This window comes from Alexandromys fortis, unplaced genomic scaffold (assembly GCF_014885135.2).
Source record: "Alexandromys fortis isolate MF-2015 unplaced genomic scaffold, M_Fortis_MF-2015_v1.1 scaffold_281, whole genome shotgun sequence".
NCBI lineage: Eukaryota > Metazoa > Chordata > Mammalia > Rodentia > Cricetidae > Alexandromys > Alexandromys fortis.
This window is the reverse complement of record NW_026068161.1, coordinates 739,264-811,352: the sequence shown is the minus strand read 5'-3', so window position 1 is coordinate 811,352 and position 72,089 is coordinate 739,264. Positions and strand designations below refer to the sequence as shown.

The 72,089-nt window shown below is 42.2% G+C and overlaps 1 protein-coding gene across 1 annotated transcript; it reads right to left on the bottom strand.

Moving 5' to 3' along the window:
- Positions 1–44,292: 44,292 nt before the first annotated feature.
- On the bottom strand, positions 44,293–60,475 carry Med30 (mediator complex subunit 30). The gene is made up of 4 exons (XM_050127791.1): positions 60,205–60,475; positions 52,639–52,797; positions 51,064–51,168; positions 44,293–44,673 (listed from the first exon to the last, which is right to left on the bottom strand). The coding sequence occupies exons 1-4, from the start codon at positions 60,379–60,381 to the stop codon at positions 44,578–44,580; spliced, it is 537 nt and encodes a 178-aa protein (XP_049983748.1). The 5' UTR covers positions 60,382–60,475; the 3' UTR covers positions 44,293–44,577.
- Between the last annotated feature and the right edge of the window lie 11,614 nt (positions 60,476–72,089).

Below are 72,089 nucleotides of genomic sequence, written 5' to 3'. Positions count from 1 at the left end.
AAATAGGCATGTGAAGGGCACAGGCTCTGGGATGAATGGAAGAAAATTGTGGGTGTTTATGTAATATTTCATCATGTTCTAATGTACATAGATGTTTCCAGTTTTAACTTACTGATGACTGGTTTATGTGAAACCAGTCAAGACCAAGCCTTCACAAGAATAGCTCTTTTGACCATCTAGAACAACTTATAGAGTTTTATAGAGTGGTTCTTGTCTTACATAGGCAGGGTTTGGTTTCCTGCTCATCCATTTTTGCTCCATTAGTCAGACATTTTCCAGTTTTTCAGACTGATTTCTAGCTGTGTTTAGGAACCAAGTTTTCATTGTTTCTTACTGGGATGTAAATGACAGATAAAGGCAAAAATGTATCAAACCTCATTGAGTCTTTTCATGAAAGGCAGCAAAATGAACAGAACGCCAAGTGCTACAGCCAAGTGCTACAGGTGCGTGTTGCAAAGAAGTGTCTTTCACTGAGGATCTCCTGCCTGGGCAGCATTAGGGAGGTGAGTGCTGTTTGGAATAATGGGGTCTGGGGAGATGGATCAGCGATGAAGAGCTAGCCATGCAAACATAGGACCAGAATTTAGATCCCCTTGAATCCACTTAAATGCTAGTCAGGCATGGAGAACCTGTAATTCCAGTCTAGGAAGGCAGAGACAGGCAAGCTCGACAGGGAAACTGACCTTATTGGTGAGTGTTAGGTTTGCCCGAGAGACCCTGCCCCAATCAATAATGTGGGTGAAATGATTGATGGGAGATGATTCCTGGCCTCCACCTTGGGACTGACTCCACATGTGCACACACACACATGCAGACACTTTCTCACACATGTTCCCCCACATATAATATGGTGGGAAGAGAAAAAGTGAATAATAATATATACTTAGAGCAAAGTATAGATTTCAGTGTGGTAATATAATAGTTTATTCTCTGCTTTGTTTTTAAAAATAGATTCACAGCAAAGCTCATTGCTCTATCATTCATCTCATATAACCTTCTATCTTCAGCTGAGTGTAAAAAACTGCGTCTTGTTTTAGTCAAGACTTACTGACAAGTCAGAGACAGCAGTCAACAGATACTGGGTATCTTGCAGTTGGTAACATGGTGCTTATTGGAAATACAAATATTCCCATGGAATAAATGATTCTTATCAGCAAAGAACTTACATTGGGGTATTCCTCAAAAGTAACAAAGAATAAAAAACAACTTGTTCTGTTTTTCCAGTGTTGAATGTTCCAGTACCACTCACTGGCTTTTTCATGACCATTACTGAGTACCTGAGTATCTAGAAAACAAAACTTCCTACACTACAAACTTACTGAGCTCCTTCAACCCCACAGGAATAGGACTTGTGTAGATGAAACTGAAGACCAGTGGGATAAACACAAGTTGATAAGGTAACACTTGTAACAAGGTCTCAGAAGCCCAGCGTTTTTTCTCTTTTCTAGAGCAGCTCAGCTGAGACAAGAATACTGCCGTGATTTGAAAGAAAATGACCCCCCTCCCCAAAGGGAGTGGCACTCTACGGAGGTGAGGCTTTGTTGGGGAAAGTATGTCACTGTGGAGGTGGGCTTTGAGGTCTCATATATGCTGAAGCCACACCCAATGTTTCAGTTCACGTTCTGTTTCCTTTGGATCAAGTTGTAAGGACTCAGCTCCGGCACTATGTCTGCCTGTATGTTGCCTTGCTTCTTACCATGATGGGTGATAGTGGATTAAACCTCTGAACTGTAAGTGAACCACGCAAATTAAATGTTTTTTTCCCTTATAAGAGTTGCCATAGTCATGGTGTCTCTTCACATCAAGAGAAACCCTAACTAAGAAAATTACCATCTTCAGTCCAAACACACCTCATTTTGTTCTGTCTTTAATGTCTGTTTCACACACACACACACACACACACACACACACACACACCAAATTTCAAGTAATGATAGATGCACAAACATATATATGCAATAAAATAATGCTGACCTACAGAAGCTTATAAAATGGTGCAGCATAAGTAAGTTCTGTAGTTTGTCCTATCAATGTTCTGTACCACAGTTACATACACACTGTACCATAGTCATGTAATATATTTCTTTGGGGGAGGAGGATAGGGAGGATACTAGACACACCAACATTATTTCCGTAGCTTTCTGTGAATATGAAATTATTTAAGAATGAAAACTTAGAAGCAATGGATGCACTAGGAGTAATTCTCTATTCCTACAGAACTTACTATGGACTACATGATCCTTACCCTACAGTTTGCAGTTCTGTCTTGAGGACAAGAACTCAGTCCTGTTTACTGTTATGCCTCCAGGTCTAGGATGTCTTTTAGTAAAGGACATTCAAGTTATTTATTTAATGAGCCTTTGAATGGAGAAGCTTTTGAACAACCGAAGGTTTGACTTAATTAATTAACAGCAATTAACTAAAATGCACAAAGTTTATGTGGTTGTCTGCTAGTTGTGTCGGGACTTGGTACCTTCTGCTGTATAGGAAAAGGCAGTGAGAGGCCAGGCAAGTTACATAGTTTCTAATGACTGTGCCCAGATGGAGTGGAGGTCCACTCTGACAGTTCTCCACTGGACAACATATGAGAGTAAAGGAAACACAGGAAACAGGTTCTGTGTAGATTTTCTTGCTAGAATGGCCTGTGGTTTTCTATGACAGCAGGACTAGCCAATCTGATGAGGAAGACCAGTAATACAGACTGATTTTTCTGTCCCACATGCCAACTCCCAAATAACCACATAAAGATTTATCATCATTTATGAAAGCTCAGTCAATAGCTCAGGCTTATTACTAACTAGCCTTTACAACTTAAATTAGCCCATTTTTTTTATCAGTTTACTTTCTGACCCATGGTTTTATTATCTTTACTGTATACTTTCTGCCCATGCCACTTCCTCCCCATCTGGCTGTTGACTCTCTGTGTCTCTGCCCTTCTTGTACCCAGCGTCCTCTCTGCACTGAAAATCCTGTCTAGCTATTGGCCATTCAGCTTTTTATTAGCCCAATCTGAGTGACAAATCTTCACAGTGTACAAAAAGAAGATTATTCCACGACACAGTAGAGTAGAAAATTTTGCCCAGCACCTCCATCAATGGCTATTGTCCATGCAGATTATTTTAATTCTATTTTCCACTTTCCTTTCCATCCAGAAAACACTTTGCAGTCATCAACTAATTGCTTATCTCTGATCCATGCCCATAGCTGCCCAGTGCTCTGCCTTTAAATATTTAACTGTGTTCCAAAAAGTGCTACAGTTCCTCAACTAAAACTGGCCAGACCAGTCCCTGACATCATTAAATGCAGATGGAAGAAACTTTTGTTCTCCTCTAAGCCGGACTAGGCTGCTTGGGAAAGTGAAGCCCTGACGGACAAGGATGTTAAAGGGGACAGAGAAAGTCATCCTGCTCCCAACTTACAGCCTCTTAGATGAGTCCCCAGAAATTTCCCTTGACTCTGAAAGCATGTGTGTCTCACAAATGCTCACGAGCTCATAAATTACCTGACCTTGACCCTTTCTCCCCAGCAGTAGGCTCCCTGTTGCGCCTCACACTCCGACTGCATTTGTCGTTCTTGTTACCCCACTATGAGGTCTTCCTGCTGTCCTGTCCTACACCTGGACCCCTTCCTGAGGATAAATGTTCTCCTTTTCCTTACATTTTTATCACCTTCTCAGACTTCCGACTGCCAAAACGAGTTTTTAGGGAAGACTTTCCTGTCTTATGCTGGGTTAGATAAGGACCCTGTATGTGACAGTGTCAGACTCTTGGATACTTCTTTTATAGCTATTATGTTATCTTTAAGCAAAAAGAATCATGCAATTAACAGTTTATAGTTTGCCTTTTTCTTTATATTTCAAACTCCATGAACTTCTCTGTTAATATTATAAATGCTATCTATCTGCTGCAGATGAATCAAGGAATGAACCAATAATCTGGTACAATGAGTAGATCCAAGAATTAATGCAGGCCCAACATTCAAATGACTTCTTGATATCATGTGACCTCATCCAGCCTCTTGGTGCCATTTAGAAGTCCTCATCTGGAGGCTGCAAATATGACTGTGCAGTTAAGAGAGTTTGTTGCTTCTCCAGAAGACCCAAGTTCAGTTCCCAGCTCCTATGTCTGGTGCCTCACAACTGCCTATATTTCACTTCAGGAGATCAGACACTTTATTCTGGCTTTTATGACACTTGCACACACATGAACACACACACACACGATTAAAAAGAAAATAAACTCTTGAAATAAAATGTCTCGCTGTGTTTCCAAGGATCTTTTCTGCTGTTTAAAATGTTTATAAGTGTGTTTGTGTTTTGATATGTGTGGACGCACATGTGTGTGCACATATATTTGAGTGCATCTGCACGGCTTTTCTTGAGTGTGTGGAGAGAGGGAATGGTCTCTTTCTCCCTTTTCATAAAGTCGCCAACCCTATTATATTAGGGCTTCATTCTTATAACTCGTTCAACCTTAATCAAAAGCTTTTTGTCAAGGCACAATCAAAATGTGTTAGAGTCTGAGTATTGGATATGAATATGTAAAATGGATAAGGTGTAAGGTTCGTGACAAATCTTCATTACTCTGTTCACGTGGCTTTACTCTGTGTTCATTTCAGAAGGATTCACACGTTATTGCATTTGGTTAGGAACTGGCGTTAGTGCATTTTATACTGAGAATCCCAGGTGCTTAGAATTTAGAGATGCCATGACTTATCAAGTCCACGTGACCACCAAGTTGCAGGCAGATCTGGAATGTGAATTCGGGTATCCTGATTTCTGATCCAGAACTCCCTTCTGCAGCTGTGATTTCCAGGTACGTTGGAGCATTCAGGCACTTTTCTCAGAAGAGGACATTTAAGACATCAGTATCTTATACCACAGCCGTGGGACTTGCGACACGAGCACCAAGAATCATTGCCTATTGGGGACCACACGGTGTCTTTATGAAAAAGTGTCAAACTTAATTCTCAGATCTTCAATGTCTATTAAAGTGCCATTATTACTGGGAAGGTGTCATTCCTGGCATCTCTTTGGATCAAAATCATCTTCCCAGCTAGGTGCGGTGGTGCATACCTATAACTCTGGCACTTGGGAGGATGAAGCAGGAGGAACAGGGACTCAGTCTCAGAAGTGTAGCAGTCCCAGGTCAGCCTGGAATAGATGAAACCCCCCATATCAAAACTAAAATAAACACCCCCAACAAAACAAAACATAAACAAAATTGTCTTTGTCTTAGGTGGTCAAGCTTTTAGGATGCCATTAGTTAAAAGACCCCACCTTAATTCAGAACTTTTTACACAAAGGTCCCCTGAAATTCTGTTGTTTTCCTTCATTCTTCTGTCTTTTTGAAAGAGATTCTGAGTCACTTACTTTGTTCCCCAGGTTCAAGAGCTTCCACGGATGAATCCTGCTGTTCCTTTCCAACTTCAGCTTTCATCACTTCTCAGTGCACCCAGGCAACATTCTGAGCTGCAGCCCTCTGCTTGAGGCAGAGATTCCTCAATGAATAGTTGGTGACTTCTTTTTTCTCTCAGCCCCTTAGTTCCCAGGGCATCGCCCCAGTTTCCCCAGCTCTAGTGTGCCACAGATGCTTTCTTGTGCTTAAGAAAAACCATAGCATTTCAGGGCACACGGGTTGACTTGACACAACAAATCCCTCCCATAGTCAGAATGAGATCACAGCAGAAACCTGGTGACCCAAGCAACACTCATCAGCTAACTCTTGGCACTGAATTCAGCTCTCTCCGCAGGGAGCTATGAGGGTCTATGAACCTAATTCATCTACTTACCAAAAAGTTATTGCATTCAGCCATGTCCAAGGTGTTTTGGTTTTCACTTGGGATAAAACAAAATATAAATACGCAGTCCCTGTACTCATACAACCTGTAGGTCTACTGAAAGAGGCAGACACTGAAGACAATTATACTTCAGTGGCTGAGTGGAAAACTGGAGCCTTCCTATTTGGGTGGATGCTGATGGCATGAGCCAATTCTTCACTGTAGCTACTTTATCCATTTGCCAAATGGCTAGTGGACAATTGATCTATGCCAGGCGTTTGGTCCACCCAAAGCATATTTTATATGAAGGACCTCTTTTTTAGAAGCATGGGGTCTTTTTGGAAGTTCAGGTAAGTCTTTGTCACAAAGCATGAATGGCACATAAATCTATGAGGGATAAAAGTTTTAATCTGATGATAGCAGAATGATTTAGCATATGAAACTACTTTCTGATACCTGATAACCCACATTCAATTCCTGGTCCCTAAATGGCAGAAGAAGAGAGCCAACTCTTACATATTGTCTTTTTGACCTACACATGTACACACATTGTGGCAAACACACATCCAAGCACATACATATAGGCATGCATCCACAAATGTACACACACACATATAAAGTCAGTCAATCAATCAATGTATTGCATTTAAATGTTGTAATCTGAAAGTTTAGTTATAAATATGACTTAATTTAAGAGAGTTTTCAGATTTTGGGCAAGGATGCAATGGCATTTATGGAGTAATATTTTGTTCGTGTTTTATCAAATAAAGCTTGCCTGAAGATCAGAATTCAAAGTTAAGGCCAGGGAGTGGTGGCACACACCTTTAATTCCAGGACTTGGAAGGCAGGGGCAAAGGGATCTATTGTTAGTTCAAGGCTACCCTGGGTTATAGGAGATTGAATCTGTCTAAAAGAGCAACAGATCTCTTACAAAGGTGATCCCAGCTTTTGGGATTCCAGTCCTTTCATCCCAGCACTAGGGAGGTGGAGACAGGAGTGATACGGCCGTGAAGAGAGAGGAATATAAAGCAGGAGGAGACAGGAGCTCAGTGCAGTCTACGATTTGGTGGAGACAGGTGCAGTCAATGGATGCATTCTGAGGATAGCATTGGTAGAGGTAAAAGAGCTCCCCAGAGACTGGCCGCTCTGCTTCTCTGGTCTTCAGCATTAGCCCCTATATCTGACTCTGAGTTTTTATTATTAGCACAAATAAGAATTCCTGTTACATAATTATCTATCATAGCTAAACATAAAGGCTAAGATCATAGGCTAGGCTGACAGGCTCCTTGGGTTCCAGACCTAGCTCTGCCCTTCACTGCTGTGACGTCAGATATTTAGCCTCATTATGCTTCAGAATATTGACCTGTACAGATGATAAAAGTCTGAGCTGGAGAGATAGCTCAGCCATTAAAGTCTTAGGCTCACACTTATCTTCTGAAGGGCATGGCTTTAGTTCCCAGATAATAAAAATCTGCGTCGTAGAACTGTGAGTATTAACAGAATTCGTTTATTTCAGGAGCTTGAAACAATGCCTAGAGATTCTGAATAAATGGTAGACATTATTATTAGCACCATATTGTCCTTGTCTAAAGTGTCTTGTTACTGGAAGTCACTCCCCTGGAGCAGAGAAGATGTTAATGCCAAAGGCGTTTTAGAATTATATTCAGTCTGGGCATTCACTGGGATCCTTTTCCTTCCTCAGTCCCAAAGCCTATGAAATTGGCCATGATTTTGTACTCATTTGAAAGATTGGATCTTTACAAAAACATCAATGGCTCTTAACTCTAGCTTTCTTGACATCTTCTGCGTGTTCAGATTCTTTGCTTAGCCTCTGCCAGACCCTACTTTCTCCTCCCAGTGGAGATAACTTAGCTGACTTTCTGGTGAGATCCAAAGAATTCTAGACAGAAAGTATATCCATTTGTTTGAGAGTTCCCTCCTGGTCCCTATGTCACCCTATTAGATATGCATAGGCATAAGGACTCCTGTGGAGATGTTACATAACCCTCATGTAGGTGGGATCCATCACTGACTGCACAGCTAATACTGGGTTATTGATCAGGCCCTCTGGTCATGGATGGATTCTGTTTACAACCATTTGTTTTCATAGGACGGAATTGTTCCTTAGGATGGGATAAATGAGGTTCCTGAAAATAGATCCCCAAGGGCAACTTATTAAACTAAAACACATACCTTAGCTGTGATACCCAGCCAACCCTTAACATCTGCAAAAGGATGAAAGGACTCAGGCAGGCCAGATTTAGCAATGGCTTAGTACCTAACCTACAACATCCTTTCCTACCCATTCTGGGTGATTTGCAAACATATTTCAGACGCACAAGGAGATGGAAATTCAATTTTCTCTCTAGAGAACCATGCATTTTGTTGACGAGTGTACATGAGAAAAGAGGGAGAAATGGAGAGTTAGAGAAAACATCCGAAGGAAAAAAAATGGAGCATCTTCCATCTACCTCTTGGCTCAGAAATAGAATCTTCTAGCTTTGAAGAAAGGACCATACTTGGATTTTATTCACATTCAAAATATTCAGTATATTGGTCTGGGCTTCATGAATGGGAGCAAATTGAATAAAAAATTATAGCATCCTTTGTCTTTCAGGAGGAGCATCTGAAACTCAGGCAGATTAAGTAAACATGCCTGAGGAGGAGAAAGATCACGGGTGGTGCAGTAAAAGGTCAAATCTGAGTGATCTACCGCTAGCATGTTCCACTCCACCTCCCTAAAACCTTACCATGATTTGATGTAGTTTATCATAGGAATTAGCTTGTCAACACTAGCTGTAAACCCAATCCCTCTCTGTTAACTGTGGGCACTTAATTCTGCAGACACCTGATGGTTCATCATCTGGTAAGAACCCTCTGAGTAGCTTTTCTTGCCTAAGGTTCACAATTGGGCTGGCAGAGCCAGGGAGTGCTAAGCGTTGCTGTCTTGGGCCGAGCTGATGTATCTTACAGCATGACTCGGTATCACAGAAACAGATCTCTGAGGTTCAAGGTCTCCATGTAGTAAAGGCTAGGCATACCACGCTCAACGTGACGAATGAAGAGCAAGTGACTATGTCCTCGGGACAGGCTCCTCTTTTGAGTCCCGAGCCTGTCATCCACCCAAAGCAGCTGTGGGTAGCTATTTTAGATGGAATGCAATCACGAAGAAGAAGCTGTCAGGCATTTTCCGTGTGTGATTGACATATTTACTGTTGACAACACAAGGTGAACCCTGCAGTCCTCTCAAATATGGGTCCCTTACCCTCAAGATAGTGTTTCGGGTAAGAATGGAATGTGGAATTGTGCTCCAGATACACATCTGCCCGGGCCTTGAAAACCCTCTTGAGGATTCTGCAGGCTTCTCTTGAGTGACAGCTTGCATGGCTTTGCTGTCTAAACATGTAAATCTTCTGGCAGTGGGCACGTTTGTTGTTTTCGGAAGGGACGGAAGACCGTGAGTGCAGCACTCTTTATGGTTGCTGGTTCTTTCTCCTACTGTGAATTTGTCTAAATGGGGTTCTTCAGCGGCCAGGATGTCAAGTCAAGTCACCCTCCTGAAGTAATTCTAGCAAGAGGCAGGCCTGAAAAGGGACTTTCCTGTCTTGACAAGGCCCAATCTGGAAATCTCTGTTGCCAATCTAGAAATTTCCAAAGTTATATGTTCATTATTCTTGGCTGATGGAAACTTAAGAGGTTAAAAAGATACCCGCCCAATCTCGGTCCTATAATTTGTCTGGGCCATTTTTCTGCCCATGTTGATTCACTCTGCTTCCTAATATATAATTTTATATGTAATATAAAATATATAGTATCAATTATGAAATCAATGTTCTGAGAAACTTTGCACCCAAGATACTTAGATAAATTCCACTACATCACTCCAAGTAATCAATTGTGAAACAGTTTCTAATAACACCTGTTCATATCAATTAACAGGGTACAAAGCATGGTGTGGAAAATCTTGCATAGGAAAAAAGGGCTCCTGTTGCCTGGAACATGCTTTCCCAATGTGACCCAGGAACTGTAATTATGGAAAGAGAAAAGAGAGATGTGGGCTTGACTTGAAAAAAAAACGCAGCCAAAAGCCATGCATTTATTCTGCAAAGTTCAGCTCAGACGCTTCCTGCCACCATTGTCATTTTGGGTAACACTCATTCTTGAGTGAGTTCACCCCCCCCCCCCCGCCCCTGGTACCACTCGCCCACTACTTGGCTGTACTCAGTGGATGTTGTGTCCATAAGGAGTACAGCTTTGAGGCCACCTTGGAAGGACACAGAGCCGTTCCCTTGTTTTTCAAGTTGTTGAGGAGCAAAGTAGATGTTTCAAGTTACTTTCTTTTTTAAAAAAATATGTAATTGCGTACTGTTAAAAGATGAAATTACTACGTAAAAGGGTGGAGATTTCTTTATAGCTATTACATAAGTTCTCTCCAGGAAGCTTTTCATAATGTATGTTTGCACAGACTGTGTGGGAAGATGAGTGACTGGGATACGTCCTCTCCTGTGTTATACTTAGTATTGTTCTTACGTTGTTATATGCTTATTAGTTTCTGAGAGCAGAGCAAGAAAAATCAGCTTCCAGCATACACTAGAAGCCACCATTCCCTGTCTTCCTGGAGGAATTTTGAGTGTTGGGGTCTTAGTGACAGGGTGTCACCAACTATTCTGGTAGGGACCCAATGTGGCATCCAAGAGCCTCTAGAACTTTCATAAAGTGTTTTTGTGTCAACTCTCGCCTATATAATTTTACTAGATCCCTATGCTACAACTTGACAATAGCTTAACATTTGCATAGGCAATCAGCGCCCCAAGTCAGGGGACACAATCACTGAGGAAGGCACAGCTGATTGTTGATCTGTCTGATACTGTCTTCTAGTTGAGGGGCCCATTGTCACAGTATCACACACCATATTATGAAAACAGTTATAGGAAAAAGCTTTATTCTCTTTTATCCCGGGGATCCCGGCTAATACCAGGGCTTTTGCTTTTTCCTGTATATTGTAATGCTAACAGCAAAGAAAATAATAATAGCTAATTTCTTTTGAGGCTATATCAAATCTCTAGTCTTAGGTTGATATGTATATCTGTATATCTATATCACCCATATCTATGATTTTGTAGCATAAAATATACTACTTTAAAGAAAGGCATTTCTAGTCTTTACTTGAAAGTCACTTTCGGTGAATTCTTCTTAAGCCTTTTGTTATATCCTTTTGTTTCAAATCTCCTCGTATTTACTTTTTCTTTGTTTCAAACTACCTTTCCGTATTTACTTTTTCTTTGCAGCGCTTGTCATAATTGATAAGCCTCCGCTATCGGATGTCCTGTCTGCCTCCCCCATTAGGAGGGAGCCCTGCTCAGGAGTTCATCCTATTGCTGTCAGAGCTGTCACTGGAACTCAGAAGAAAGCCTAGGAAATAGTACATGCTTGATAAATATTTGTATTTGAATGACTAACTCCCCTAATTCTCACTTCAGCCCTGGCAGAACGGAGCTATTGTGTTCTGCATTAATCAAACCAGGTGTTTGGTTGCTTGACATTTGGAGACAAAACAATAAGCAAATTGAATTTCCTCTGCATCACACAGTAGTCTCTGCTGTTACATAAAATACCCTTAGACATTCAAGGGACCACACAGACATGAATGCGTAGACAAAGCCACCAAAGTTTAGAGGCATTAAATAAGGCGCCAGGAAGCAGCAGCTCTCAGCTACACTGCTATAGGCTCCCAGGACACAGGCGAGACATTGAAGCTCTCCACATCTACTTAGTGAGGTTCAAGCACTAAATCTAAATACCCATGACTGTTGCAAGTTGGCTCCCACCTTATCGATCAGACCAAGGGCTTTGCCACATCTGTGACACCTTGACCAAAGCCCATGAGACCACAGTGCTAACACTCTGTGATGTTCTTACATGGTCCCCTTTCTCCTAGTGCCTTTAATTCTTCCTTCCAAGTCTAGACTCAGCTCAAACCTATCATCTCCCTGATGCCCTCTTGCTCCATCCTAACTTGAGTTCCCAACTACAAATGAAGGTTGCTCTTTTTCAAATATTTCAAAGGCAGAGACCATGTCTAAGTTTTTTTCTTTCTGCAATACAGGCTCCATACTAAAAAAAAAAATCTAATAAACATGATGCCTCTTAATACAGGGAAGTAACACATTTCACAGTGGGGAATATTCATAGTGTGGGTATCGTCATAATTAGCGACAATACAGCTTGATGCTGAGCACAGAGAGCCATTTTGGAAAGAGAAAGATTAAGTAGTATACTTGTTACATAAGAACTGTCAATCCACTCATTCAGCACCATTTGAAAAATCAATCAAAACAAGAATTTGGTTGTTTGACATTTATGGACAAGCAGCAGGGAGATTCAGTCTTCTCTGCTTCATGTGGTGGTTTGTGCTGTTATGTAAAAGTCCCCTAGACATCTAAGTATACTTTCTGGATGTTAATTCTTTTAGAAATACACAGTCCTTTTACAGTTTGGTAGTAGAATGAGAACTAGAAAAGGATGGCATAGTTAGAGGGTGATTTATATCCAATGATATTTCACACACTGGTGGTTAAGAGCAAATGCTGAAGCCAGGTGTGCAACTGCCGTTTTATAATCACAACATAATTTAGTACATTGCTTAATGATGGTGACATCCTCTCAGAAGCATGCCAACAGGTAATGTCGTCATTGCCTGACCATCCCACAGTATGCTTACTCAAACCAAAATGACTATGACCTCACCAGTCAACATAATCTTAGGAGGATGTCTAGATGAGCTTCTACATGCCAAAGCTCAGGAAGCGTTTTGGATAAGAGACAGAAAGACTGTAAGAACTGGGCAATGGAGACGAGTGGTGTGAAGGGCTTGTCTAGGGACATGACAGGCTTGTGATACACATGAACTCCCACCAATACAAGCCTGTTGAAAATTCCAGCTTGGAGAGGGGAGGGGCTCCTGATGTCCGCACTACTTGGGGAGCTCAGGGGAGCTAATGGTTTCTGAAGGAGGGAGAACCACTTTTCTTGGTGGAAAGTGCCCGTTTGGTAGGCTGCCCATGACTCAGCCCACCAGTGCACATATGGGCAACAGTAATTGGATTCAGTGGCTGATTTTCTTAAAAGAGGACATGAAGCTTGGAGGATAATAAATGGGTTGAGATGGGTCCAAGAGGAATTGCAGGAAAGGAGTGAAGGTGAATATGACCAAGATACAATGTATACATGTCCAAAACTTTTCATAAATAAAAGCTGAGGACAGAAGAGAAGAAGGAATTGGGAAGCCTATCCTTTTGGTAGCCACCTTGTAACTGTTAATGATTTAAAAAAATAGATTTACTTATTTTTATGTTATGTGAATGGGAGCTTCACCTGCATGTATGTCTTTAGCCTGTGCGGCATGTGCAAGTGAAAGCCAGGAGAAGGCGGTGGATATCCTGAGACTGCAGTTATAAGCAATTCTGACAGCCATGTTGGTGCTAAGAATTAGCTTGGGTCTTCTGGAAGAACAGCAAGAGCTCTGAACCACTGAGTCATCTCTCCTTCTACTGATGCCTTCTAAAAAACTGATGATGCATGGTCTGTAGGATTGGTTTCCTGAAGGACTTTGAAGAATCTTGTATCACTCAGTCTTCAATTGGCATTAACAAAATACTTGATGACAATCAGTTTAAGAGAAAAGGGTTTATTGTGGCTCAAGGTTTCAGAGGTGTAAGCTGATGTAAGAGTAAAAGCTTTACTCTTTTTCCACCTGCACTGAGGCAGGGTAGGACATCAGAGCCGGGAGTGAGTCACAGAGAGCAGAGTTGCTTATCTTGAGGCAGCTGGAAAGGCAGGCAGGAAAGGGGGCTGGAGACAACTTATACTCTCCAGCCCACGCCTTCCATGACCTACTTTCTCCAAGCAGGCCTTGTTTCTGAAAGTCTCCAGGCAGAAGTGCCACCAAGCTGAGAAGCAAATCCACTGGAGTCACATGAAGGCTTGGGTGATGTTCCAGATGCAAACCTTACTAAGCCTTTAACCTTGGAGGTCACACATAATGAATCTTGGATGGGAAGATGCATCATGGAATGGTCCCACACTGACTTAACTATGAGCCTCTCCGTTGTCCTTTAAGAGTCTCTTTGTCAGAGCTGCCTTCAGTGGGACTCCTCATGGCAAAGCTGTTGAGAAGCAGAGATGAATGCTGATGGTTTCCGTTGAGAAACATGAGCACTAGATGTGACCTTTGTGTGGCAATCATATAAATAATAAAACCCCAGAGTCATCCTTGGGCCTTAGGAGACAGATTTGAAGTGTGAGCCAAGAGAAAGCTGGCAAAGAAATCTTGCTTTTGCTCATAAGCCCTGAGAGAAAAGACCGCGATTAGGTTCCATTTTTAACTGAATCACAGTTACTGTGGAATTCATTATAATAAAACATGGAAGATTAGAACACAGTAAAGAGAAAGATGCTTTCACACCATTTTCACAAGATCAGGATGGAATTAAATCCTTTAGTTCCTACCTCTCTGTCAGACAAAGTTTAATACTCATTTTTGGTTGCTATTTGACTTGATGGCAGCAGACAGACATTCAACCCTGGTGTGGGCTCAAAAGTTGAAGGGGGGCAGTGTGTGGGTAATTCTTCATGCATCTAGATGCCAAGGACAGAGAAGTGGATGGACGGGGCAACTGTGTGTTCACTGTCACCGCAAGCTTCCCTTGTGACAGCTCAGTAGGAATAGAAAATGAGATCAAGGCTGCATCCTCTCCATCCCTCAACCCAAAGCTTCATACTTCCAAATCCCCTCTAAGTGACTGAGCTAACTGCTTAAATGGGCCCTTTGAAAATAGGTTCATTTATTGGCTTTAATGGCTTAGGATGCTCTCTTTGCAAGTTCAGCCCTTGAGGGTCCATTCGGAAGATGAAATATGTCTGCCGTGGCTTTGGCAGGAATTGATTACAGGAGGCGCTTGCTTGCTTCCTGGTCTTCTGCCTAATAGAATAGGAATTAAAATGCAAGTAAGGTATTTCTCTTACCTTCAAGTGAGCTGAGGTGGGTTTTTTCTTCCTGTAGACGAGCAGGTGGTTAAGGTAATTCACACAAAGAACCTCAGTCTACCATGCTGGATAAACACAAACTTTTCAGAAGGTTATAGCTTTGAAACATACTTAGTTGTTCCTAGTGTGCCAGCTTTGTAGGGCGTGAAATGAAGATAGCGTGGTATGGAAATATTTTGCCTGGGTAACCTTGCCCATAGGGATCTGTATATTTTTCTGGATGTTGTATCAGAAAGCAGGAAATCATGGCCATAGTGGACATGACTCTGTGGAAATGAGGGAATGGTTGCTAACTGGGAAACGTGGAATTGTTTCCTCCTTCTCAAAGCAGAGGGATAATAGATTATTTATTATATAATTATTTATAGAGGGATAAAAGATAGAGAGTTCAAGGGGCAGAAACCACCCCTTCCAAGCAGCAACCCCACACAGTGTATTTTACTGAAGCGATTTCTATGGTTTTGAAGTGTGTTTGAAAACCAGTTTCTCTTTACAGTGTGCGTGCAGTCTTTGGCAACACCATCAGTGAAGGACATGGACACTTTCAGTGCGTTGGAATCTTTTTGAGTGGATGATGATTGAGAATAGTCGGACAAGGGTTGAGACTGGGGACTCTTTTTCAGGAGATGGCAGCTTTTTTTTCTGATGGGTATTTGCTAAAATGGTCATTACCTGTGAACTCTCCAGTGCAGTCAGAACAGGGACACTGACCTCGTTTTATTACAACTGTGCTTGCGTATGTGGAGAATTGGCTGCCCTTTAATTTACCAAAATAAAAAATACTACTAATAATAACAAATAAAACAAAACTACCAAAAAATACTATTGCTAATAATAAATAAAGCAAAAAAAAAACCCACCAAGAAAAAAAAATACCCAGTATGGCTGTGCAGTGTGTATGTTTAAAAATTATTTCCCTTAGCTAGAAAACATACCAATTGCTTCCTAGTCTATTTCTGAGTACTTTTACTGTGATGGACTTGAATTCAGGATGATGGCTGTAATGCTGCTCCCAACTAGGTTCTGTGAATCCAGGTGATGGCATTATCCTTAAAGTAGTCAATTACATACCTCTCTCCCAACTGGCCATGGGAATGTGAGAAGAAGGTTGTTACCCAGCTATTGGTGGTGACCTACTCTTGGAAATAATGCTTCCAGCAACTGCTTTTCATAAGGCTGTTAGCACAGCAGGCCATTCAGATGGGCAATGTACATGTTAAACCAAATAGCCCTCTCAACGGTGCATCCAAGTAAGCTTAGCCCTCCTAACGGTGCATCCAAGTAAGCTTGACCCTCTGAAGACTGAGGACTTCCTAAGGAAACAGCCTAAAGGGCTTGGGAAGGACTTGGATTTATCAGTTGGATTGGAAAGTAGAAGGTATGTTTCCTTTGCCCTGAACACAGTGGCTGTTTCTCAGAGTTCTGGAAGCAGAAGACAAAATGCCCTTGACTACCAGGTCATCAATTTCAGAGGCTGTTGTTTTCTGGGTAGTTAGAGTCCAAGATTTGTTATTGCTGATGGTCATTTGTGGCTTCCTTCTGTGCAGAATAGATTTTTAAGATCGCAAACCACAAGGCAAGCATCAAACTGAATGTGAAAATCAATGACCCATCATCGCTACAAGTATGTAGATGGCTACGCCATGATGCACAGACTCCTGCAGGGAAGGCTGTGCCTCACAAAGAGCAGACAAGGGCAGCCTTATTTACTCACGCCCCTCTGCCTTCTGCCCACCACCTGACCTGCCGCTGAGATGTCTCAGTGAATTTAAGCCGAGTAACAATGTGTGACTAATCTATGTTAGGCTCCTACGCCATTGTTCTCCTTCCATTTAGGAGAGACCTCTGCATTCACGAGCTTCATCCCCTTCTCTGGGCTCTCCTTGTCCACATGGAACGTCTTTGATGCAGGCTCCTGAAACCCAGCGACTCTGTTGACAAGAAAACTGAGCACGGTTCTTTAAGACATTCCTCTGGATGCTAGAAGCTGGAGAACAGGTGAATTCAAACTCCTGTTGTTATGTGGCATGCCTATATCACAGATCAGCTGGGAGCCTTGTGCTCTATGTGATGGCAAACCACAGTGGAAAAGGAGAGTCTCTCCCACCGTTGGACTTGGGCAGCCTTTGTTTTCCTTCATGGTTTGATTGACAGCAGAGAGTGGTGGCAGCAGACAGCCCTAAGTAGCAGCAGGTGGAGCCCTCTAGTGCCGCAGCTGTCATGCAAGTTCTCAGCTCCACCCTTCATTCCTGAAGGAAATCTTTGGCCTGTCTGGGAGGTTAGGATCCCCTAGGCCTTGAGAGTGACCAGTGTTATAACTCCTGGGATGATGGTGCCTTATACCTCTGGCAGGAAAGATCTGACAGGTCTCTGCGATTTTTCCGTCGACGGAGACCAGACGCTCCTATTTCCTGCCTCTTTCCAGCCTTATAGGCTTGGCTCTCTGCCTTTTCTTGCTTTCTTTTATTTCTGCCTTTCCTCTTATTCCTGTCTCGTGCACTCATTTGAACTATTCAGCTGGCTCTTGTAGCAACAGCCACTTCCAAAGGCTGCTGCTGCTGGGGTGGCAGCTGCCACTGCTTCTGCTTACAGCTGGTTTTGCTCTTGACTGCCGCCGCCGCTTACTACTCCAGGGAAGGCGCTAAGCTTGTGGCTGGGAGACTTCTGTGGCTCTCAAAGTCACCTGCCGCTCGCTCTCTACCTCTGCTGCTTCTGCAGTTTGGCCTTCCAGTCTCTGAGCATGGCCATCTCCTCTAGCATCTCTTTGTTCCTCATGTTACCAAGGCGCCCTGCACTAACGGCAGACAGCAAAAGTAGGCAGGAGCTATGCAAGAGGAGTCTTTGATTGAACCTAATGTTGTTTTAATCATTTGTTCATTCTTTGTGGATTTCACATTATACATCCTGATGCCACTCATTGTCTTGTCTCCTTGCCTCTGCCCTTTACCCTTGCAGGCTACCCCCAGAACGAAATAAAATTTAAAAGACCAACCAAAACCAAAACCAGACAAACAAAACAATAGCAACAACTAAATTCTTGGTGTGGAAGCTGTACTGTGGCCCACTGAGTCACACAGTCTACCCTTTAGTAAGTGTTCATTGCTGTGAGTCATTGGTCTGGTTCAAGGACTCCAATTTCTGCTGCTCTATCACTAATGGGTCCTCACTGGGTCTCCCCTTGGATATCCTGTTTCCTTGTGTCATGGAGATTGGATCTGTAGGTCCAGCCCCTTCACAAGCTCCTGCAGTTCAAAATGAGGTGGGTGTTAGGGTAGGCTAACTCACAGCCCTGGTTCTGGCTTGGGTGGTAGCTGGGGTGGTTTACACCCCAGCTTTCCCTTGCCATCACCACTCCAGAGAGCTCTAAGGTTCTGCCCTGGCTAGTTCACCCAATGCATCAAGTGGCAAGGAGCAGCGCTAGTTCTCCCAACCTCAGATCCTTGTGTCCAGCTTGCCTGTGCTCGCTTCACCAGTGCCAGCTCTATTGTTTTGCCCAGATGAGGTGCAGGGCCCACTCTCGTGCTTGCTATGGGGGAACTTGTGGGTGGGGTGGGGTCAGCTCTCCAACTCTCACGCCCTCTGGGCTGGATCACCTGTTTTCCAATCAATAGAATCAGCTCTAGCTGTAGGGACAGGGTTAGCTCTTCCACTCTTGTGACCTGGGGCTAGCTCTTCTGCCTGTAGCAAGTGGGGGACACCTTTTTTTCTCTCACCCATGCCACTACAAGGCAGGTAAGGGTGGGGATATCGGCTTTTCTGCTATCTCACACTTAGGGTGGGCTCAACTGCGCCCCCATTCACAGGATCAGTTCTATTGTACTGCCCAGGCTAGGAGCAGGACCTGCTCTCCGGCCCACCACAGAAATCAAGGGCCTTGTAGGGGAGAGGTCTTCTCTCCCTTGCCCACTCCACCATATGGTAGATGAAGGGTGGGGCCAGATCTCCCACTCAGACAAACGTTCATGGGTCACATCACTTCTGCCCCTATCAAGAAAGTCAGTTCTAATGTGCTACCTGGGTGAGGTGCAGGACCAACTCTTCTGAGGGCTGCAATTGGTGAGGGGCAGGGTCAGCTCTCATTCTCCTGAGCCTGGGCCCAGCTTTTACTGCCTGCAGTAGGTTGTGAGGGATAAGGGGTGAGGAGCAAGGGTGGTATCTCTCCCTCACCCCCCACTACTTCCTGACAGACTAACTCTCCCACTCCCTCACCTCCAGGTCTGGCTGACTAATAACCCCACAAATGGGGACAGCTCTGCTGTGCTGCCGAGGTGAGGTGAAGGGTGTTCTGGGATATTTGTGTATACTGGGAAGATGTGTCTGTGCCAAAGCACCTTCTCATTGGTTTCATAAAAAGCTCAATGACCAATAGCTAGGCAGGAGAGAATCGGCGGGACTTCAGGGCCAAGAAAGGAACTCAGGATAAATCTAGGCACAAGAGAGACACAAGCAAGGTGCAGAGCAACTTGGACAAACAGAGAAAGATAAGAGCCATGTGACAGAAAGTAGATAATAGATTTGAACTAAAAGAACTAATTGGGGGCAAACCTAAGCTCAAGGCCAGGCTTTCATATTTAATAATAAATCTCCATGTCATTATTTGTGAGCTGGTGACCCAAAGAAAAGTTCAACTATCCACTCCCCCAGTGCTTCAGCCAGTGAGGGGTGGGGCAACTCTGTGTAGTCCCAGCCTCACTTCCTGCAGTGATAACAGGAGCCATGGACTTCAACATAGATGAAGCTGCATCAGAGCCACAAGTCCAGACATGGCCCTCCATGAACCCAGACATGGCCTTGGCAGTAGCGTGGGCACAGATGTCACCACTGCCCCAGTTGGTCACACTGATCAGCATAGATCCAGTGGCAGAGTGGCTCTCAAGCACCAACAAATACCCAGGTGGTGACCCAGATGGCCACAGGAGCCTCAGGAATCAATGCGGACCCTGGTTGTGGCGGGACCACAGACCCAGACACCGTACAATGCCGTGGGTCCGTGTGGCAGCCCTTGTCACTCAGGTTATGGGACTGGTGGTGACACAACCCTTGGAAAGCAGCAACTTTGTGAGTGTTCAGAGTGACCGTCACTGGGGCAGGAATGGTTCTGCCTAAACAAAAGCCCCATCGCTCCCGGTAGCCAGGCTAGCAAGGGAGAGATGAACAGCTGTCAATTACAGAGTGACATCAGTCTTTATCCTTGCAAATTTATTTACAGGAAAATTCAGGTTAGAAGAAATTATTATAGTAAAGAACCACTCCTATCAGTAATACTGATTTTTAGAGGGAGTAATGATAATTTTTTTTTTTTTTACTGAATTTCACAAGTGAATTAACACTGCATAGCATCTGCCCAGTGCTCCAGGAAGAGATGGGCTCCTCTTGTTTGTCTCTCCTTCAGTCACTATTTATGTAAACACCCCCTATTTGGATACAGGATGGAGCATTTTTTAACCTTATCCCAATGAGTCTTTGGAGGTAGCTGTAAAGTAGACATACTTACTGCCATTTTATAAGTGAGGATGCAGGGATTCGCAGAAAATAACTTACCCAAATGATTTAAGACCAGTTAATTAAGTTTATGCGTACCATGTTCTGTCGGCATGTATGTCTGTGTACCATATGCATGGCTGGTGCGTCGGGAGGTAAAAAGATGGCATTAGATCCTAGGAACCGGAGCTCTGGGCAGTTGTGAGCTGACGTGTGTTGCTGGGAACTAAACCTGAGTCCTATTCAAAAAAAGCAAATGCTCTTAACCTCTGCTGAGCCATCTCTCCGGCCCTCAGGTATCCATTAATCACAGCATGAGAATATAATTAGTGACTGAGATTTTTGACCCAGAACTCAAGGACCCTTGCAGAACAAGTTTTAAAATACCTTCAAGGCATTCTCCTTTTCTGTTTGTTTTTAAAATTATTTTCAAACTACTCAAATATTTATCCCTTTAAAGAAGTCACAACTACAGAGGCAGGCAGATCTCTGTGAGTTCGAGGCCAGCCTGGTCTACAAGAGCTAGTTCCAGGACAGGAACCAAAAACTACGGAGAAACCCTGTCTCGAAAATCTAAAAGAAAAAGAAAGAAAGAAAAAGAAGTCACAACTATGCACCTGTATTGATTCTTAACATCTTACCTTAGTGTGATAACTTTTCACAGCCTATAGATTAGTCATCAGATTATTTTCCACTAAATTTTCACAGTGAATTTGGATCTGTTGTTGTTGATATCTGTGTGTCTGCATGTGTTTGAGAAAGGGTTCCTGACAGTGAAAGGTTGACCTTGGGTTTCTTTCCTCGGGTACAGTCCTAGATACTCCGAGTTTTGAGTCTCTCACTGGGATGTGGGACTCACTGAGTGCTCTAGGCTGTCTGGCGACCGAGCCTAAGAAGTCTGCAGGTCTGTGCCCCCTCCAAAAGGGACTAGTAAGTGGGTGCCACCACATCCAACTTTCATTGTTAATCCAGGTTCTAGAGATTGAACCTAAGTACTTATGCTTACACAGCAAGCCTTTTACCATTAAGGGCCGGAAAAATTACTTGGCAGCAAAGAACTCATACTGGTCTTGCTAAAGACCCAGGTTCAGTTCCCAGCAGCCATATCCATCAGGTTAAAAACACCTGTAACTTTAGCTCCAGTGGAATCTAATGCCTTTAGGGCCACCAGCACCTGAACTCATGTACACACACACTTAAAAAAAGCAAACAAGCTCATGTTAAGTCTTATGTATACAGATGAGGAAAGGAATTCTTTGCTACTACAGGGCCAGCATTAGAGAAAGTAAACATGTCTGCAGAAGTCTTTTGGATGGCTGAATCGGGTACATTTCCTAAGAAATTCTTCTTATAAATATCATACTCCTACAAAATAAAAACCCCAGCTATTTATAAGAAAGTTAGAGAAAATAATAAGGTAGGTAAAGCCATGATTTCAGTTAATGAAAAGACTGTCATTGCAAATAGCTCATTTGTGGCCAATAAAAACAGATGTCCATAGAGCAATTTGGAACCATCCAAAGCATAAAGCAATTTGTAGATAATCTCCTAAGCAGATATAGTATCAAAATGTAGTCATTGTCAATTAGACATACATCCAGGCTAGACGTCTAATTGACCAGTTAATTCCTAGGCTGTCTAGGGAGCTACTACGCATGGTTTAAAAACGGAGCCCTTGGTATTAACCCTCAGAGAGACCCGATGTTGATAAATAAAAGAATACATTCCCCTGCTCCTGTAAGGAACAGAAAGTCCAGAGTAGTATGTTCTTTCTGCAGAATCAGGTACCTCATCAAGCTGTTGTTGACTCATGCAGAATAGTTAATGTGATGGTGGATAAGGTATGATCTCCACTTTGCAACAGTTTCTGTTGCAAAGAGACACACCTTCCTCCAGGCTGTGCTATTAGATACTTGCACACAAGACAACTGTCTCAGAGAAAGGCATCCGTAACAGTGTAAGCTGTTTCTGATAGGTTTTCTAAAAATACAGCTGACTTCTGGATACTTTAGCAGGTGAAGATGGCCGTGCTTAGTTACTTCCCCTTGATATCTATAAAAAAAAATCACCTCTCAATGTCAATGAGTCATACGTCTCTGATTTTGATAACTAAAAGGTAAAGAGAATTACTCTAATAACTTTTTAAAAAAGATTTATTTGTTCATGTATTTTATGTATATGAGTACTCTGTCTTGTGTGTATGCCTGCATGACAGAAGAGGGTATCAGAGACAAGAGAGCATCAGATCCCCTTATAGATGCTTGGGAGTCACCACGTAGTTTCTGGGAACTGAACTCAGGATCTCTGAGTAAAAAGGTCTTTTTCCAAGAGGAAAGTTTATTCCCTAGAAGACATGGACATGATTCATTACAGGAGGGATGTGGTACACCTAGGCAGAACTCCTGGTGAGTTTTCTAAAAGTTCTATAGTCACATTGCTAATCATTCGCCCCTCTATGTGTTCCTCAACTCTGCCGCCCTGTTGCCCTTCACTCCAGGTGCATTTGCAATCCAGGAACACAGCCAGAGCGGGATTTGGAAAGAGTGTGGAAGTTTCTGATGGATGGGCAACATAAGGGCTTTATCTTCAACTAAGGGCTCTAAATTTTCTTTATGGGACCTGGAATTTGAAGGCCCTTATCATCTGGAAGGCTGAGCTGCAGCAGAAGTTGTGGGCACTGCATTATGGATTGCAGTTGCGTCCTTGTTTGGCAGAGAAAGACGAGTACAGAAAGTAAACCTAGTTCCATTTGGCAAGGGCACATTCCAGGTGAACGGCAATCAGGAAGGATGCCTGGGGGCAGAGTTATAAGCCACGGAGACAGAACCTACAGGCCTGAGATAGATAAATGCCTTGTCTTTTAAAAGAAGCCTCCATCAGATAGGATGGAAACGGAACGCATCTCCTTTGTTTACCTGGGACCACAGATTGCTAGGGTGTGTGAATTAGATGTGATGGTGCATATGTGTGCATACATTGTGAGTCTTTAGCACGCTTCCTCTGGGCTTCTATGTATATGAACTGGAACTGTACAATGGGATTTTGGAATTAAACTTGGATGTATGAACCACTCTCTGCTTCCCAAAACAACAACTGTGATGACCTGTCTTTTTACTGAGACCGAGTTTGATGTGCGTGTCTGCGTGTGTCTGTGTATCTGTGTGTGTGTCCGTGTGTGTGCCTATGTGTGTGTGTCTGTGTGTTTGTGTATCTGTGTGTGTACCTTTGAGTGTGTGTATCTGTGCGTGTGTGCTTATGTGTGTATGTCTGTGTATGTGTGTGTGTGTGTGTGCGCGCATGTGCCTGTGTATGTGTGTGTATGTCTGTGTATCTGTGCATGTGTCTATGTCTGTGTGTCTGTGTGGTTTGAGATATTTATCCACCCCATAAAAGTTAATTGCTAACTCATCAAGCACAATGCAATGGAGTTCATTGCAAGAAAAGAGCCACTCTTGAGGAAAGTGGTGGATTTATTTCTTCATTAAAAATGAAATGCCCTAAGATGAAGGCTGTATGCTGAGTTCCGAATGAGCATGAAGAAGGCCAAGAGACTTCACATTTAACATGGGCAGTGTGTGTTTCCCTCCTCGTGAAACAACACGAGGATGGAGGAAGAGAATTTGTATAGGGAAAATCCTGAGAGCACCACAGAGGAGAATGCAGCCAAAGGATGGCACCAGACAAACAACAGGGGTGGATGCTGCAAGGTGATCGGCAAGCAGAGGAAGTTAAATGAGTGTCTGAGTTTCAGGAGCCACAGTTTGGACACTAGTGCTTTGGGATGTAGGAGAGAGACAGGGGCTAAAGACAGGTGATTAGTGAAAAGTGTGTGTCATGCATTTGGATTCCTGGACCCTCGTCTTCATCCTGATAGTCATGTTTTTAACGTTCTTTTCCTAACTGATGCATTAAGAAGAAAGAGCTGGGGCTGGAGAGATGGCTCAGAGGTTAAGAGCACTGGCTGCTCTTCCACAGGTCCTGAGTTCAATTCCCAGCAACCACATGGTGGCTCACAACCATCTGTACTGAAATCTGGTGCCCTCTTCTGGCGTGCGGGCATACATGGAAGGAATGCTATATACATAATAAATAAATCTTAAAAAAAAAAGAAGAAAAAGCTGATTTGTGATGTTTCACTGCGTGTATACACACATAATTTCAAATAAAGTTAAACATATATCTCCCCAACCACAGACTTCTTTGTGATGGAGTATTCAAAATATTTTTCTGACTTTTATGAAATACACAATATGTAATTGTTTTCTGTGGTTACCTCACTGCACAGTAGACCTGGAGATCTGTTATCTAACTGTAAATGCGCTACAGACATCAACCTGATGTCTGTTTCTACTTGTGCTGATTCCATCCTCTGGAAAACACAACTCTACTCTTCATTCCCATGAGACTGAGATTTTTAAATTTCATGCATGAGGTGGTGTGATATTTATCTTTTTGTGTCTGTCTCGCTTAACAAAATGACTTCCAGTTTGTTCCATCCATATTATCTCAACAAAAACAACTAATCCTTTCTATGGTTAACTAGTATTCTGCACATTTTCTTTATCTATTCACCCATTCGTAAGGATTTTGGTGTTGTTCCCTCCCCTCCTCTGTTGTTTTTTCTGTCTGTCTGTCTGTTTGTCTCTCCTTCTCTCTCACACATACACAGATGTGCACTACACATATATTCACACAGTAAACACATGAACACACATGAAAGGTTATTCTTTATAAAAATTTAATCACAGAAGTGGACCAAAGTGGCAAGAGAGGAGGCTGAAAATGAGGGAGCTAAGTCAAAGCTGAAGCTCAGAGAGACTTCAGTCCCCTTATCTCTAGAGCCGAGTGTGTAAACAGAAGAGATGAGTGGGCATTGATGAAGAGGCTGAACAGCTCTATCAAAAAAGACTTAGAGATAATGATATACAGAAATCCTGCAACAAAAGACTAACACAAATCTCAATTGCCAGTTCACAAGACCCATCAACACACACACACACACACACACACACACACACACATTAAATGTTTAATTTCTCATCCAAGTATCTCTTCACATTTGGGGAAATCTTTCTCCACAAATGCCTGATCCCCAAATAATAAACATAAAAAAAAGAACTGGATGAACTGATGAAAAAGAGCAAACCCCTGAAGCTATTCTTTCTCCCCCTCCCTTCCTTTCCCTTCTCCTCCCCTCCCTCCCCATCCTCTTCCTTCCTTTACCTTCCAGTCTTTCTTCTCTCATGCTCTCCCTACCCACTAGGAACACACATACAGTATTATAAATATATAAATATATTGATATATTGCATTCCTGCTTCAGAAATAGGAAAAATAAAAACGTGAATGTAGGGACATTCTTAGAATTAAGCGAACATGTGGTCAAACTTAAAATTACATTCAGAGTCTTGAAAGTAAATTTGAGGGAACATTCTGGAAGAAAAAAACACAATGGAAAAAACACACCAAAATTAAAGGGGAAAACATAAGAAAAGCAGAAACACAAAATAACTGTCTTTTTTCAATCTACCTTGCACAAATTCCAGAAGAAAAAAAAAACAAGAAAGGGATCAAATTACCAAAGAAATGGCCCAAGAAAATTGCCAATCAGTGAACTGCACCAGTTTGTACATTAAAATGGCTCCTGGAGCACTCCACAGGCCAGATGAAGAAAACCCACACTAAGACATGCTGAAATTTCCCATGCTGGCAGCACAGAGAGGATCCTAAAATAAGAATGAAATTCAGCTTCTTTAGAGAAACACTGGATCCAGCCAAGAGGATAAAGAGAAGATACCACATCCATGATGAGAAAACAGATTGTCAACTATGAATTCCAAACTCTGCCCAACTAGATCTTCAGAGATTCAAGGAGTCCAGAGCTTGTCTTCTTGGTCCTATTACTTGGCAAGGTAATAAGTGATAGTTGCTTGCTGGCTAGTTCTTCTCAACCTTCCTACTGCTGCACTCCTTTAATACAATTCCTTATGTTGTGGTGACTCCCAACTATATAATGTTGCTACTGTTATTAACTGTGAGGTAAATATCTGATAGGCATGATATCTGATACGTGACCCCTGTAAAAGGGCTGCCTGATTCCCTGGGGATAGTGACCTACAGACTGAGAGCCAGAGCCCTAGGAACAAGCTGTAGCTGATTGTTACATTCCTTTTCTTACGAGGATAGCAGGAATGCTGGGACTGAAGAGCATAGATCTGTCAGAGTTGAAGGGGTGATTCAGTGATCAGCACAGGAAAGCTAACCAAATAAGAAACAAGACAATGCAAACTCGGAGATAAAGAAAAGGCTTTGTATGAAATGTTACATGCAACCACAAAAATAAACATGAACAGGCAACATAATTTAATCTAAACATATGGATATAAATGTATTTGAAGGGTAGTCATGTGTGTCAGTGATTTTTGACAAAGGGAGCTGAGTTCATTCACCAAAATATAAACTTTAAATTGACACATAAAGAAAAAAAGAATGTATTATAGAATTATGTATGTGCTCTATGAAAAACAATTGAAAACCAGAAAGATTGATACTGAAGCATGAATGATAGTTTATAGAGTGCAGGCTTTTTTTTTTAAACTACAGTTTGGATTTTTGACTGTGTTTATAAATTGTTTTGATAAAAGTCAAGTTTAATTTAAAAATAACAAGCCCAGCTTCAGTGCGTCATTTGAGATTAGTGCTGTAACCAACCTTCTTGAGAAATGCTTCTTGCTGCTGTGGATTAAAGCTAACAGAGAAAACCACAGCGGGCCAGAACGCTGAGACTATGTCGTGGTGCAGTGTTGGCCCCAATTGGAACAGCCCCTCCCAAGGCTCAGGGACACTGAGGAAGAGGAGCAAGGGCTGGAGGGTGGAGAGATATGGACTTTTCTGGATGCGCCTAGCCATGGCCATGAACTGACTGACTGCCTCTGAAGCTATCTACATACATTGGCCTTGTCAAGATTTCATCACAGGAGAAAGATGTTATAATGCTCTTTTTGTTCTGGAAATTCTTGAAGTTCTTTGACTACATTCCTGTCAGTTTCTAAGATTTATTGACGTAAGTACAAATGAAGAAATCAAATGCATTTTGGGATATTTCTGGCATCAGGAAGGACTTCTTACTTCACTGAGATTGTCTCCAGGATTCCTTCAGATATGTCCCTTGGACAGCCGAAGCCTTTACTGATATCAACCTCAGTGAAGAATGAAGGGAAGATCAAGGGAGGAGACACGGAAATTTAAAGAACTGGGAGCTGCTTCAGTTTCTTAGTTTCTAGGCAGACATGCAAATGCAGTCGACGCAGTATCTAGTGTGCGTGAAGGGGAAGAGGCTGTCTCTACCCATGTTGACATTCACCCTGTCTTTGAGGAGCAAAGACACTCCTGTGTGAAACAGGATGCATGTTTACAAGTATTAAATGGCATGGTAAAACATAAATCTCTCTCAGCATGTCTTGGCAGCTTCTGAGACTAAGGAACTTTGGAAAGGAACCCAAAGCCACTTTGTAAAGGAACGAAGGAAAAGAAACAATCACTCCCCCCTGAATAGAATTAAGGTGAATTTACGTCACTTTTCAAATTGTTCTGACCCTTGTTGTAAAATCACTGTCCCTCAGTGAGCTGCCTTCATTGATGGGAGAACAGCAGCAGGCTCACAGAGGGAGAACAGAAGGGGCAGGCCACCCTGTGGTCTCATGAGGCAAAGCTTAGGGATACAAAATCTCCTTAGCTTTCTGAATGCATGGTGACATTTGACCCCTTTACAGCCACCCGAGCCTGGAACTTATCCCCCAGCCCCATTATAAAATGACAGAGCTGGTCTGATAACCGTGCTGACAGCAGGTCTTCTCGGGTGCCTGTTACCATTTTGCTGGTTTCCAGAAAGTCACCTCCTCCACTCTCAGTACCTGCATCCTTTCCTATCCAGTACTCAGAGCTCCCTCCTCCTTGGCTGGAGGCCACTTGCACCCAGCACCCTAGGGAAAAGGATGAGGAAATCAAGCAGCAGCCTTTTGCTGACATCCGAGAACACAAGGGCCCTTCCATCTCTGCTGCGGCATGTCACCAGGGAGAAGAAATGCCGGTACAACAGGATGGAGGTCGGCAGTAGTCTCCAGTTTGCAGATTTATGCAGGGCTGGCAGAGAACAGCTGCTGGCCCTGTCAGAGCTGAGGTGACACATGAGCCAGGGAGCAGCAGCTGGGCTGTCTCTCCTTGCAGGAGACTTAGCAGCCTTCTCTGCCTCTGTTCTCCTTGTGAACTTGGTTGTTCCCCGCCTCCACTGGCTACTTCCCGAGACCCAGGCAGATTCCTAGCCCAGCAGCTCAGGCGATCTCAGGTGCTGCTTCCCTCTCCTAGTACGACTAATAATAACCAAGTCATGGGATTGTTAGGAACGTTAAAATAGTTGTTAATTAAATGTAAGATAATTAGAAGAACCTATGGTACAATGACTGCCCATTATCACTGTCGGCTGTCGTCATGGTAATATTTAAAAGTGCAACAAAAGTGCAAGAGATGAATTTACAGGTTTTCTGAGCAGGCGCCTGGGGAATGGAACTGCTTTTTATTTCATGCTTGAAGTATTGTTGAGGCTCTGAGGAGATGTCAGCTGGTGCTGGATAAAGAGGGTGGGTGTGAATGAGCCCTGCAGATGAAGTATGTCCACAGAGTCCCCAGACATTGAACCTGTGTGGGTTAGATACCAACTGAAGAATCATAGGATATGAGAGAATAAATGCTGTGTATTGAGTTATTCACGAGAACTTTTGAGCAATTGGGCCAAGGCCTCCTTTTACAGTTGAGAAAATGGAGCGGTTGAGAGGTGATATCAACTTGTCATCAGAGGAGCTGCTCGTGGGAGGCTCCCAAGAATGCTTCTGTCAATTATTTCACTGGGTATCAGAGGAGAAAAGGCTGAAAAAAAAAACAAAACAAAACAAGAGCAAACAAAAAAGCTAGACTCAGGGGTGCACACCTGAAATCTCAGTGCTTGTGAAGTGAAGACAAGGGAATCAGGAGTTCAAAGTCAGCCTTGGCACAGTAGTGGCAGCACACGCCTTTTATCTCAGTGCACAGGAGGCAGAGGCAGGCGGATCTCTGTCAGTTTGAGGCCAGCCTACGGAGCAAGTTTCAGGACAGCCAGAGCCATATAGAGAATCTGTCTCAAAACAAAACAAAACATAGTCAGTCTCAGCTACATAGCAAGTTCAAGGCCCATTGGAGGTTTATGAGACCCTGGGACAAAGCAAACATAAAGACAACAACAAACAAAATGGAAGGCCCACTCTAGTTGAATTGTAGTCAGTTTTAAGCCTTGGTACCCACACAAATGAGACAAGGTTTGGAACAGTACTTCTACTGGCAACAGTCGAAGACAGACTCTCCCCATAACGACATAGCTAGCAAAGTACTCTGGGAAGTGACCTGTTCAGATTCTTTATATGGTGTGGTGTTACCTCCAGATTCTCCATGGCTTTTGTCTCCATTCTCCTTTGCCTCCTCCCCTTGCCATCTTCCCTTCCCACTATGGTTTGTTTGCCAGTACTCTAACTAGTGACACTGAGGAGCAAGAGTACTTCAAGGAAGCCTACTTTTGTCTAACTTGAGATCTCACGGGACATAAAAAGACTAAGTATAAAAATGGATTAAGAAGTGAAGACTAAAAAGGGGAAATCCAAAATGAGATGATTTGACACACACCAGTGAATGAGCTGTGTGTAAAACAAGTTTAATTCTGAGCATTGCACACTTGTGAAATTCAAGAAAAACGCTCTCAGGTGGGGGAGTAGCCATATTGTCTTTGCTATGAGTTGCCAATGGGTCTGGTTAGCAGCTTGCTTTCAAGTGCCAGAAGGCCCTGAGAAAAGAGAAAATCCTAATTGTGGATTTTAAGGGTGAAATCAGGCATTATGGAAAGACAAATTTCTATCAGATAAGAGGAAAAGCAAGGCTCACTATTCCTGGAGCTGAAGCGTAGAGCTAACTGCCTGGGGAAGTCAGGAATCCAGCTCTAGGAATGCCCTGAGCTCTACAGAGCTTCCAGCATCTCAGGAGAGGAGAGCACAACTCCACCTCACTGCCTCAGTGACCGTGTTCTAGGACAGAATGGGTTCAAAACTTGAGTCACCCGTTTGCGTGAACTGGAGCAAATTGCTTATTCCCTGTGTGCTCGGTTTCCTAGTTGATTAAGTGGCTGACTGAAGACCGACTAGAGCAGGTTAACTTTGCTCCAAGGACAAAGACAAAGATTCAGTGAGTTTGGAAGAAAAACTTCACCTAGGACCATTCTGTTGCTTGCAGGGGTTATGTGCCGGCACGACAGGGCAATAAGAGGTCTGAGCAAAGGTTTTAAAGCGAAGACTGGAAAACATTGGCTATAGAAGCTCTAGGATTGTCAGTTCTGATTTGAATTCTTTGGTTCTGGTTTTCATGGGCTGACAGGAGGCTGTGCTGTTCTGGAGTCGTGACAACAAAGGTTACCAGGCAGAAATGTATTGGGGAAAAAATGTGTGTCACAGACACCAAGTTTTGGGGGTGACCCTCAGGTCTTAATAAGGAAATGTTAATAGAACATTTCTGTCCCACAGAAAGAGGCTATTTCCGCCTGTTGCCTCTGCACTGACAGCTCTCAGCTGTTAAATTGATCTTTCCTGCCTCAGAGTCCAATTTGAATCTCCTGTTTTTATTAAGAGTCTGTTATGTGGTCTGTAATTTATTTTAAAATATCTCTCCAAAGACTATGATAAAATAAGTGCTGTTAGTTGCCCTAATTTGTTTACACATTCGGGGGGGGGGTACACTGGCATTTAATCAAAAGGCAAAGTACAGCAGTGGTTACTACAAATATCCAGCTATCTTTATCTCCAGTGACACTAGAGGTTCAGCTATTAGCATGTTTTCATAAAACAGGCTGACTCTGACGAAACTGCTGGTGTTCAAAATATGCAGATTAGCTATGAGCATCATAAATATGCAGATTAGCTGTGCTTATTTTAAATATCATGGAGACATTCTTGCTCATACATGGAGTGCTACCATCAGGCAAAGCCAGAAGTCCAAACTCTTCACAGTGCTGCCCGAAGCTCGGTTCCAATGCCTGTTGTAATGGCAGTTGTCTCATCTAGCAACCAACTCTGAGGTTGCCCGGGTCTTTCAGATTGACTGCCTCCCCTCCTTTTACCATCACGTTGGGTTTATGCTGAGCTGTGAGCACAACCACTCAGATTCCATACACTTTATTCAGTAGATTGCACGATTGTTTTGTTTCTCTGTGAACAATATCCATGGCTTAAACTGCATTTCTCGTAGCGCTAGGCACAGAATTAGGGGACAGAAATTTACACCTTTGCTAGCCATGGTGCAGGGTTGGGCACCAGCTGGCGGTGTGCTAGCACACAGAACCAGGCCACCCAGGTCCTATTGATACAGTCTGTGTAGGATCTCAGTGAGATTCAAGGCAAAATCAAAGTTGGGTGAGCTCTCTTATGGACTTGGTCTTGCTATCATAATAGTTCCAAAATGGGAGGCTGGTTTGCACCAGATTGTAACAGCAAGCAAGCATTTCTAGGATCTTTAAGTTCTGGGACGTTTACAAGATGTATTGGTTTCTTGTTTGTTTGATAAAGTTCTTTAGCAAATGGCCCCAGTGAAGGAAGAGTTTATTTTGGCTTATATTCCAAGGTACGCTTGAGCATGGTGGGGAAATCAAGGCAGCAGAAGCTTGAAGCAACAGGTCACATCTCAGGCACAATCAAGAACCAAGAGAGATGAAAGCGTGTTGCAGCTGGCTTCCAGGTCTCCCTTCTTAGAGTTCACAATCACAGCCAAGGAATGGTGCCACCCACTGTGGACACATCTTCCCACCTCAATGATTATAAGCCAGACAATCCTCTATAGGCATGCCCACAGGCCTGCCTCCCAAGCTATGTGTAAAAGCGATAATTAGCACTCACCATCCTGTAAGGCTTTCAGAAGTGTTGGAAGGAAGTAGAGCTCAGCAGAGATTCAGCTGGAAACTGACAGAAAAGGAAAGTTAGAAACGCGAAGTAGCAACCATCCCAACTACTGCATTGTAGAAATTCCTGCCTCATGACAAACACTTGCCTTTGCACTGCCCCAAGCTAGCGCCCCACACATTGTCAGCCCAGTGACGTCAGCCCTTCTCACTTTAATTCACAAGCCCAGAATATACATTGTGATGGAAAATTCCACGGTTTCTAGTCAGCGAGGACCAGTTGACCTGACTTAATCTAATCCCATCAATTAAGAACAGCTGAGCTTACTCACTCACCAGCACCTCCAAAGGCCCCTAATAAGTCACTTCTCTCTGCATTTCTATTTGTGTGTTGCTTTTGTGGGTTATTAATAGGAAACATGTAATTTACCAAATCCATTTGAATAATAATGATGGACTTAGGAGACCTGAGCCTTTCTTTGGAAGTGCTTGCGGATTTCAACTGGAGATGCTATCCCAGAGGAGCTGACGTCTGATGGAGGAGCCAAGAAAGTAGAAATCAGGCCGCATGGCCATGTTGCGTGACTTAAATAGGTGGCTGCTGTAGACTGCTCATCTTGCTGATGATATGCAACTGAGATGAGAGCTGAGATACTGTGTTCACAAAGCACATGGTTTTATGCCCTTGTGTATGTGCAAGTGTGTGTGTGTGTGCATGCAATACACATAAGAGAGAGGGGGGGCTTGCAGGGGTTGGTTAGATTCGGTCCTCCCACTGCCTGGGTCTCATGAGACTTTCAGTATGTACCTTTACCTTCAGAGTCACTTCAGCTGCTCTCCTTGATGATATTCTAAAAATCAATTGCATTTAATCAGGGGATAGTCTTAAAATGAGGAATCCTATGTCCAATTGTAAACCTAGCAAATAAAAGTTCTAGAAGTCAAGTTATAAAGGAGAGAGAGAGAGAGAGAGAGAGAGAGAGAGAGAGAGAGAGAGAGAGAGAGAGTTAGTTTCTGGAGATTAAACCCAGGCCTGTAGGCAGGCTAGACAAATGTCTTTGGAGTAAACCCCAGCCATAAAGGAACATTTTAATGGATTACTCAGGTTCTCTTTGTGATATTAAAATCTGGAGCTATAGCATTTCATTGAGATTATCAGATGGTATCATTTGCTCATTTTGAGCAAGGCTTAGTCCATTGCATGAAGAACTAATATGTTGGAAATGACAGCAGATTAGGAAACTTTTGTAAAGTTACTATGCCAAGACTCGGTCTACCTGACTTATAACCAGGTTAGCTTCATAAGCTAGCTCTCTGGGAACACAACACTCTGAGCTGTAGCGTCTTCCTATTTCAAGGCTGTCCGTTTGCTCACAGTGACTAACACAGGCAGCTAACAGAACATCAGTGACAGCAGATCTGGGAAGACCATCAAGAATAGAGGCTCCCGAGAGCCTGTGCCAGCTGGTAGAGCTCACCAAAGGGGAGCCCCTCACAAGGCAGGCACAGAGGGAAATGTAAACACAGGGAGGGCAAAGACAACACTGTATATAAAGAAACTCTGTGTAAAGGAGAAAGTACCAAATATATACAAACCAGAGTTTATAGTAAATCTTAGGACAGTGGTCCAGGTTGGACTAGCTATAAAACTGTTTTAGCTAAATAAAATTAGTTTACAGATGAAATTCTCATGAGTCGTGTTAAAATGCATCTTCTAATTCAGCACACCCTAGGCTATGGCATGAGAGTTGATGCTGCTGACAAGCTCACTGTGGGGCTAAGGATGTTGTTCTGTGGACCAGACTTTCCTAATCACGGATAACACTCACAGTGAGCTGACTCACTAAGCTTCTGTTTTTTTTTTTTTTCTTTGAGGCCTGACCAAAGCCACAGGATTTATTAATATAAGGCAGCAAGAAGCAGCACTCTAACTAGCATCAGAGGAAGTGGAAACAGCATCAGACGCTGGGAGACTGTCTAGGTATCCATCTGATCAACTCTCAATATTCTGTTGGGCTTGAAAGCAAAACAAAACAGAAGGTCAATCCTCAGATCATGTGGGTGACTAAGATTGTGCAGCAGGAAAAATCTCACCATCAATCCTGCTTTATTGATGGTTATACATATCATAAATGGATGGTCCAGCATGGACATCATCAAACTACCGTATCTAAAAGCTATACCCACTGGAGCAGAGATGGCTACTGAGACAGGAGTTCTGTATGCTGCTGCTGGTTTAAAATACCATCTAAGGACTCAGGAAACACCCTTGAAAGGTTAGGTCTGGCTCCTGGGAATTATGAAAGCCAACCTTAGCAAGTATGACAAATCTCTTCTTGTTTACAAAGTGATGGCATTAATATTAAACATTTTGCTCTGTGCCTACTAGCGGAAGAGCTACTGTTTTTCCACACATGGATAAAAGGGTTATTTTATTATTTAACTTTTTACATTTATTTCTTTTATATGTAGGAGTGGTGTGGAGTGGGTGGGTCCATGGATATGAAGAGGAAAGTTTGTGATAAATGGTTATCTCTTTCTACCATATGGGTCTAGGGTTCAACCTGTGGCAGTTATTCTTGGTTGTCAACTTGACTCTATGTGGAGTGAGCCACAATCCAGAATAGGCGGGCACACCTGTGATCTGGATCTTGAGACAGAAAGACAAGGCTTTTGATCCGAATCTTGAAGTGGGATGACCCACACCTTTGGTCTAGATCTTGAGGCAGGAAGGCTTTAATCTGGGCCACACCTTCAGCTACAAGCCTGTTTCAGGACAATGGAAGAAGAAAGGGTTCTTTGCCTGCTCGCCCTCGCCTTGCCAGCACATCCACTCCTTCTTCACAGGCACTGGAACCCACTTCTTTAGGATTCCAGCATATGCAGAAGACCAGCTGAGACAGCCAGCCTGTGGGACTGAGCAACTACTAGGTTCTTGGACTTTCCATTCACAACTAGTCATTACTGGACTAGTTGGACAGCAGCCTGTAAGTCATTCTAAAAATTCCATATATAGATAGATATAGATATAGAGATAGATATAGAGATAGAGATAGAGATACACACATATATATGCGTGTGTATATTGTGTGTGTATATATATATATACACATATATATCCATTCCATAAGTTCTGTGACTCTAGAGAACCCTGATCAATACAGTACCTATGCCATTGTTTCTTATTAACACACAAGTCACCAAATCTCTATGAATCATCTGAGAAGTAGGACAATAGAACCCAAGAAAGTGAGGGATAGTTAATCATTTGATCTATATGATCTACACAGGCCACTGGGTATGATGCTGTCCACCCGTTTGGCTCATCAGTTATCCGTGCAGAGATTTGCTTTGGGGTAATGTGATGATTGCTGGAGCTGAGTGGCGAACCCTCTATTAGAGGAAATGAATATGTAGCATGGTGCCTGGTGTCATGTAGACGGCTGTATATTATCACTTCACAGACGGATCTCGTGGATGTGCCAGTATGTCTACTTTCATTCATATCTTTTTCTTCCTACCATACTTTTCTGACTTTACAAGAAGGTAGTCCCTTCTTATCTGGGGAGATAGATTTTTTTTCAGAGTTCAATATTCAATGGCTCAGAAAACAGCTTCTGATATACACTAACTAATCCATTTAGTGCCGATAGAGAACATACACATGGGTTTGGGCTTCATTATCCTTTTTCCTGGCTATATTCTATAAACTTGCATAAACTTTAGTAGTCACAGACTTTGTGAGAACCTTGGAAAGGGTGCGCAATGATCTAATATGGAAACATCATGAACCTCATTGTTCCCCCAGATGGGGGACAGCTGCCTGGTAAAGCTGCCACCATTTCCTTCCCCTTAGCTTTGTCCCTTCAGAAGTGGTCGCTCTCAGTTTCAGGTAGTTGTGGAAGCCGGCTTTATTTTTCTGCAGCCTCGAAAGCAATCAACTTGTCTATGAAAATCATTCTCCATTGTCAAGGCAACAATAGCCCTTGCAACCTCATCTCTGTCTTCAAGTAGAATTCAAAAGGCACCAGCCCCTTCCAATTCTGGAGGAGAAGAATGCAGGTGACACTCTGCTTCTCAAGTGATGGGTAAAGTGCCCGTGTCTTTCTTCCTTCTCCACAGATGCATAACTGGCCCTTCCTTCTTGGGAAACTCTCAAGGGGATAGAATTGACAACTTGTGAATTCCTCTGCCCAGCTTTCTCGTCTTACAGCACACTACACTTCAAGATCTGAGAATTATTTCTTTAGTAAACATTGGCCACAAAGAATGACACCCTGTGATTGTGACATGTCACCAAATGGAGAACCCAAATGTTGCTTGTAAAATAATTTTCCTGAGGAGAGTGCTCATGAAGGGGGAAGAAACTCCATGCTTCCTTCTCAGGTAATTCTATGATGTACCTGGTCAAGGAGGGGTACTCCTTTAAGAGTGGAGCACACAGTACTTGTGAACAAAAGTTTTATAATAACAACAGCTTGAATTTGAATCTCTCTGTTATCACTTATCACTAAAAAGTTTCAAGGGCAGGTTATCTGACCCAGTTTCCCCATTTGCAAAATGAGGGTTTTGAGAAAACATAATTCACGATAATGTCTTGCAAGGATGAGGTGAAGCAAAGACTATAAACATGCATGATGCAGAAGTCTATATATGATGCCCTATGTTTTTGCAAATCCCAGGCAACCTTCTCAGAGTTGGCTGTGGACTAAACAAATCCTGATTCAATGCCTGTGATGTGCAGGAAATGCTCTTGTTTTGCTGACACTCTATTGCTTCGCTTCACATACCCTGGAAGATTCATGGCTTACACATCATCACAAGCCACCTCTACAGCTGTGGTGGCTGTGTGTCCACTGAGAGCCACGCCCTTCCTACGGCAACTGCTTTCTTCAGCAAGTACAACGCTGCTACCAGAGATATTATATTTGGTTTGTGTGAACCCTGCAAACCATGCTGCTCTTGTTCTACTTTTACCTATCAAACCCCATGTTTTAGACAGAAAGAGGAGGAGACAGGGCATCAGGCTAAGGGAAAGGCCCAGCCAATGCTGAGGATGTCTGTGAGTGTGAAGCTGCCTGTGCTACCTGCTGAAGGGAACCAGTGGGGGGCTGGTCTGTGATGAGAGGAAACTGAGTGAAGATGAGCCTACTTATTTAAAAGACCAGTTGTGTTTTATCCAGGTAGTGATAATGATATTTGACATGTATAGGTCTCTCCTCCTCTTTGGAGCACACGGTGCCAAAAGCTCTTGTGTTGCTTGGCGTTTCCTGGTGGGCATGTTTCTTCTCTCCAGATGGCGAGGGCAACACAGACCAAGTAGTCAGTTCTACTAAAGTCCAGCTTGGCGAGTTGAGGGATTAATTGGGGTTATTTACATGGGAATGATGACGACAGCAACTACATCACCAAAAAGCCCATCTCTAAGTGGGTGAGGACTCATGACAACCTCAATCACAGCCTGAAGTTGGCTCGGCCATCGGAGTCTACCATCCTACAGTACTTTACTGTCTATATGTCCTTGAGCAAGAACTGGGTGAAAAGCTTCCTAGGCTTCTGTAACTCCTAGTTTTTTGTCTCATGAGCCTCGAGACAACTCCTCACCAACTCTTACAAGTGCTCTCAGGAGGAAAAACTTAAATCTGGGGAAACAGCTACAATGCGCCCGATCTGAGTGACAAGTGGCGGAGCTGGTGGTTCAGTCAGTGGCAGAGCCTTGCACATGTGGCGCTCATACTCTTTCTTCTGAATATGAAAGAAAAAAATGACTGAAGAGGTTCTATTTGTCCCTTTTACGGAAGACAAACTGAAAATCTGAAAGTTTCAGTAAAAGTTTGAAGAGTGGCAAGTTGATACTTTTTCTCCAGAAACCAGGTGCTAAGGGGAATGGGGATCAGGTGCCCAGGGGCCACACACTGACTCTTTCCAGCTCTGCTATGGAAGAGGGAGCAACCTCTGAATGAAGGGGGCATTGTTTCCATGAGCCCCAAGGAAGAGAGTTCCCCTCATCCACTCCGACTGCTCCACCTGCAGCAAGTATTAGCAACAAGAAGGAGCTGAGCTAGATTCTAGATCCCAAGGGAGAAGGAGAGAACCAACTCACAAAAGTTGTCCTCTGATCTGTACACTTGTGTATACACACACACACACACACGTACACACACACACACACACACACACCATAATACCACATACTACTACTACAAAGTAAATCTTCCCAGAAATAACCCAATACTTGAACAAGGTACCCATTATGAAATCTTTTGACAGTCCTGTGAAAAAATAAATAAACCAGAAGCCAGCTGCTCCGGGAAACACACTGAATCCTTTGAACTAAGTCAACAGACCAAAGAACACCTTCCACGGGTGGGGGAGAACAAACCTCATGGAGGAATCCTTCACCATAAACATCACAAGACAACAAACTCGCTGCTTCCTAAATCCCCGTCTGCCACGGAAACTGCATTATGCTTTGGTTCGTCCTCACCTGGACCATTGTCGGTGTCTTGGCAGGCTTTCTATTCATCTGTCATGCTTTTACTGTCTATTCAAAACACAGAGACATTTATTTTTTTTTTATTCTGCCAGCTGTAATTCTCAAACTACCCTTTATGTAGGCAATTATATCAGCTTTCTGTTTCATCGGAGAATTCAATTTAAGATTTTAGTGCCAGTGGTTAAAATACTTACTTCATCCATAACTTGAAGTTTGTATGGCTTTAATTCACATTTATGTTTCTGCTCACACTTTGCAGTCTTTAATTGATTTATTTGGTAGCTGTGCCATCTGCAGATTGTAGATACCTGGCTTTCACAAATGACTTTCCCCCTGGATTCTTCAAGCCGTTTGGAAAACTATTTCCCCCACCTTGCTACAGTTAAAGCTGCACTGCTTCCTCCTCTTCCAGAGTTGAGCATCTTTACAGCATTGTCTGCTTACCTCTTTGTCTGGTTACATTGCTACAGGTTTGAGCATATACAGCTGTAACTTTTTTTTTTTTTACCACCGAAATGCTTTATGCAACATGAGCAGAAGACTCTGAATTCCAAGTTTGTTATAAGCACCGTGAAATATTTAAATTTCAGGAGAATAAGGTCATAAGGTCAATCCATTAACTTTTTTTTTTTGAGAGAGAGAGAGGGGCATATATCGAATTTATCAAAGTGAAATCCAAGGGCTGTTGTAGAGTCACCTTGCATTCCAGAATTTTGGGATTCTGGCACACACATTCCTTGTCTGCTTCCTAGGGTCTGTGATGAGTGGTGGTTAGAAAGTAAACTAAGAATCCAGGTTAACTGCCTTGTCAGTGTAAAACAAGCTGTGGCTGGTCCTGTGCTGATTGGAACTGGCAACAAAGGGGAGTGTCCTCTTTCCTTGGACTCCACTTGACCTGTAATGTTTTCGAAGTGCCACAGCTGCTTAGAGAGGAAGGACCCTGCAATAACCATGTTCTATGCAATAAATATGTTCTATGCTTTTGCCTAAAAGTGTTGCCGGTAACATGCTGTCCTCTCTTGTTTCTGTTGATGGTAGAAGTGTGGGTGGCAAGGGTATCACTGACAAATCATACAGCTGGAGAGATGGACCAGCAGTTAAGAGTACTTACTGCTCTTCCAGGAGACCTGGGTTCGATCCCCAGAACCCACATGATGCTAATAATCACTGTAACTCGTCCCAGGGCATCCTACAACCTCTCCTAGCCTCAGCAGGACACCAGGACACACATGGTGCACAGACATAATTGCAGGCAAAATACTCATACACATAATGATAAGGATTAAAAACAAAAACAAAACCTCCAAACCCAAAACACATGCACAGGTGGGTTTCAGATTTCTGTGCTCTCAGAGTTTCTTGTTCCAAAGACTAGTGGGTCTTTCAAGATTCTTTCCACGCCTCCAAACCTAGATCCAGCAATGGCTCGTACCCTGGCTTCACGTGGAAATCACCAGAGGAACTGGAAAGCCCATTGAAGTCTGGATCCCACCCAGATTTCTGATTTAATTGGTCTGAGCTGCGGGTTTGGCTTAGAGAATTGTACCCTTTCCCCAGGGGGCTCTAGTGTGCAGCTGAGGTTGAGAAGCGCTGACAGAACCCCGAATACTCAAAGCCAGAGCTCCAAATACGGTCCCGTGAGTTTTATTTTGTGCCACTACTACTATTTTTGAAGCTTCTCCTATTGAAACACTTGCAGCCATTTTCAGCAAACTGCTGAGAACATTGCTCAGTCCCAGTGGCTGATCACCTGGAAAACCTGTCAAAGGTGCGGACTTTCAGAAGTCCACTTTAGCTTCTGATTCAATGCATTGGTGATAATTCCAAAAATATGCATATAATAAAGGACCGCCACACCAGTGATTCTTGTGTGTGCTTACTTGCACGCTGCTTCCACAACACACCTAATGAGAACATGAGAACAGGTTCAAGTAGGTCTTACCCAGGGCACACCACTCCATGGCGTTGTGTTCCCATTGTTAGATTAATATACACTTTAGACTACAGAGAAAATACGGATTTATTTTATCTTTGATAGTCTTCTAGTAATTATTTGAATGCATAATACATTTTGGGAGAAGTAAGATTTTGGAGGAAAAAAGAATGAATCTCTGACATTATGCAATGTCAATCTGTGTAAAAATATAAACTAACAAAGTACTCAATAAGCCTAATAACTTCAATTCTTCTGAAAAGAATTCAGCATTCTCGTATTAAAAAAAAATTCCTCCACTGAGAATGTTTTTAGTTTGTTTGAGAGGGAAAAAAAATAACCCTTGACACTTCTGTGTTTGAGAGGATTAGAGAAAAATTTAAGGCATCCAGTATGTTAAAACAACTTAAGGATGCCTAGGGTAACTTACATGTTGAGGCTTTAGGATAAGCACACATTTTAGCCTAAGCTAAAAATCCCCTCTGTCTAGCATATGCTGCAGTGGGAATTTAGGGAAAGAAAATGAATCACTCAAGCTGGAACTACATCAGACTGTCAAATTAACACATTTTGGCTTGTAACGGTGCCATGGGATGTAATGTCTGAATGATGAAGGCCGGAGGGTGCCAAGTCATTTAAAGATAACGTCCTTACCAGTATGGTGGAATTTTCAGTTTCTTAACTCCGTCCTGTCTGAGCTTTAACCCGTGAAAGGAGGCCTGACAAGTTCGCCTTGTAATAAACAGAAACAGCTGCAAGGAAAACAGCTGCAGAGAAAAACTCTAGTCAGAAGTCTGCAAGCTCAGACGAAGATAAGACATTTCTCCAAGGCGGTGAATGATGGATTTGGCTTTCTGCAAATGTCCTGGGGGGTTTTGAAGGTCAAATAACTTCCTTTATGTCTGAAATGGTATAACAATAATGGAGACCACCACTACCTGTGGTTACCATGGTTTCTTTTTCTTCAAAAACGTTCCTGTTTGGTCCTGTTTTCTTCTGTAATCCTGTTCCCTGGGGAGTGTGTTTTTCTAGGCCCTCCCCACCCACATCCTAGCTACAGATAGATTGATAACATGGGTTACTTGAGTCATAGTATCCATCTACACAACAGACCCATTTCAAGGATTCTGGGTTGATTGTGAAGACTTTTAACTTAAGCGTCGACAGGCCTCTCGACTTTTGAGGTCAGGATATAGAAATGTCCAGACCATAGAAGAGCATTGTTCCTGCCATTTGGAGGAGCAGATGTAAGTGGAAATTCGGGTGGACCAAGAGATTTTTGAAGGTATCAGATCAGGGCTGTAATTCTTGATGCTTTAGTCACTGCAGATTTTTTATTTTCATTTTTTTGTCACCATAGGAACTAGTAAATCCCTGTTTTGAAGCGAGTTTCTAAAATTTCCAAGCAAAATTCTAACCTAGAGTAGAATATTAGCTAATCTCATAAATCATTTCACGGGAGAAGGAGAAAGCAGGTTATTTTGCCTAGGGACATGGATTACAATAAAGTCCCTTTCTTTGTGCGTTAATCTCTCTACAGAAGGCAGAACTGGAGCTAGCGAGGTCTGCATTTAGTAGCCCCCATCACACTCACAACTGATCACGTGGTCACCTGTCACTTGTGAATGAGTAGCCCCAGTTGAGAGAACATGCACAGCAGCCCATAACTTGGGGTGGTAACTCTACAACAGTATAACCATATTCATTTCTGCTCCACCAAGATATTCTCTATATATTCAGAGCCCAAAGCATACAATTTCTACCTTCCTTCTTAGAGCTGGGTTTGTGCTACCATGAATAATCTAAGTGGCTGAGTAGGACATTTCAAACACCCAGACCCTAGGTCAAAACTTTTTACTGCCGTAATGGTTGTCAGGAATGAAAGACGAAATTAACAAGTGTCATTATTACCAGTGGTCAACGTGGCCATATATTTCCTGGCATCTTATTCAAGGATGAAATAAAAGTTCCACACAGACTGGAAAGTAGCAAGGAAAGTTCATTCAAACGGAAGTGATAGAATCTGTCAGAATACACTGAGTGAGGACACCCAAGGGCTCTGGATATCTGTTTAGGCCTTCCTAGTCTAAGCCAGAGCTGGCCCCCTCTACTTTCTTGGGATAGCTGAGTAGAGTCCAAGTTTGATGGTCATTAAAAGAAAGAGAAACTCATTCCACTATTCAGAGAGAGTATGCGGCTTGATGCAAATAGGGAACCTATGTTGCAAACAGGTTGCTAGGTGACTTATTCACACGGGCGTCCATACTCTACACGCACAGGTATGCCCTCAAACTGTTCAGAGGTGTGCTTAGTCTAAACCAAGTAGAGCTCAGGTTGGTACTCTTAGCTATGCACGTGTACGTCATTGTATTGTTAGTACAACAAACAGTATACTAAAGCCACAGCGTCACAGTGGTAAACAGCACACAGACGCATATGAAAACCTACACAAACCCTGAGTGTCTTAACAAACTGTGGTATCCGCAGGTCCTCAGTGTGGAGCACCACACTAAGCTGAGACTCCTGCTCTGCGTGCTTCTCTGTGTCGGTTTCATACAGTTGCGTTTGCCCTGCAACAACACAGAGAGTGCCCTGTGGTTCTCACCAACAGTGGGCTTGCCCAGAACTGCATCAGCAAAAGTAAACTTAGGTCTTCTTGTGCTCTGTCACCCGCGACTGGTGGCGATGTGCATGACTCAGGATGAAACGTGCGGTTTTGATCGGGTACTATTTGCACAGGCTATCACATCGAGAGGGTGCAAAAGCGTAGACTACGAAAGGCCAGCACATTCTGAACTCTGAACCCCAACCACGCTGCTCCCTTTCCCAGAGGAAGCTGGTTACTAGTTTCTTATGCAACCTTTTGGAAAGACTTAATCCACAAGCAAGAGTCAAGTGCAGGACTGTCATAGTCAAATCAGGCCTGGTAGCAGCTTGTGACGCAGACTGGAAAGCCCACCACAACCAGACATGTAGACTGAAAATGGACTTGTCCTTAATCAGTGAGTCTCAAACTATAGGTCGTGACTCCTTGCCGGGTCGGGGTAGGGGTGAAACAACCCTTTCACAGGGGTCACCTAAAACCGTCTGGATATCAAATATTTACATTGTAATTCACAATGTAAAGTTATAAGCAGCAACAAAAGTAGTTTTATGGTTAGGGAAGGGGTCACCATAATATGAAGAACTGTATTAAAGGGCCGCAGCATTAGGAAGGGTGAGAGTCAGTGTCCTAAGAACGGTCTAGGTGAGAACTCTTAAAAGCCAGTGTTTGGAAACACACTTGGGACTAGCACGTCCCCGACAGGCGGGTCCCAGCTGAACGCATATCTATGACCAGCTTGTACAGTCTTTTGATTGCCTCTCTCATTTCAATTCAAAAAAACACCCGAAGAACCCGAGAAAAGTAATTGAGCAACAAGCTAGTTTCTTATTTTACTGGTTTGAAAATGAAATTGAATTAAGATAGAAGCTTAGGTGGTAATGTATTTTTAATTTTAATTAATTTTCAGAGATAAACTTTGGTTGGTAATATGCTGAGATATTTATACTTTACCTCTCTTTGAAAAGGATAACTAAAAGAAGCAAACACACTGGTTATGTTTAAAAATTTATTTATTAAGCTTCATTTTGCTTTTAAAAAGCAATTATTCAATTCATGAAGATTAAACAAAACTCACACCCTATCAAAGACTATTATAATAATCTTGTATAGAACCAAGAGCATTTAAAAAAAAAGAGGCAGTGAATACTTTAATATGAAAACAGGAACTTCAGTGCTAGCCATTAAACTAGAGAGATAAATAATCTTTCCAAAGGAATAATACTTGGGGGGAAATCCAATTGTATCACACGCATAGAGCAAGAGATTTAAATATCAGTTTAGTTCCTCATTGCCAACATGGCATTTATGTCCCAGATGAGATTCCGTAATTGGTCCATAATCTGCTTCAGCTGCTGGTTCTTCTGTTTCAGTTTCTGTGAAAACAAAAGAATTACCACAATGTGAAGTAAAATATATAGATAATGATGCTAGATGACTGAACTGCACTAAGCTTGGACCCAATGATCCAGACAGACGCGAACCCAAACATTCCTGCCAGACAGAAGATCTATGTTGATTAGTTTTGTATTGCCGTAATAAGACATGACCAAAGAGTTTACCTAGGGTTAACAATCCCAGAGGGCTAGAACCCGTGACTATCATGGCGAGGAACATGGCAGCAGGGAGGCAGACACGGAACCGGAGCAATAGCTGACAGCTCACATTCTGAGAAGACTATTACCAGGCAGAGAGAGAGAGAGAGAAAAAGAGGGGGGGGGGGGAGAAAGGAAAAAAAGAAAGAGAGAAAGAAAGAGAGAGAAGCTAGGAATGGCTTGAGACTTTTGAAACCTCAAAGCCCATCCTTAGTGACACACCTCAACAAGGTTATCCTGCCCAGGTTTTGTTTGTTTTCTTATCAACTAAGGGCTAAGTATTCAAATATATGAGTATTGTCGATTATAATACAGTGGTACCACATTAGCCCAGAATGAAGCATAATAAAGGTTTCTTTATTTAGGGGTAGACTCAGATCAGCAGTCCTCTGCATGAGCAGGGAACAGGAACCAAATCCAGAAGCCTCGGGCTGCACATACTTTTTTACATCTGTACATGTAGTACATTTGACCATGCCCAAAGTGGGCCAGTATCTTAAAGGCTATTGGCCGAAGGAATTACCACAGCATATGTGTCTGTGGGGGCCGTTCTCATCTGAAGCGTCATAGCTTCTACCCTTTCTCGCTTTCACAGGCCCTAACAGATTCATTCCCTTATTTCTAACATAAGTCCACAGGGGCATCTGGTCTCTGCCCCCATTCTACCTTAACTATGTGACACATTTAATTGTGATAAATCTAGTACTCAGATGTTGTAGGGGCAATGGAACATAATGGTTACCACTACGCTTTCCATCCAGATGTTATGGTTGATCAAATGCTCAGCTCTGTACCAATTATAAATGGAGAACACTGGCCAAATTGTTCAACCTCACACCAGAAGGATGAAGGTAATCACTGGCTCTTCCTCTTAAGAGTTCATGGGAGAATCAAGTGGCTTGATTTGCCTAATGTATTACAGTTGCCTAACTGTTGAAATAGGAAGCGGCGGGGCTGCGTCCCCAACACCCCGGCCGCTTGGCTAGCTCATGCCCGAAATAACAACACACAAACGATATTCATTTAAGAACTGCTTGGCCCATGAACTCTAACCCTTACAGGCTAATTCTCGCACCTGGACTAGCCCATTTCTAATGATGTGTGTAAGCACCCCAAGGTGCGCTTACCGGGAAGATTCTAGCCTCCGTCCATCATGGTGTCTCTGCTCCAGAGAGCAGATCTGTGTGGAGTCTCTCCGGAAGCAGAGCAGAGTCTGACCTCACTTCCTCTTCCGCCCAGCATCCTATTCTGTTTACTCCTCCCACCAATGCTTTAACCTATCAGGGCCAAGCAGTTTCTTTATTGCTCAGCCAATGAAATCAACAGATTGATATATGACACTCCCACATCACCTAACACAGAAGTAAGCACTTGACACTTGGTGATAGACACAGAATGTAAACTGTCAGGACAAGAAGCATAATACACGCAAAATCAGTCTTCCAGGTGCAGCAGAAGTTACTGTCCTAAGATGAAGCACAGACTACTTCTAATTCTAGAAATGAAAAGAAAGTGGCCTAGTGACAAGGAAGATGCCCACAGTAAGCCTTGTATATGCTCCTGCATCTCTATCCTGGGCTCGACTAGACTATAGTTCATGCATATCTCAAGACTCCTTTCTTCAAGTTCTAGGTGATAGATAGCAGCTTAGACAACATGTGATACAAACAGAGATTCTGGTTAGCATCCTTACCAGTTATAATAATAATTATTATTCAGTAATACTTGGGAAACATTAAATCCAAAGATATAAAAATTTAATTAGATTATTTTAAAAATACTCTATTTAATTGCCTCCAGGTAAACTATTATATGTACACTAGGAAAAGGTCTAAAGTATTATTACTTCATTAAAAAGCAAGCTGAGATTAAGTGACCTGCTTTTATTACTTGTATATAGACTCAGAAGTCACAAGCAGGAAGAAGGTCACTAAAGGGGACATTAAATACTTTTACTAGAAAGCAGAGAAGCAATTACAGACACTTTAATGCTACTAATAATACTGATGAAATTAAATTCACGTTTGAAAACAGGGTAGCACAGGCACAGAAGAAACGTCTGACTGCACAGCACACAGGCCGCGACTCTCTCAGGGCTTGAACGGCCTTTGGGAAAGAAGACTGACCAATTAGGTTTCCAGATGACTCATCTCACGTGACGACGTGGCAGTCAGTCAGTCAGTAAAGTGGTGTGTATATTGTCTAATTCGGGACCAGAGGAGGATGCACTTTATTGCCACAGGGACCCTTCGCCCTGACAGACATCAAGGGTGGCATTACACTGGAAGGATGGCAATCTCAGTCACAGCCTTCACCTCTGGAACCGGTTATTTGATCTCAGACTAAGTTTTTCCCTCAGTTTCCTAATCACACTTTCGGTGTGATTATCGCAAAGGAAGTGATTAGTGTTGTTGGCACATGGCTTCACGGTGGGTCCATGGATACTCAAGTCTATGGTGCGTCAACAAACCATCACTTCTAGCTGGAGAATACTTTGGGTACCAGGGTCTTCTTTTTAATTCCAACTTTTTAAGTATTATGAAGAGAGAGAGAGAGAGAGAGAGAGAGAGAGAGAGACAGACAGACAGACAGACAGACAGACAGAGACAGAGAGCTATTGAGAAAGAATAAAAGGATAAACAGTAATTTAAAAAAAATCTAAATTTGAAAGTGGGGCATGGCTGCTCCCAATAGCTGAGATGCTCAAGCAGGATAATTGCTGTAAGCCTGAGGTCAGCTGAGTTACACCAGCCAGAGCTACACTGTGGAACCTGTTCTCAAAACAAACAAACAAACAAACAAACAATAATTCGAAGTATAAGTTTTAACATATCTTGAGTGTGACCACCTTGAGGGTTTTCGGAACCTCAGCATCAAGTGGGGAGAAGGCACGGCCAGACAGCCCCACAAAGGCCAGCAAATGATAGTATCCTCCTGGCATCTCAACAAGCCAGCAGTGAGCAGCGTGAAAGGACTTGGTGAGACGATGGGTGACGAGGACCATGAAAACAAACTGCAAAGGTGAACTGCAGATGTGAGCACACGGGGCAGGAGCAGGACTTCAGCTTTAGAGACAGCTGAGAACCACCTAAAACTAAGCCTCAGGAACAAGCCTAGCCTTCACCCGTCAGTAAAGACTTGGAAGCAACTAGAAGAAACAAAATCATGTTCCTGGGTAGTTAAAACAGATTTTTATTAAACAGTATCCAAAACGCATTTGTAAAGGGTGCCCTTGATGGTGCCGTCACGTTTCAAGAACGACAAATATGAATTCTGATATGCTGGGCTCATTAGCTCCTAAAATTTAAATTATACCAAAGGGTATTTCTAAGCTAACACCAAAATCCGAGCAACACTATTTTTTTAAGTATAAAACAAGGAATCAGGGTAGTTTGACTCAAAAAAGACAAAGTTTTAACGAAAAAGTTATCACACAAGTAAAATCTGTGGAGTCAAAGCACGCCGTGAGACTGTCAACAGGGAAGCTGACAGTCATGCTTATTAGTGGCTAGGCTGTAAATACATTTTCACGACACGATATAAGATATAATGTATACAATCTTGCCACTGATTGATTTTAACAGGGGCTGACAGCTGCTATTTTCAAAACCCATCAGCTGTGCATAGTTTGTTCCAATAACAGGTGAGCGTGGAAGCAGAGTGGATCTTACAAAGGACGTTTCTGCTAAGTCAGACCATGTAATTTAATATTCATATAAAGGCTGTGGCACTTGAGAAAAAAAATGGTTTAATTTCCAAATGTTTGGGCTCGATTACACATCAATCTTTTGATACTACCCAGCACCTCTTTCAATCTCATTTCCCATCAACAGAATACTGCTAGGCGAGAGGAAACTCAATCCTGAGGATCCCAAAGCAGACTCCCCTTTACTTGGAAAACAGGGCTTAAGGATCTCAAGAGCCAGATGCCAATGGGAAAGGTATTAAACCAGCAAAACCTGGCTGTGACCACCAGGCCATTTCCATCAAATATAGAGGGCCGAGTGCATGACTCAAAGTCCATGAAGCACCTTATTTAATACAAATGCCACTGTACTAATATATGGCACAAATAGTCTTCTTCTTTCTGTAAATATCCCCTAACCATGCCAGGGGCGTGGGGAACGCTGCTGCTTTCTCTAGAATCTCAGAATCTTTTTGTTTATTTGAGGTGAGGTTTCTATGTGTAACACTCCTGGCTGTCCTGGAACGGCTCTGTAGACCAGGCTGGCCTCGAACCACAGAGATCTACCTGCTTCTACATTTCTAGAGCTGGATTAAAGGTATGTGCCACCACAGTCCAGCCAGAGCCTTAGAATCTTAAAGTCCCATCCACCTGTCCACCAAGCACAGGAGGGTGGAGCGAACACACTGGCTTACTACTATGTGGCCGGACTTTCAGCAGTCAGCAACACTTGGCATACAGCCAGCACTCAGATATTTGAATATTAAAAAGTTAAGTTAAAAATTAACTTCAACAGAAAATTTAGAAGGCCCTCAGAGACAGGAAACTAAAAATCCTTGGCAATCATTTCAGAACTATTCTTTCTGTTGTTATTGTTTATTGCCTTTCAGATTTAAAACCACACACGGCTATTATTTTAAAGTATTCATTTTCATAATTAAAATTATCTATCATACTTGGTAAAAACACATTTTGCATATTCTGCTGCTACAGTTCAGGTAAGCACTTGTCAGAGTTCCGTGTGCTAAAACTACTTATATATACTGAGTTCTCACGGTCTTCCGCCACAAACATGTGTATACTTATATGTATATATTTATATGTGTATATAATGTCCTAAGTAGCTACCTATAAATGTATAAATGGAATCACATGGTTGCTATAATAAAACAAAGGTTTACTGGTTTTATTTGTAAAAGATTTTAAACACCTTCCTGCTATAATGTGCTGGGCCACAGCAGGCCCAGAGCATCAGGGTCAGCAGCCATAGACTAAAAGCTCCACATCTTGAAGCAAAGCAAATGCTTCCTCTGCTTACGCTTGTTTGTCTCATATTTGCTACTAACTGACACATTAAGGTACAGTCCTGACTACTTAAGAACTGTATGAACTGATGGGGAAAAGAGAAAATATGTATTTGCATTAAGAATATGTGCTTTAACATAACATATGCGAGGAAGACAAATATATCACATTTATGAATATTATAACTCCTTTGCAAATGAACCCAATGAAATATTTGTTTCAGTATAGCAACCATGTGATTAGATTTATACATTCATCATCTAAGGGCAACTATTTAAGCCAATGTATACACACATAAAAATATACCTGTATGTATATATCAATAGACCAGGAGAACCAGTATACAAATATTTTCAAGGCTGGCTGGTAGTGGGTAATGGTACCAGCTGCCAAATCCGAGGACCTAATCTGATCACTGACCCACACCATGGAGAGAACCAATCCCCTAAAGTTATCCTCTGACCTCAATATCCTCCCAATCTACTGACTTTTTTTTTCCAGCAGTGAATTTTATTCTATTCATCAGTCTGCTCTGAAGTTTAAGTTAATCAAATCCTAAGCCCTTCTAGCTTTAGCTTCTGGTCACCACCATTCTCTGGTATCCAAAATCTATAACAGGGGCTAGGAGATTACACCGTGGGGAAAGTATGTACTATTTAAAAGAACAGAAATCCTGGTTTGGATCCTTAGCACCCACATAGAAGCTGGGAGCTTCCACTCACATCTCTAACCCCAGTGTGGAGGTGCAGGTCCCATGAACTGCTCTAGCCAAAACGCCAAGCTCCAGGTTCAGAGGACTGACCCTGCTTCAAAGAAACCGGGTGAGGCGTGATAGGGTAGGCCATCCTACATCTCTGACCAGCACACGCGCACGCACACACATGCATCCAAAGCAGAGAATGCAGGTCTGAGAACTCCTAAGCCATACAGAGAATCTAGAGGTCGTCAGACAGGTGCTGTCTCTGGCCTGTCAAGAGAAGATACATACTCCCTCTCCCACCCCACATTCCTTTGAAAAAAATTTCCACACAATACAGAGTTTTGCTTTAATGGGGAATTTAAAATACCTAAATTGAATGTTTCTTCTCTGTAACAACCTGCAATTCACTAATGTAACTATACAGACTCTGGGTTAAGTCTTAAGGACTCTGAAATATAAAACGTACAGACTTATAACTCACTTTATTGACTTCTGCAATTTCTCGTCTCTCTTCACTAGCAAAACGAGGTGGGCCAGCCCGGTCGTCGTTCTTTGAGCCATCCTCATCCACATATGGAATAAGTTGCTGGAAGTGACCAAGAGAAATACAAAATGGGGTTCAGATATGTGAATTAAGACTACTATAAAGACTGCATCCACTGAGGATCCATTTAATCAAAAATTAAAAAGATTAACTACAAAAAACCCCTTAGTTTTCCAATAAAGTTCACTGTGTTTAACTGAAAACAGCAACAATAACAAAGCTTATCCTCCCCTCAAAAAACTACTGGCTGTCATATATCAAGTTAGACTCTGTTCATTCAGTCTGCAAATACGTAATTGCTAGATGCTGGCTAAATCACTGAAAGACACATGTCAAGTGAGATGCAGCGTCTACTCAGAGACCTTCAGTCTGTTCAAGTAAGGCAGTTTTTCCTTTATACTACAAGAACGGACCTTTCAGGACATGTGTGATGCAAGTGCCATCAACTTGACATTCAGAACTCCAGTGGCTGCAAGAATTTTTATTTGTCTTAATTTCTTTGAGGTATGAGAACTATTTTTAATAGGAAGAAATGAACAGAGCCTTGCCCTCTCTTAGGATCGGAGGGAGGTGGGATAGGAGGGTGTGTGGAGAGAATGGCAGGAGGGGAGGGAGTGGGAATTTGGATTGGTATTTTTTTTTAAAAAAATCTAATAAAAAGGAAAAAAGAGAAATGTACAGAGCAGTGATACTTCTAGCAAAAAATATTCTTAATTATGTGTGGCCTGTGAACGCTTACTGGAGAAAACCCTTGTACATGCAGCGGACATGGTAAATTATCATGAAGGAACGGTCAGAGAAGGATCCATTTGGCGAACGGTTCCATATTCCTGGGGCACATATACCTGACCTGCATTCACAAGCACCCTCCTCTCCTCTCCTGCTGCAGCCCTGTCTGAAGACAGACTCCAGAATGGCACTGCTCCTGTTTTCTCTTTATTCCTTCAACCTCTCCACAGACTTTCCCTCCTTTATCATGTTCATATGCTCTGGTCTCTAGAATTTGGTGGCAGAAGTCAGTGCCCCAACCTTCGATTCCAGTCCTCCTCCCCTTCACCTCTTCCTCCTCACTTCTAATCTACATCTCCTCAAAGTCTGATCTCCGACCGCTGGCTTCAGCTCATTACTTCCTGTTTCATTCCCAGATCAACAGTGTTCTGATTTCTAGTCAGTACCATTACGATCAAGTTCTATCAAACACAACTTTTCTTAGCAATGGTTAAAAACTGCCATGATAACTAAATATTTTTTTTCTAAGAAAAACAGAAGAGATCACTGTCATTAAACTCCCAACAAATGCATAAACACAAAAATATCACTACCAGGCTGGAAAAGAAATGCTACAAAAATCATTAATGAAAAATAAACATATGCACTCACAATTTTATCTCTTCTCAGAAGCAAAACAGATAATATTAAAAATGGGGAATATTGCTAAAAGGAGAAAGAAAAAACCTGATGCGTTGACCTTCCTTTGCCTCTGACATGCACACTCCTGCTATGGACACATACCTCGACGGGAATGGGGTCCATGCCCCCGCAGTTCTCGTTGCATTTGTCATAGACCAGTCTTAACTTCCTGAAGAGAATAGAGAGCTGGCGAAGATGGTCCTGTAGCTTTGTTAGCCGGTCTTGGTAAGTTCCGGTATGATAAGTGACGCCATTTGGCAGCTTGGCAGGTAAAAGAAAACAATAAAAATATTGAAGTTTTAAAAGTAATCCACATTAATTTATTAGCAATCTGGTACAGTGTTTCACTGCAATAAAAGAGCCTTAAAAAAGGCTCTGTGAGCAGACTGCTGACCAGTTGAAAGGCCTTTGCCCTTTAATGTTAGAAATACACAATTTTAATATCATTATCACATGAAAGCAGAAAGCTAATGAACCTGTACACAAACTTTTTATGTATTATATGAATTTATATAAGTTTTAAACACACATATATACCAATCCATACATATAATATATAATATGCATGCATATATTATACACATGCACATATATTTAAAACTAAAGCGTAGGGTTTTGTTTTGCAGAATTGGAACAGTGTGTTCTCAGACTTGCAGAAGCATTTTCAAATCTTATCTTAACTACAACAATCAAGAGGGTAAGATGTGCAAAGTACAAACTAAAACACAGAGTTTAATGAAAAAGTCTTAATAGAAGATATGGGTACAAATGAACATATACTCATCATTAATAAATCATCACAAATTACTCTCATCATATATGTTCTAAGTCATCAAATGTTCTTAATTCAAGAATCAGCCAGGCCTGTAACTCCTCTCAGGAGGTTCACATGTTCAAGACTAGCCTGTCACCTAACGTGAATTCAAGGGCAGCTTGGGGAAATGTAATGAGACCACGTTTCAAAAACAGAGTACAAGGCAGGCAGGTGCTAGAGCACAGAGGCATAGCATTTGTCGTCCCCGCCACCTCAACACAAGGGCCTAGGTATATCAGCCAAGGGTATAATTATCAAAGCTAATTAATCGGTAACATAATTTTTCCAAAGAAATATTCATTGAAAAAAAAACAATAAAGTCACTGTCAAATGGAATTTGGGTAGACCTGTATAATTTGTTTCTCTTTCCCAGAGTCCCTTTGATAAATGTTACAGTTTCTCAGCTCAGGAGACAGATCTTCTGAAGTTTCTGAATGCTTTCTAGTTTCAGGAATCCTCAGCATTAACCCATGTTAGAATGCACCTGGAAGTGTGACGAAATGCCAAGGGCTGTGTGGCTCACAACATTTTAAAGCAGGATGGCATTAGAAGGGTTCATACGTCCATACAGTGTGGGGTTTCCCCTAAGAGCCCCTTTTAGAGACATTAACAGGCACCAGCGACGCAGTCAGTCAGATGACCCCACTGTCCTGTCTGATAACGGTGCGGCGATTACATCTCACGCAGAGAAGCAGTGGCCCCCTGAATCATGGCATCTCACCTGGTTTGCTCCTTGGTAAAAAGCAGAACTCCTCTTTGTAGCATATTTGGCACAAGAGTTTTAGTGTATGGTTTGAATAATTCTCATGAGCATTTTACCCCTAAGTGTGTGTTTACGTGGTTATGAGAAGCGTATGTCACGCACAAAATGATTGATGAGTCTTATTATAAAGAAAAGCAATCTTGCTGAAATGCAACGAATTATCCACCTGAAATCTGCCAACTGAGTACGTTTAGATATTGGTTTTTATACTTCCTCCTCACCTTTCGTGTGTCAAGCATTGCTCTGGACGCAAGAGTGGCAGTTTGAATGAGCGATGAGGCTTCCATAAGCTACAGAACGTATGGTAATCGCACCTAAGCTCCCTGCTGCATGCTGTGGTGGAGCTACTCGGCTGGAAAGCTCATCAATAACCATCGCCCTCATGAATATGGATGAACCTCATAAATATATCACACTCCCACATACTAAAAAGGCATACAACTAAATTCATCATCTATTCTTATAATAAAAGCCTCCATATATGAAAAACATATTTAGATTATAAAGTCAGCATCACGATGGATGTGCAGCCATTGGAGGAATTCCCACTCAGGTCAGGAACAGAAAAAGACACATACTGAGACCACTGTTACTGATGATGTACTCTGTGGCGAAGGAGCTGGCCAGGGTGACTGTGGAAGATAGAAAGGTTGAAACATAGAAAAGGAAGTGGTATAGTGACCACTGTTTCCAAATGACATCATAAAAAGCCACCAACGGTAAAGGAATTCCATACGGAGTTAAGTGTAAAGCTAAAGGAGAGGAAGAAAGAGCTGTGCTTTCATCTCTACAAAGAAAATGGAAGAGAAAGAACCTAGTACATCAGAAAAAAAGAAAGAAGGAAGAAAAGATTTAGGAATAAACCTAGGAAAGATAAAAATAAAAACCTCAAATGCAAAATAAGAAAAGAAGATTCCATGATCTTAGTTACTAAGACTTAACAGTGTCAAGATTTTCTAGACTGAAAAAAAAAAAAACTAATAAAACCACTAACAGGTTTTTCTTGATCTAAGATGTATGTGGAAAAGTAAAAAGGACACTTACTCTGACATAGAAATATAAACCCACCACAGAAACTCAAAGACTATCTGAGAATAAAACATTCAGTGATGGAAGCGAAGGGGAAAGAACCCAACACCCCCAGCCAGATCCACCTGTACAGAGCTGCAGGCGGACCAAATGAGCAGTGAGGTGAGCTTTCCATCAGCCACTGTGCAACAAGGTGAGTGCTGTCCGTCACACTTCCTAACAGGATCAATCCCACAAGGACCAAAGTTTTACCAAAGCAAAACTTCCAGTGAAAACACACAGAATTCTTCATCATTTGAGAAGGCATTCCTAATTAGACATAAAATCTGTAACCTAATAAATCATATGAACTGGAAAATCAAGAAATCATACATTAAAAAAAATAAGCAGGGCAAAAACTACCTAGAGGAATCAAAAGGTAAAATAGAAAGACCAGACTGAATATACCAGGCACAGGAGCTCAGGTCTAAAATCCCGTAATCTCAGCATTTAGGAAGTTGAGGCAGCATCACAGGTTCAAGGGCAGCTCCAGCTACACAGTGAGACCCAATTCCAAAACAAAATGGAAGAAACAAAAGTGAAACCTGAGGAAAACAATTGCAAATATATCACAGAAAACAAGGGAGATTAAAAAAAAATCACACAAACACACATATGCAAGCACACACACATTGAAATTGGAATAAGCAATAGCAGAAAATAAAACACACAAGATTCATAAATATATGATGAAATGTTCAAACTCAATCAAATAAGGAGAAAGGTTAGGTAGTTTATCTGTCAGATAATCAAGCACCTAAAAGCATGATCAATCCATTGTGATGGTCTGAGTAAGGACACAGGAACAACTTCAAGAGGACAGTAGAAGAGGACTCATTCAGTTACAATTCTTATAAGTTAGCTGGTTCTAAAAGCTCATCAGCAGGTTTTTTTTTTTAAATATTTATTTATTATGTATACAATATTCTGTCTGTATGTCTACAGGCCAGAAGAGGGCACCAGACCTCATTACAGATGGTTGTGAGCCACCATGCGGTTGCCGGGAATTGAACTCAGGACCTTTGGAAGAGCAGACAATGCTCTTAACCACTGAGCCATCTCTCCAGCCCTAAGGTGCTCCTTTGGATGGGACATAATCATTTGCTCCAACATCAGAGTATTTCCACCCAGCGGACTGCTATATGGTATAAGAAGAGAAAGGGAGTACTTTATGGATATGAGTAAGTTACAGTGTAGCAAATAAATAAGGCAAAGTACAAAATATTATGCACAGATATCTGTGCAAAGGGGAGGGATGAGACAATATGTAGGCACAAATTTGATTAAATATGCAAAGAGCACTTGCAAGATAAACATAACCAGTGGCTAGAATCATTAACAGCCTCTGCTTACAGAGAGGGATTAGGTACCTAGCAGACAGGGAATAGAAAGGAGAATGCTCTCTGCAGTGTGTTCTGCTATTCCTAAATTATGAATATATTATGTAGCCAAAATATGCAATGAAAGATTAAAAGGATAATAAGCAGAATCAAAGCAATGCTATTTGTTCACAGGGAATCTTAATCTAGGATTCAGGGATATTTGGGGAGATGCTTCTTAACACCTTGCAAACATTTTTCAAAATGTGTTTACTCATTATTTTGTTTCTAAGGAAAGTCTACAGTTTTCAGAATCTTGAGGAGCTAAAGAAGATCTAATAGACAAACTTTTTCTCAAAGACATGTGTGGAAGTAACTTTGGCAGTGTGCATTTATGCTGCTTCACTTCCATGCACTAATACAGATGTTCTGAAGTCCGAGTGTTGTTGAAGAGCATGGGGGTGTCCCGCCTGCTGGAGTCCTAGAAGATCCTCATTTCCCAGAGGATGCCAGAAACTGTGGCATGATAACCCTATTCATAGGGTCTGACCAGTGTCTACAGATGACGACCGAGTACAAAATTAATAAAAGCAAAGCAGAGCAGTGATAACAGTGTGCCGGAATGAAAGCTAGGGACAAACAGTCTGCACATTCCTTTTTTCAGAACGTCCTCTTAAATATCCACTACGAACCACATATAATGGAAGTTGGATAAGCTGCCTACAATTAGATGAACAGCCATGCTGTTCTCTGTTAAGAACATCTGTTTACATCATCACTTCAGACTTTTTGGAACTCAACAGGCTTTTAGGATCACTGTAAGGTCCCCCAAAGGGTTTGAGATGAGTCTGAGCACAAAGTGGAAAGTAGATGCGCACTGTGGCACTTTCAGAAAGTCTCATTCTACTTAGGTGATGAGTGCAGCTCTAGCTCTCTTAATAATACAGATGGCTCAGGAACAACTGAAGTGATGTAACAGGAGGTTATTAAAGCCGTCTGCTGTAGCAAGGAACCGCTTGTTTGTCCTGGCCACCCAGAACCAAAATAACCACACAGAAATTGTATTAATTAGACCAGTGCTTGGCCCATTATCTCTAACTTCTTATTGGCTAACTCTTACATCTTAATTTAACCCATTTCTATTAATCTGTGTATCACTATGAGGTCATGGCTTACTAGCAAAGTTCCATACATCTGTCTCTGGCAGGGGATCCATAGCGTCTCTCGACTCTGCCCCTCTTCCTCCCAGCATTCAGTTCTGTCTTCCCTGCCTACCTAAGCTAAGTTCTACCCTATCAACAGGCCAAGGCAGTTTCTTCATCCATTAATGGTAATGAGAGCACACAGAGGGGACTCCCACATCAGTCTGTGATGGTAGGTTATCTACTTATCCTCTCTTTAACCCTCGGTTTCTTTAACTATAAAATAGGAATAAAAACATCTCTCAGAATTGTTCCTAGATTTGTGGACCTAGCCAAGTAGCTGATAGTTGTTTAGCTATCTGTGACCATACCTGCTTCTCCATGCTCTATCTGATTCAGATGCTGGCACAGGGCAGGCTAAAAATAACAAACAGTGCATGCTAAATTCCGAGACATCATGAAATCCACACTCCAGTCATTTTCGTTTTGAATCTATTCACTTGAAACTGCCATAGAATTTCAGTCTTTCCTTTGCATGCATTTATAATGATACTATCTTTGTAAGACATTGAACACGGAGTCACTGACATAGTACTAGAAGATTCCCATGAAACAAAATCATATTTATAAAGATAGGAGACAAAAATCTCAACTATCTTTTCTTGACACAAAGAAAAGCTATAAAATCGTCTTTAAGGCATCTGTAGAAGTAAAAGTTATTAAAGTCACAAGACAGGCCTCAATTACTCCACATTGAGCAGCGTTACCTCTCTGACCCACAGAACCCTTATCAGTCGAACAAAGATGCTTTTTCCATCTTGCAGTCTTAGGATAAGCAAACACTAACAACAACTTACAAAGTGTGTGGGAACAATCTGGATATCTGAAGGCAAAGATGAACTTAGACCCAGGCAATCATTATAATTACCCTTCCTGATTTTAGACAGGTTATAAACATAAAGGAAAACTTAAAGAGCAAAACTTCTAGGAGAAAACATTCAGTGCTTTGTGCTTTAGGTTACACACACACACACACACACACACACACACACACACACACACACACACAAATTAAGTCTGACACCCAAAGCAAGATCTGAAGCAGAATAAATTAAAAAGTGTGATGGGATTCCACCACAATTATACGATCTCTGCTCCTCAAAAGATGGTTTGAAGGAAGCGAGAGCCACATAGTGACAGGAGCATCCAGCAAAGTAAAAAGGCACAACAATAAGAAATGAAGATGAGAGAAACTAGAACCCCCGAAGACTGCTGATGGAGATTCAAAAAGGTCAGCCACATCAGAAAACTTACTTTATAAATTTAACATATATATTATGGACACGATATATACATGATTCAATAATTACACTCCTAAACCATCTACTCAAGAGAAATGAAGCACACCGCACACAGAAGTCCGTAAAAAAACAAACTTTGACATTATTTATGAGGGCATCGCTGTTAATAAGGGCTCCAACGTAGAAACAACCCAAACTCGCACCCACAGATCAACAAATGCAAACGCCGCGATGTATTCATACAATAAAATAGTAAGAAAAAGAAATGACATCTACGTAGATAGATGCTGAAAGAACATCCTTGGCCCACAAAGCTCACCTGCTACATGATTCCTATTACACAGAGCTCTTAAACACAAACTAGCAGTGGTTCCTTGGGAATTGAGGCAAAAAAGTCACAGGTGGTACAAGGAAACTTCTTGGGTAATGGCTATTTTCACTGTTGTGACTATGATCAAGTCACAAATATATCCCTAAATATGTCAAAACGTTCCATTAGCACAGCTTACTGTATAGTCTAGTTAAGCCTAGAAAGGGGGAGAACTATTGTCTCAATTCTTCAGCTTCAGGGCCATCTCCTTCAAGGAGAAATTTTGCTCGAAATCTTCTAAAGTCATTTTAAAAGGCGGGTATGGTGTGATCCACTTGCACTTTGGAGAACACAAAGTTTATAAAACAAGCTTGGCACAACTTGGTCCAATCAAGAAATTGTTGGTACTTTTAATACCACCGACGACGTCCTAGATCTTTGAAGATAGGCACTGGGGCTATGTGGAGCTGGTGGTCAAGGGGATCACACCTGATGTCTCCTGGAGAGGGGTGGGGACGGGAGAGGGGGGGCAGACACACGCTGGGGACACTTCTGGGGGTAATGGGCATAGCCGCTCCAGGAGTGTCCTGGGGTGGGGAAAAGATGCACACTGGGAAACAGTTCTGGGAAAAGTGGAGTGACTACATCTGGAATCTCCCAGGCCAGGAGGCAGACTCATGCTGCGGACACTGCGGGTAAGGGGGTGTGTCCACGCCTGAGAGATTCCCAGGGCATGGGACAGACAGATGCCGGGAACAAGGGATACAAGGGGGACGGCCATCCAGAGCTCATCCAGAGTTGGGGACACTGGTAAGGGGAAGAGGGGGCGTCTGCACTCCCAGGGCAAGGGGCAGGCTCACGCTGAGGTCACGGGGTGGAAAAGCGACACGGCCATCCCAGGTAGCCCGGAGAGGCCCCCCTTCCACCATCCCTCTCGCCCCAGGCGCCCACCTGCATGTTCCGGAGCAGCTGGAAGATCTCCATGGTGCGGTACACGATGTCCTGCACCGTCTCCTGCCCGATGCGGCACAGCGTGGCCGTGTTGACCTCGCGCGCGGCCTGCTGCGCCTGCGGGCCGCCGAAGGGCCCGGGCGCCATGCCTGCGGGCGCCAGCGGAGGGGTGGACATGGCACTCAGCCGCTCGGTACGGCTGGAGCCGACTCTGCGGATTTCAAACCGGCGGCGCCACTTCCGCCCCGCCGCGACGCAGGCGTCATCCCGGAAGACGTGGGAACCAGTCGCCACGCAAAACCGATCGCGATTGGGCTACGCGCCTGAGACGGACGGGAAGTTAACCAATCATCAGTGTAGTTCTGGCCAGGGGGCGGTACCAGTGGTGGATTGGATGGATTCTCCCAGAGTCCAGTCTGGGCTGCCTTAGGTGTCTTGATAGAGCTCAAATTTTGCACTGGGTTCTTCTGGAGCATTTTCTCATAACAAACTTATGAGATGTTTCTAATTATTGTCCTTTTGACAGGTTGCAGGCTCAGAGGGCTGAAGAACTTGTCACTTGAGTATAGCTTTCTGCTATTTGAAAGCAGAAAATATGATTTTTGTTTCTTGTATATTTTCGAAGATTCTCTTAAGTAACACACGTGCCCAATCGCCCTTATCTATGAAAATATTAAAATATAAATCAGGCACAGTAAGACAATGATACTGTAAGTATAGCAATGCATTGTCACTGTTATTTCCAACTTGGTAATTATTTCTAGAAATTGTAATTTAACAGTTCTGAACCACAGTTGACCTAAACTACATAAAATGGTAAAAAGCGAAATCGCAAGTAAAGGACGGTTGTTCTATCGCCTGATAGTGTGGTTTGTTTACTTTCTGATTTCAGCCTTACTCTTTGAACATGCTAAAACGCAAACTCAGAAAAAAAAAAACTTGTTCTATTTAATTCAATTCCTATAGTCTCTGGATTCAATGGAAATGGCTCAATAAGTAATTAGTAAATGATTTTTTTAAATAGCTTAAGGAATATATAAACAATTACGAAAAGGAAAAGAAAGAAAAACTATTCTCTTACAGCTTACTGTGCATTTCAAATGAAAAAGAAAGTCAAGAGTGTGAAAATTGGTAACGGGGATAGAATGATGACACCTTGAGAAGTATGTACTTCAGACTTTCTAGAAAACAGCTACAAAAATGGCTTAGGAAATATTGTAGAGCAGTGCTTCTCAGCCTTCCAAATGCTGTGACCCTTTAATACAGTTCCTCATGTTGTGGTGACCCAAACCATAAAATTATTTTCCTGCTACTTCATAACTGTTATTTTGCTGCAACCAGAATGTAAATATCTGCTAGGCAGGAAATCTGCTGCGTGACCAGCAGAAGGGTCATGGCCCACATGCTGAGAACCGTTGCTATGGAGATTTGTTTTTTATTAATCTGCTGTGCTGATGATCAGAAGAGCATTCACGGTGCACCTACTGTGGGCTGAGTACTAGGATAGAAATGGTGTAGTGAGAAAGTTTAGTAAAAACCGCTCTCGTGGGGAATAAGCACTAATTACTGTGAAGACTGTATTGGAGGGAAGATTTGAGGTCCTGACATCGGGGCACGAACTCTTTAGCAGAGCTGGTACAAGATGAAAGGGGTAATCTGGGACTTCAAAGTGTGTGGAAGCAGAGAGCTAACTATGCCCACATTGTAGCTTCGGAGACCCAGAAGCCGTCACCAGCACTGGCAGGAATGATTTCCATAAAGTAAAAGAAATTTAATATGAGGATAAGTACTGGAAAATATGATTGAAGACAGATTGGAGGACCCAACACAGTGCCAAAAGCTCTGAATCTGAGTGAAAACGCAAGTCATTGAGGTGTTTTCAGGAGAGCGATCTAAACACAAGGAATCTCCAGGGTGGGAGACTTACTCTTGCTTTTCGATGGGCTGTGGCTGGTAAGTGAAATGTTGCTTCCCTCTTTCCTGAAAGGTATTGATCCTGATGACCTGAATTAGGGAAGGGCACAGTGGATGAGTTAGCGGTGAAACTGTAGAGATGTTGATGTTGACAAGGATGGATACATGTGAAGGAGGTGGATTAAAGGAAGCAGCTTCTTCTGCTCTGTATAAATGGGTGAAGCTTCTTCCATTTATCAAGATAGGGTGCCCTGAAGAAAAAGCAAGCTTCAAAGAAGTTGTGTATCCTCTTGTTTTTCTAATACCATGATAGTATCACCCCAGCCAACAGTTTTAGAGTTCAGATTCCCCGAACCAACTTCAGATGTTGGCAGGGCTGTGACTTTCTAAAATATCAGGGAGTTTCTGATTTCGTGTCTCTTCTAGTTCCTAAGGGCTGCATCCATCCTATGCCCTGTGGCTCCTTACCCACTCAGCACCCAATTCCTAGCATCTTTGAAGCCATCATTGACCCCTCAAGCTTTTCTCACAATGCCATCTCTGCTTCTAAGTCCTCTGCTTTCCTCTTCTTCATTCAAGGATCTTATGTTTGCATTGGAATGTCCCCAAACAGTTCAGGATACCTTTTAGTTTTAAGGTCAAATGTTCTTCAACTTCAATTCCATTTACTACCTTGATCTCCTTGTGTGGGAGAAGGCTCTGTATTCTGTCAATTTTATTTTAAATAAACACCGATTGGCCAGTAGCCAGGCAGGAAGTATAGGCAGGACAACCAGACCGGAAGCAGAAGCAGGTCAATGAGAACAGGAGAATTCTGGAAAGGAGGAAGGCCATTCCTCTGCAGTCCTGACCCGACCACAGAAGATGCAAGATGTGACTGCCCCGTTGAAAAATGTACTGAGCCACATGGCTAACACAGATAAGAATAATGGGCTAATATAAGTTTTAAGAGTTAATAAGAACCTGAGCTAATGAGCCAATCAGTTTATAGTTAATGTCAACCTTTGTGTGATTTCTTTGGGAACTAACAATTGCGGGTACCGGGCAGGACAGAAACCCTGACAACAATCTCCAGCCCCTTGTCAATATATTCATAGATTCAGAGGTTTTGAGTGTAAATATTTTGGGAAAGCAGCTATTCTGCTCACTACATGCCTCCATTCCAAACTACATGTGGATCAAGACTCAGGCACATGAGTTGGAAAACCAACTCACACAGGAAAGTTTCCTCACCCCAAACCAAGTTTGGAATTGGGATAGAAAAGAGAAATGGTAGAACTAGCAGCTAAGCACAAATGCCTGCCAGTGAGATGAAGAAAAGTGCAGTAGAAGAAGGTTGGAGTGAGCAGGGAAAGAGCAGCACTTAGGCATGGGGAGGTTTGTGAGGATGTTTAAACACTGGCTGAAGTGCCTTCCTATAATTCTGAGAGAAAAATAAACACTGAGTGACCTGCATATCACCCATGTGCTGTCATGGTCTCCTACCACCCCATTGCCCTCGCATCTTTCCATGACAGGCACAGTGGTCTTGTTGCTCATTTCTGACTTCCCATTGAGGTCATTCTTTTGCTTGGGAAGCTCGTCTCTCAAGATCTCCACATAGAGTGTTTTCCACAGCTGCTATAATTAACAAGAACCTAACTTAGTTTTTTTTTCTACTACAACAGTTGCTGTCATAAAAAAAAAAAAAACTATGTAATAAAAAAAAAACTATGACCAGGGTAATGTATAGAAAAGAGAACTTTTTTGGGCTTATGCTTTCAGGGGGATAAGAACAGGTAGGTATGGTAGATAGAGTAGCAAACTGAGAGCTCACATCCTGAATGGCAAACACACACACACACATACATACACACACACACATACACACATACACACACGAGGTGTGTCGGGGAGACCAACACTTGAACCAGCAGTTCATCTTTCAGTGACAAGGTCCTCAAGGGGAGGATCCAGTGGATGAGAAAGACAGAAAAGATATGAGACAAGGAAAAGCTAGGGTGAAGAGGTCTTGCACAAGCTATGTCTTAGGCCACGCTAACTTAGTAATAAGAACAACATTGAATCCAGGAAAGAAATGGGACAAAAACTATAATACAATGGTACTAAGTCAGTGGGGGACTAAATCAAACACTATTGCACAACGGAAACACAAACCATCTGAAATACACCAGAGACCCAGTACATAGTGGCTTTGGGACTGGTGGGACCAATAACTGTAGCCCCCAAGGTCGAGAGAGTTGATTTCTCAGGATCTGAAGCTGCAGCTCCCCCAAGGCCCTGGCCCCAAACCATTACCAGCTTTGTCAAGCAAGTTCTTGGTTTGGGGAAGGAGCTATGTTCCATTTCCATACATCAGGCTCTTCCTCAGGGAAAGTCTCAGTTAATCAGTCCAGCTAGAAGGAGACAGAGAGAGGTACTCCTTTAGTGACATACTTCTTCCAACAGGGCTGTACCCCCTAAGCATCCATGAACTAGTACCACTAGTGTTCACCTACAGGAGCTTATGGAAATACTTTTGTCCAACCCACCACAATGGCTTATCAGAGTCCAGTGGCTTAGAGTTACAGAAACGCTTCAGTAGGTCAGAAGATCATCACTGGTTTTATCAGCCTAATATAATCTACCAGCAGGGCTATACTGTTTCTCATGAGCCCTGGAGAACCTTTCTGCTCACACCATTAGAAATCCTGCACCTTGTGTTTAGAAGATGACCAATACCCACATTTTATCAATGGTTATAAGCCAAGCTCACTTCTGGAAAATGCTCCATTCATCGCCTTTGTGGCCTATCCCTCTACTAAAAAGATAGTCATGACCATTGGGTCTCTCAGCCTTTAAATGTTTCCTGCTTCTTCTTTCATAGTAAACAACCACTGACCTTTTACAGTTAAGGGCCTATGTGCTTAAACTGGGGCTGACCACATTACCTAAGATAATCTCATGACGTTAGGTTCCTTAATCGTGTCTATAAAATCCCCATTTTCTATAAACTTTATTAAGATATTCAGTCTCCAAGGATTTGCAATGAATGTTTTGTGGGGCCACTCTTCAATCTGCCACATAGCCTTCTGGATCTTTCTACGTATTTATTTATTTTTTTTAAATATAATTTTTTTATTGAAAAAAAAAAGATTTCCGCCTCCTCCCCGCCTCCCATTTCCCTCCCCGTCTCCCTTTTTCCCCCTCCTCCCTCTCCTCTCCCCCTCCCCCCACTCCTCTCCCCCTCCCTCTCCAGTCTGAGGGGCAGTCAGGGTTCCCTGCCCTGTGGAAAGTCCAAAGTCCTCCCCGCTCCATGTTCTATCACTTATCACAAACTGATTTTTTTTATGGCTCTCCCTAAAGAGGCAATAACCTTCATGAAGTCAGATTGTTCCTTTTTTTTACTTTGGTAGATTCAGTGCCAACAGCAGGACCTGGCCATGGTAAAGCTCAATAAACAACCAGTCAAAGAACTATGAATTTACCGGGAAGGTAAATTTGGGGGGCATAATAATGAATGATGAAGCCTCCCTGGTGTGTGTGTGTGTGTGTGTGTAGACATCTTGGGCTAAAATTTTAAAAAATGGTACAACTCAGTGATATTGCTACTCAGTGATGAGCAAAAACTACATTATCTTCCATATAAAATACAGGAGTAAGAACATTACCTACCTTCAGGGTTGCTAGTAGGCTTTAATGAGATGTCGTGTGGAGAGCATTTATAGTTTCCAGCCTAGCGTGTGTATAAATACATTTGTGCTGTATTTTCCTTCACTGTGCATCACAGGAAAGTGAGGAAGAATTTTTTTCCCCCAGGACAGAGCCACAGAAACACTAAGAGACAGAAAGAGGACAAAGAAGAACAATAATAACAAAAGTTGGGACCAGCCGGAGAGATCCAGGGAAAATCATGACAGTATCAGGCTATGAGGGAAAAACTACTCCGAGAAGTAGCTAATGCGGGAGAGGATTATAAACTTCTGGAGACTAAGAAACAACAAAAGCCGAATGATTAGTGCCAAATCTCAACTTGACAGGCTCCAGAATCACCAGGAGATGAGCCTTTTGGCATGTGTGTTTGGGAATATCGTGATCATGATAACTGATGTGGAGAGACACGTGCTGATTGTGGGCACGGCTTTCCCTGGGCAGGACTCTATGAAGCAGAGGCGTGAGCTAAGGACAAGCATGCATGCACGGATTCTCCTTGGTTTCCTAATGTGCTCCTGCTGCCTCGGCTTCCCTGCCACGATGGACTAGATCCTTGAACACAAGCCAGGATAAATCACTTCTGTCTTAAGGTGCTTTTGTCAGGGTATTTGATCACAGTACCAGGAAAATCAACTAAGACAATAAATATCACCTTCATTTAGGCTTCCGGCAGAAAATTCTTACTCAAAGACCCGGTGCTAGTGAGGTCTCTAGCATCTGTCTACAGTATCTTCCTCTCTAAAGAGAGGATACATGGTTTTTATTAGGATACCCAGGGTGAAAAAATAAGTCTCAGCCTTCCTTGTATCTTGTCCAGGCTATTTCATTAAGATCTGGTCAGTCAGCTATGAATGTGACTATTGGTAATTATCCTTAATGTGAAAGGGCTTCCTGCTTTTTTCTTCCTAGTAATTTAAGAGGGAAATCATGACTGTCTCTCAAATAAATCCTTGCTTAGGGGTTTTCTGCTACCTTCAAATAAATTTAATACTTACTGCTGAAGCCAGCAGTTTGGTCACATTTCCCCTAAATACCACCTTTGTATTTGAAATTAAAGCATCCTCCCTCAACACAGCGATTCGCTGACTCTACTCAAGTTCCCCATAGGGCAAATTATAATCTCTTTTGGTCTTGCTCACTCCCCATAGCAGTGCCCCTGGTTCTTATGTAATTTCAAGTTTAAGTCAGCCTTGTGTATGTTGTCATGAGACATGCTGGCCTTTGCATTTCTAGTACCCAGGAAATATGTAAAAAATTCTGAGATGGTTTTGTGGAGTCAGGACAGTGTAGTTAATGGGTAATTTAAGAAGCCATTGGCCACCACTTGTTTAAACCCAAGAATTAGTATTTAAAAACACACTGAGTTGAAGGATGAAGCTTTAGGGATAGGTGATGAAGTTATAAAATGAAAAAAGTTCTAAAAAAAACAATATGGAGGAAGCCACCCCAAGGTGACCATCGTAGGTCTCAGACTTGGCTTGTCATTGTCTTACTTACTTTTCTATTGCTATGCTAAGATACATGAGCAAGGCAACTCATAAAAGAAAGCATTTGATTTGGGGCTCGTTTTCTCAAAGGTAGTAGAGTCTATACAAAACCGCCATATGCAGGCTGCCCCATGGATGCCTTAGCATTGTCAGGGCATAAATTTCATATTCAAAATTTAGTAGCGTCTATAACCACCAAGGCAGGAAACACGGCAGCAGCAGGTAGGCTAGTTTATCACTGAAGCAAAAGTTGAAAATTTGCATCTGATCCATAAACACGAGGCAGAGATAAAGAAGAGAGAGAGAGAAAGAAAGAGAGAGAGAGAAAGAGAATATGACACCTGGGAATGGCGTGGGCTTTTGAAACTTCAAAGCTCAACCCCAGTGACATACCTCCTCCAACAAGGCCACACTTTTTCATGCTTCCTAAACAATTCCATTCAATATATTCGTATATTCAAATATATGAATGTATGGAGCTATTGTCATTTAATGGTTTGGTGTCTGGGACTGACTAATAACTGTGCTTCATCTTCAGCTCTTGCTTTCTTTGTTAGATGGCATATGCCACCAAAAGATCCTTCAAATTATCTGCATTCACCAGGAAACATTGTTTATCGGGTCTGGCAGAAGTAAAGGTTGTGACTAAGCTATCACTGTTATAACCTTGGTGCGACCTTGGTCCTCTAGTAGTTGTGACAAAATGTCCCAGTTTATGTAAAATTTACTCATGACTAATCACCTATTTTTTTTTCTAATTCAACTGTTCATAGGCTATCCCTTCTGGACACAGAATTATTGAATTTTAACAAACACTTATCGAGCACCTATAATTGGTCAAACTAACAAGCACTTAGGTTGATTTAGACTATTGCCTAGACCTAATAAGCATTCCAATTTAACAAACAGTGCTAACTGGTCCCTGAAGGTTAATTAGTGAAAGTTTCCTTTGCTTCCCAAATGCTCACTTAGAATCCCATACTTAAGAACATGCAAGATTTAAATCACAACTTCACATCGCAGAACGGTTCCTCACGCAACTTTCGTGACTTATAAGCTCTCCTCAACTGCTTTGGAGAATTTAAATGTCTAACATCTTTCCATTAATGTCATGGCTATTGCCAACTGCAGTCCAGTATTTAGAAACACTTAGCTGGGATCAAAAGATACTTGAAAACACCATTAACGAGGGCATCAGATTTAATTAAATAAACATGGTTTGGGATGAAAGGAGCCTTGCTGCATGGGAATTATCCGATTGCTTGCGGTTGAACCATTTTGTAACCACATATCCCAGTACGTGATGGGGAGGGGCTCTTTGTTATGCTAGAAATCAGTACCTCGTCCTCTTTTCAAAGTTTTACAGACATCAAAAGAACTATTAGAACACATTAAGGTCTTGTGATTGCTAACATTTCAAGAGGAGTGGTTATTGAAGGAGTGTAAAGCAAAAAAAAAAAAAATTCCACGTACCAGAGTTTCTGCTATGTTCTCTCGTACACATTCTCTGAAGTTTCCTGTTCTTACAATTTTTCAGAGAGTTCTTCATGAACTGTGCTTGGCATTATTGCTAATGGTTTGCAAAATAGTCTTTAGATTTTTTTAATGCAAAAAAAATCGTACATGTGTTCAAAAATACCTTTGTTGCCCAGACTTGGTCTATTCCAAACCAGACAAAATTTACAGCTTCCGTATATAACAAATGAAACTTAGAGTAAACACAGTGAGCTCTTTCAAAACAGAGGTGATTGCTTCAGAGAGAATTGCTTTAGTGATTTTATTTACATAGGATGGCAATATTAGGTCAAATTAATCTGTATTGTAATGCAGTTTTATATTCTGAGGGGTGAAAAGTGAAGGGATGATAAGTCACAGGGTTTCTCACAGAATAACAAAGGAAGAATGAAATTTGGCAGGATTTCCCCCCCCCCTCATTTTTGACAAAGGTTCTTATAGGATATTCCTGCTGGCTTTGAACTCATGTGTGGTCCTGCATCAGCTTCCTCTCTACTAAGATTAGAGATATATGTCCTCACCTTTGACTTAAACTTTTGCAAGAGGGGCTGCTGATAATAATGAAGACTGTATATCCTGTGTATTGGCAGTGGAGGCAGCTGTCCAATCAAGTGTGGGTAGTCACAGGTGTTCAGGATATAAAGGAGGTAAGTATGTGTTGCCTGCCAAATTTTCAGGAATAAGCTGTCTAGGCCAAGATTTTCTGTTCCTCACTTGCTCTTTCCAATGTCTGTGGGGCAGTTATGTGATGAGGCTGGGGTCCCCAGAAGTGGGCTACAGGGGCAGACCCGGTTCTTTCTTGTTGTTCATAGGAGTCTTTAAAATCATGGTTTCTATGATTATTGCCCTAATGATCAATAACGGGAGGTCCACAGATGCAGCGCTCTAGAGCAAGCACTGTGGGACTGTTAAGGTCCGTTCTCAGCCATAGTTCTAATGTGCTTTTCAATTAAAGCTCAAACAGACAACCAGGACACATGTTGTGCCTTGAATACTAATACTCAGATTCCCTGCTTGCTTCTGTGTGAAAGAAATCATAAATGGCGAGTAGGCTTTGCTTATGCATCCAAAGTTGCACTTAACATTTTGTTAGATCAAATCTTCCCAATTCAAAATCATTGTCTTTATATCTGCTTTCTGGACTCACTCTACCTTATTTATTGACTGTTGTGAAGTGCTCTATTGGTACACTGTGAAGATGTGTCTTTGCCAGGGTGCCCTCTTACTGATTTAATAAAAACCTAAATGTCGGTTAGCTAGGCAGGATGTATAGGTGTGACAGCCAGACACAGAGACATAGAGGATGCTGGAAAGAAGACAAGGTCACCAGGAGACACAGAGGGAGCAAGACGTGCTGGAGGACAGACAGGTAAAGACATGTGCCAAGTGGCAATATGCAAATTAATAGAAATGGGTTAATTTAAGTTGTAAGAGCCAGTTAGTGACAAGCCTAAGCTATGGCCATTTTTATAATGAATAATGTCTCCATATAGTTACTGGGGAGCCAGAAGTTTCCATGAAAAGGTTTGATTACAACTGACCATTTTATCTTTACCACGTTCTACATTTAGATCATGAAAATCTTTTATAGTAAGTAGATGTCATATATTCTTATTTTACAGTTTAAGAAGTTTTGATAGTTTAAAAACTATATATAATTTAAGAAGTTTGAACTTTCTGTTAAGATGGGGGTTTGTTACATAGCCTGGGTTGGGCTTGCTTCAACCTCCCCATTGATGGAATTGTAGAAGTATGTGAAATACCATGCTAGGCCTTGACACATTTTTTTATACCCGAACCTATAGGCACAGTCAAGACAGCACATATGTCTACCACTCACAAAAGTTTCTATGTCTTTGTACGGTATTCCAGGAAACCACTGATCTACCTTTATAGAGCTATAGTCACTATTTCGAGGTTTCTACAAAAATGGGAACATATTGAAGGCACTTCTTTTCCCCAGTATTCTTTTGTTTGATGCTAAAGTGATCTGTGTTGAGCATGTACTAAAGACAAACCCCTCGTGCGGTTCTATGATTTCACCTCTTTTGTTTATCTAGTCACTACGAATAGACATTTGGGTCATTTCCAATTATGGATGGCACAGGAAGGATGACCTGAACATTTTTGCAGTGCCTTTATGTGGATGTATAGAGCCCTGCTGGGCTGTTTCACCCCCCATGCTCCCAGCAGCAGTTTTTTGGGGGGCACATTATCCTCAACATTGAATATGGAACGTTGGTTAATTTTAATTATTCTAAAGTGTGTTTATTTATTTTTTTTAAAGATTTATTTATTATGTATACAACATTCTGCCTCCATGTATGCCCGCACGCCAGAAGAGGGCGCCAAATCTCATTACAGATGGTTGTGAGCCACCATGTGGTTGCTGGGAATTGAACTCCGGACCTTTGGAAGAGCAGCCAGTGCTCTTAACCGCTGAGCCATCTCTCCAGCCCTCTAAAGTGTGTTTAAAGGTAACTTATTTTCATTTTCCTCCTGATGAAAAAAATGATGAACTTCCCTTTTGTTCTCCACTTCTCAGGACAAGCTATCTCGCTTTCGCCAGCCTGGTCTGTAACTCACTCCCAGGATGGCTTCAGAGTTAGGATAACCCTCCTGCTTTAGCTTCCAAGTGCTGAGACTCCAGGTCTTCCAGGGAAGATTCCAGGTGTAGGCCACTATGCTGCCTCTGAACTTCTTTTTCATATGCACCATTTATTTTTGATGGCTTAGGGCGCTAGGATCCCTCTCAGAGTGATACCCATTTAAGCGATGTATTTCCAGAGTTCATAAACATTGGAGGCTTACTCTCTAGGGAGTTCTTTTATCAAAATGTCACTCCAGGTATTTACTCATAGAAACCTTGAATAGATAGGTGCTCAATGCAATGAATTGCATCCTTGGGAAAGTATTAGATCAAACAAATGTTTGAATGGATCATGCCTGCTCAGAATTATACAGAGCTTAGATCTATGAGCTCCTTCCCTTGTACCTGAACGTGAGCACTGTAACAACTCAGAGCTCATTAGGAGCTTGTTTTCTGTCTCTGATGATCAATGGTTGCCTTCACTTGCAAGACTTCTTTTTTTTCTTTTTTCCCCCTCTGTTTCACACAAGAAGAGATGAAGACTAATGAATGAAAATGTCAATATCAGGAAGTTTTATACAGCCTTAAAACAATAACTCTTTTGTAGAGTTCTCTCTTTTTTTTTGTGTATTGGTTGTTTTTTTAAAAATCAATAATAGAAAATCTTGTGAATGTTCTTACTATTA

Coding starts and splice junctions, on each gene's coding strand:
- Med30 (XM_050127791.1), bottom strand. CDS start 60,381: ATGTCCACCCCTCCGCTGGCGCCCGCAGGCATGGCGCCCGGGCCCTTC. Junction 52,798..60,204: donor AGCTGCTCCGGAACATGCAG/GTGGGCGCCTGG, acceptor TTACCTGCCAAG/CTGCCAAATGGCGTCACTTA. Junction 44,674..51,063: donor AAATTGCAGAAGTCAATAAA/GTGAGTTATAAG, acceptor TTGTTTTCACAG/AAACTGAAACAGAAGAACCA.